The sequence below is a fragment of the Mus pahari genome, chromosome 4 (genome assembly GCF_900095145.1).
Source record: "Mus pahari chromosome 4, PAHARI_EIJ_v1.1, whole genome shotgun sequence".
NCBI lineage: Eukaryota > Metazoa > Chordata > Mammalia > Rodentia > Muridae > Mus > Mus pahari.
Genome location: NC_034593.1, coordinates 92,522,639 through 92,579,388, shown reverse-complemented (window position 1 = coordinate 92,579,388; position 56,750 = coordinate 92,522,639). Strand labels below are relative to the sequence as shown.

The 56,750-nt window shown below is 44.6% G+C and overlaps 2 protein-coding genes across 4 annotated transcripts; one reads left to right on the top strand and one right to left on the bottom strand.

Moving 5' to 3' along the window:
• The first annotated feature begins 8,703 nt into the window (after positions 1-8,703).
• Tshb (thyroid stimulating hormone subunit beta) lies at positions 8,704-13,784 on the top strand. Of its 3 annotated transcripts, XM_021196790.1 has the most exons (5): positions 8,704-8,769; positions 8,921-8,969; positions 9,317-9,357; positions 12,889-13,051; positions 13,458-13,784. In XM_021196790.1, the coding sequence occupies exons 4-5, from the start codon at positions 12,890-12,892 to the stop codon at positions 13,710-13,712; spliced, it is 417 nt and encodes a 138-aa protein (XP_021052449.1). In that variant the 5' UTR covers positions 8,704-8,769; positions 8,921-8,969; positions 9,317-9,357; position 12,889; the 3' UTR covers positions 13,713-13,784. The 3 variants fall into 3 exon arrangements, with proteins under 3 accessions (XP_021052449.1, XP_021052448.1, XP_021052447.1); XM_021196789.1 differs by lacking the exon at positions 9,317-9,357; XM_021196788.1 differs by lacking the exons at positions 8,921-8,969; positions 9,317-9,357.
• Positions 13,785-19,820: 6,036 nt separating this feature from the next.
• Positions 19,821-56,006, bottom strand: Tspan2 (tetraspanin 2). Its single transcript, XM_021195979.1, has 8 exons — positions 55,469-56,006; positions 40,435-40,537; positions 32,891-32,988; positions 31,246-31,320; positions 29,882-29,980; positions 28,298-28,369; positions 23,860-23,943; positions 19,821-22,176 (listed from the first exon to the last, which is right to left on the bottom strand). The coding sequence occupies exons 1-8, from the start codon at positions 55,535-55,537 to the stop codon at positions 22,111-22,113; spliced, it is 666 nt and encodes a 221-aa protein (XP_021051638.1). The 5' UTR covers positions 55,538-56,006; the 3' UTR covers positions 19,821-22,110.
• Between the last annotated feature and the right edge of the window lie 744 nt (positions 56,007-56,750).

Genomic DNA, 56,750 nt, shown 5'->3' with positions numbered 1-56,750 from the left:
AAAAAAAAAAAAAAAAAAAAAAAAACCAAACAAAAAAAAAGAAACCGCCTTTAGGCAGCAAAAGAGGAAAAAATCACAGTGCTTAATTATGTTTCTTTTTCTTTTTGTATCAGCCTTGTGCCTGTTGTCGAGTGTCTGTGAGTTGTTGGTTTAAATACTTTACTTTCTTTTCTAACTCTTTGAAGTAGGAAGGCAATTCTGGATTCTAATACATGATGGACAGAAGGAAAAGAGATATGTCGGGCTTTGGGGAAAGTTGAACAGTGTAGGCAGTAAACAATAAGAAAAATTGTTAATAGGCTAGGCTCTGAGAGGCCTCTTGTACAAAGCAGGGAAAGTCTTGTGTTTTTTTGTTTCATTGAGGAATAGTTTCCACTGAGTATGTTTGGGCCTTCTTTTCCTTTCCGTGTTGGGAAGCTCACTAACTCTGATTGAGGCAAGAACAGCTGGCTTTGTTTTGTTCTGCCTTTTCCTAGAAGCAAGTCCAGAAGGTAATATGCTGGCCCAAGGAGAGGCATGCAGCTCAGTGGAGGGATTTGGTGAGCACATTCTATTTGAGGTTCCTGTTCAAGATGTGCAGGCAAGTAAGTGCAAACAGGCAGGGAAGAAGAGAGCCTTCCTTCTTCCATTGTCCTTAGGTAGGCCTCCAGCAGAAAGTGTGGCCCGGATTAAAGGCGTGACCACCACGCCTGGACCTGAGCTGTTCTTTACTTGGCACTTGCTCTGTCCCAGGCTGGCCTTGAACTCAGAGATCTGCTTGTGTCTGTCTCCTGGGATTAAAGGTGTGCAACACCTTGTCTGAGCTTTTCATGGCCACTATACCTCAAGATCTAGATTAAAAGCAAATGTTTTCTAGCCTCAAGATCTGGATCACAGTTGTGGCCCCCACTTTTGTACTGTCAGGAAGCAGAGAAGAAATGAAGGCTGGCGCTCAGCTCACTTTCTCCTTTTTATTCAGTTTGGAACCCCAGCCAGTGGATTAGTGCTGCCCAAACTTAAAATGAGTCTTCACACCTCAATGAAGTCAATCCTGAAATTCCCTCACAGGTGTGCTCTGAGCACGCTCTCCCCCTAGGACAGTTTAGATCCCCAGGTTGACCATCAGCATGAAGCAGCACAGTGGGTCTGGTGGATGACTGCTAAGAATGAACCCTTTGAGGGCACCTTCTACCACGATGTGGGGCCTACTGAACAAATGAGTTAATGGATTTCTGAACGTCCATCATCCTCAATTAAAGGTAATTTTAAACCCACATATATAGTGAGGAAAGTTGATTGCATTATGAGTTGATTATTCCTTGGTTACCACTGATTACAAACTTTCCTAGCTGAATCTTTTAGTGATTTTTGAAAATAACAATGCTGTTACCGTCTTTTAAAAGTAAAAGTGTGCAGAACAAAGATAAGAAAAAGTTCATTTTTTTTTTAGTAAGATCAATAGCATATTGCTGACTAGCTGCTGAGTAGTTACACCTGTTATTATGAGTACAATTTATTCTGCTCATATTATTCATCCAGAGAGATATCTAATTACAAAGAGGTTATATAAAGTAATATAAGTAGCAATGCAAAATGTTATATGAAGGGGAAGAGGAACTGTGTGATACATAGGAAACACTGGTGCTGATCTGACTTTATAACACTATGAATTCTATTACAGAAGAGACTAGCAATTAACATTCATATATGACCTTAATTTTTAAAAAGTGTTTTTTGAATAGACTTTAGAGAGCTTGTGTAAATTCATATAAATTTGGAGTATTAGGGGCTTTCATCTGTTACCAAAAGAGAGAAACAAATTGACTTGTTCCATATTTAAATCAAATTTGTCATCCACTTAGAAGCTTTAGAGGATAAAATGATCATCACATTAGAGCCACCTCTACCTGAGTTATATGCATTGGTTATGGAGCAAATATTACAAGAAGTTACATAACAAATGGTTTTGTTTTAAATGGCAAGTCATTATATTGTGACTTTCACAGGAAACTACTGGTTTCAAAGAAAAGCTGCTGCCCCCAAATTAGAATCTTATAGAAAGAGAGAGTATTAGAAACTAGAAAAGTACCTGTCCTCCGGGGAGGGGAGAATGTTAACGAATCTGTTTCATATTATGATGATACTCCTCCATTGAGCTTCTTAGGATGGGTGGGTGGGCTTTTTTTCCTTTTCTTTGAAAAGGAATTAAACTTCTGACGTAATATAACAGATGTCAAAAGCTTGTTTTTAAGCTTGGCTTTGGCTGCAGCTGTCTGTAGAATATCTGAGTGGTTAGGAGTTTTGAGATGCATTTAAGTATGTTCTCTAGTATTTCCATTTGCTTATACAATCCACAAGTACCTATTTTGAATACCCAATGCACTTTTTGCTGATTTGAATTCTGAGAATACAATGGTGGGCAAATGAGACAGAGCCCTTTGTCTTTAAGGTGCTTACATTCAATTTTGCAGGTGAAGAAAACAGAATACACATTAGTGACTAGTAAGCACATTACCATCAGGAAATGATATATGCTATGCAGTGAGGGGATAAAAATGACACAAAATGTGGCTGGTTAGATGTGGTGGCTAGGGAAAACTTTCATCAAGCTGAGATGATAAAGAGGTAGCCATTCTAAAATCCCTTGAAAGAACTCTTCACAAGGAACAGACAGGAGGACAAAAGCTCTGCTGCAAGAACAAGTTTGGAATGCTCAGTGGAATACGGTGTTGAGCGGTGTTCAGGTGTGTGGTGTGGGGGATGGAGGAGTAAGTAGGTCATGTGTACTGCTGGACTTTAAGACAGCTTTGTTGGGTATTATTGAACAGTAAACTTTCTGTATTGGTTTCCTCTCTCCTGCTTCTGGCTGTCTTTAGTTTGTAGACTTTTTACGTTGATTTTCACATGGCATTCTCCCATTCATGTCTGTGTCTAACTTTTCCCCAAACACATCAATAGGGGCCTGTTCTATTCCAATTATGACTTAGTCTTAATTGACTGATATACTAGAATTAGAATTTCATAGAAGAATTGTGGAGTTATGCAACTGAAACTGCATATATTTAAAGTGCCCAACTCAGTGAGATGGATACATCCTGTGAGTCATCTTAAATCAAGATAACAAGTTTATCTTTCTAATGGCTCTCTTTCCTGTAGCCACCTTTCTCCAACCCTAGGAGATCATTAATTTTCTTCCTGCTTATATTTATTATTATAGGAATAAGACAGCACATACTTGCTTTTGGATCTGGCTTTTTTTTCACATACAGTAACTAGTTTAGAAACGCATTGACCTCATAGCTGTGTTAATGGCTATTCCTATTTATTATTGACAACTATTCCATTATATGTGCCATGGCTTGTCACTGTGGACCACTGTTGGGTTGTTTCTAATTTTAGTTCATTACAAACAAAGGCTTTGTGGATGTTGGCATACAAGTCTATGTGTGCAAACACATGGTTATGTTTCCCTTGAATAAATGCTTATAGTGGAATGGCTGAGTTGTTTTGTGTGTGTATATGTGCTATCATGTTAAATATGATGCAAGGATAACAAAGGAAGGAGGTGGTGAAATGAGAAAATGCAAAAGAATCAAGGTTAAAAAAATGAAGAGAGGGATTTAAGAAAATTCTTACAGAAATAAAATAACAAGAGATTAGAAAAATGGGAAAAAAACAAGACGTGATTCCCAATTATGAGAAAATTCAAATGAAAATTAGATAACCATAGAAAGGGGAATAAAATAACATTTCTTTAAACAACAGCAATAATAACAAACGCTACTAACAATATAGTAGAGGAGGGAAAGGGACTGTAGACGGCTGTCTTTGCTATTGCTTATCCTGACGTTGAGCCTCTTAGACATGAGTCCATGTCTAGAGCTGTGTTCACATTAGTAGCTTCTCCTTTTTTGCCCACAAGGGACCTCTGCTGGTCATTACTAGCTTTGCAGTCTGAGGGCTGGGCAGGTTCCCTCTCCCTCCTGGAAACTCCACAGATAAATTCCCTGAATGGCTACTGTCCTTAAGGAAGAGGAGTTAGCTTCCAATGGAAGGAGAAAGTGAGGAGCAGTCAAAGCACTGAGATCTGGACAAGAGGAGGACCTGCCTTTGTATTTTCAAACTCTTTTTGGATATCAGTCACTCCGCTGAGAGAAGCCATAGAGGATAGCAACCAAAAGCACCAGTGCTTCGGCTCTGGGACTGCATAGTGGTGGGTGATGGGTGGAAGAGATGAGGCCCGAGGCTTGTCTCCTGGCCTTTCACTAGGGCCACCTGGTGGGAGGAGTCTCCTGCTTTCCTGAATAGCCATTACCTTCCAAAGGTGTTTGACTAATAGTGCGACTATCTTCCTTATACTTACATGTCTGCTTACCCTTCCCAGCACCTTTCAGTCTGTAGTGGGCAGCTTGACTTACAGTCTGGTACAGGCCCACTGTGGTAAATTCTTTCAGAGTTTGCATAACTGTATCCCCTGCATGTCACCCCTTCTCTTCATTTTTGAAGGATGATTTCCAATGACTGAAGAAATTTTGAGGACTTCAATTTATTATAGAATTTAATTTCTTAGAATCATGACATATTCCTGAATTTGCCAAAACTTAGTTACCTTTTCAAATCATTTTCACTGTGTCTCATTTAGAATTGCTTCTATTAAATATCTTCAGCTTTATTAATCTTTGCAGTGTCTAATCTGTTACATATAGTCTATCCATTATAGCATATTTTTTATGAGAACATTGTTGCTTTCATCTTTAGAAGTTAAGTTTTGTCTTTTATGCCTCTACCTAATCTTTCCTCTAATTACTTGAGTTTATGGAAATTGGTTATAAAGTAATGCCTAGCTTGTTGTTGTTATATGTTAATTATTTTATGTATACTAGTTCTGGCTCAATTCCAATTAGTCATTTCCTCTGCATTATGAATTATACATTTTTGCTTCTTTGAGTTTTTCTTCTAGAGTTTATCTTTTTTAATTGATGCTACATATTGTAGCTTGTTCCTTGTTGGGTGCATTCTGTGTGAGCTATGAGAATGCCACTGTGGCAGGCTGTGGAGGATACTGTGCTTCTTCCTGGGTGTGTCTAGATGGTTCTCTTTCGTCTTCTCGGGATTCACCCTGCCTTTCAGCTACTTTTCATCTGAGTACAAAAAGAGGTCCTCTACACTCCGCAGAGGTCTCTGTTCTTCCCAGAGTCTACTGTGTGAGCTCATGGTGCATGGTCCATGGAGTCTCAGGCCTCCCATATCAATTAGAAGTACTTTCCTCTCCGCCTTATTGTCTTTCCCTCCACCATGACGGAGGCACTGTCTTCATGGAGTAAAATTTAGATCTTTTGTTTCTTTTCTCTTTGGCATCAGTCTTTTTTTTTTTTTTCCCTAATGCCCAGTGTGCGTGGAATGGTGATTTCACATATTTTCTGCTACTTTGCAGTTATTTTAGGTGGGAAAAGAAAGGTGTCAGAACTACAAGTTCAATATGTATGGGTTCACTCATATGCATTCACTGTGTGTGTGTGCCCATGTGCATGTATGTCTCAGAGAGATGGACAGAGACAGAGAGATAGAAAAAGACTATTTACTCACAATGAAAGCTTTGAGAAATCAGGGAAAGCCTTTCAAAAGTTGTGTTTTCTCAGATTAACCCTGAAGTTCATCTATTTCTCTCTCTCTCTCTCTCTCTCTCTCTCTCTCTCTCTCTCTCTCTCTCTCTCTCTCTCTCTCTCTCTCTCTCTCCCTTTCTGGTTAGCTATGTATATAAATATACTAGAAACTAAGTTCCTGAATTAATGTTTTATGTGACAGAGGTACAAATCCCATAAGAAACACCTAATTAATACTCCTCTTGTTACTATTCTTTTGTATTAGCGAATTACCTGGAATCAGTCAAGCAGGATTTCTGGCATCTGACTTATATTTTTCCTACTTTCATAATTATGTTCCTGTGTAGTAACTTGTATTTCTTCTTCTTTTTTTAATTTTTGAGATAATAATTGTAACATTTCTCCCTCTCATTTCTTCTCCAAACACTCCCATATACCTCTCCCTGTTCTTCAAATTCATGGCCTCTTTTTTTTTCTAATTGTTATTATATATATGCATATATATATATATATGTATATGTATATATATATATCCTGTTCAGTCTGCATAATGTTACTTGTATATGTTTAGGGCTGACCATTTGACACTGAACAACTAACTGGTGTGCTTTCCCCTGGGGAGGACCACCTGGAGGACCACCTCTCCTACTAGCAGCCCAGGTGCCTATAATTCTATGTGGGGATGAGGCTCCGTTGACTCTCCCTCATCTGCTTTGTCATCCTCAATGCACCATGAGCTCACACATGTCCATGTTCGACTCATCTCTGGGCAGTCATGTTGCTGAGACTTGGCTATAGCTTCTGATGTTACCCAGAGACAAGAGCGCAGGGCTAACCGCTCCGTCTTCTGGGTCCTACCTTCTTTCTGCCCCCTCTTCCTCAATGTTCTCTGAGCCTTAGGTTAAGAGAGTGTTTTGTAGATGTGTTTATTTGGATGGGGCTTCACAACTTTGCATTTTGATCACTTGTGGTTTTCTGTTGTGGCTTTCATCTCTTGCAAAGAGAAGTTTCCTCGATGAGGGGCAAAGGCTGCTTTATCTTTGTATATTTGTATAAGGACAAATGCTTAGACTGTTGTTAGGGAGTGCGCTGGTTTAGTAACTTAACGGTTATAGATTCTTCTTCAGCATGGAGTAGTTAGGTTTCTAGTACAAGACAAGACATAGAGATTAATATGTAGTTGATGTTTTTGAAAAAAACATACAGTCCCTGGACTGAATATTCTTGTTTTATAGCTGTTAAACTATATATCATTTCTGAATACATCTAGGCTGAACCCTCCTTAATGAGCTGCAACCAAATTTATTATGCACACTAGCTCAAAACCCAACTTAGTACAGTTTGAGGCAAATAGCGGTCTTAGTCAAATAGCCATCAGACCTTATCAGTCATGAGCAGCTGACAGGTCAGAACACATTCATGTAAGCTCCACTCTGAACAGCACCCAGTCAGACTGTTTCTGTGCCACACTCTGCTCTCTGTCCACAGATGCTCTGGCTTCTGGTGTTGCTGAGCTCTCCTTAGCTTTATTTTCACAGGGCTGTCTGATTTGTGAATCTTTCTATCTTTCTTTGTCCAGTTGAACTCCTTTAAATGTGTTTCCTGTAAAGTTTGCCATCATCCTTCAGGGAGAAGTCATATTTTGTCTCTAACTTACTTTAATAATAAAGGTTAAAGTGAAGACAAATGGGGTTTTCAATAACCCCTAAGAATATCTAGGATTTTACTCAACATCTACCAGATGCCAGGGGCTCTATGTATCTAATTCTCTTAGAACTCCTAATCATTGGGAAAGCCTTGAATAATCAGAGAAGGTTTTGCAAAAGTGGTGTTTTCTGAGATAAGCCATGAAAGATGAACAGGAGTTACCTGAGATGAGACATGAGATGAAGCCCTGGGCAGGTGTTCCAATAGAGGTAACAGAATATTCCCAAACGGAAAGGAGAAGTGCGACTCACTTGAGAAACTCAGTGCAGCTTGTCTAAAACCACAGGAAACAGAGAAAGTGTGTAGCTTGGAGATCTAGGGAGGAGTGGGGGTTGGGTAGGATAAGGGATACCAGAGGGCCAGAGTACAGCATGAAGTTTGAACTTTTTTTCTGAGAGCAATTTAGAAGAGCAAGTTTTGGGCATGTTTAGTTACAGTGTGGTAAAAGTGGATTAAATGAGTAAATCATTGGTATAAAGACTAAGAAAAAGTGTAGATTAGTTCCAAATTTTGAGTAATTGTCTACACTTCCCCAGCCATTTACACATTTAATGAATATATTGGCTAAATATTGATCAAATATTTTTGTGTTATTGTCAATGAACTATTTCTTGTGGAGTCCTTGTTATGTGTCGTGTACCTTAGGTAAACAGTGATCTTCATTTTTCTTTGAGACAGGACCTGGGCTATATCTGAGACAGATATAGACCATTCAGGCCTTGAACTCTCCACTCCTCTGCTTCCTGAGTTCTAGGAATAGAGACACCAGCATGCCTTTTGATAGGTGAGAGAACTAAAATAAGCAGAACTCACAAGTGCTGACAACATTACTAGTGAAGGGCCAAGACAGAATTTGATCTCAGGTCAGTTTGACATCCTAACAGATTTAGCCATGTCACTCAAAGAAAACATTTCACACTAAGTTATGTTAACATACTCTAAAATTCAAGAAAAAACAAAAACAAAAAAAATTTGAACTAAAATGTTTTTATTGTCATACATGGTTCAGTTGGCCTAGATTTCCAGAAAGAGGTTTCCTTTGCTTTATAGATAAATATGTATGTACCTCTACATGGACAGGCAGAGACTGGAACACTCATGCCCCAGATAAATCTGACATCTCAGGACTTTTCCACTTCTTCTCTCAATTTAATGGCCTATCCTTTATAAATATGAGCAAATATTAATGTCTGTTATTAACATTAACAGATATTAATAAAAGATATATTTCAAATAGGAGAGAGGAAGATGCATGCTATAATAATGTCAGAGTTTCCAGGGAGAGGATATAGTGAACCTGTTTGTCTAAACAAGTTTTATTTGGGGTTCAGTATGAATTTTCAATAGATGCTTTTCAGATAAGAAAGCAGCAATTCGAATGCAATTATATAAACAAGAAGATCAGAGGGGAATTATCCTGAAGGTATAAAATGAACAGAGACTGGGTCATCACAGCAGTAACTCACCAATGCAAAGTAAGGTAGGTGTCTACCCTGAGTAAGATCTGTAAAATGAAGTGCCTTTATTACCATTTCATTGTATTTGAACAGTTGTAGCATTTACTTAAAAATTGCAAATGCAGAGACAGAATTTTCTTTGATGGGCTCTAAAGTTTTTAACTATTGCTCCAGATCCTTCAGTAGTGGGTGGAGAAGAGTGAGTCGCATACGAGTGGATGAGGTAAGATTCCTTTGACTTAAAGGATAGATGCAACCCATCCATTTCCTGATGAGGGATGAACAGTTACATGACTTTCTCCTATCTACATTCCAATTTAAATGTTTTATCACCTGAATAACCTGTGTGCTTAACCCATGTTATTACTAATGGGAATCTTTGAGGAAAATATATTTTAGGGGAGTTTTAGAGTAAATTCAGTTTTGAGTATGTGCACAGGTACCAGCATTGTAAGTACCTTCAGGGACATTCCATGATACAAGATATTTTTAATTATTTAATAGTGAAACTCTCTTGGATAGTATCCAATACCTATAACTTATTAATATAATGAATTTTTTTCTTTCTAGAAAAATATTCTGCTTCAGTGAAGAGCTGGGGTTGTTCAGAGGTGGAGAAAATGATTCTTTTCATTGTATAGTAATTAATTCAAGTAGAAAAAAGAGGTAATAGATATTAGCAAAGCAGAGAGAAATGTGTTTAATAACAAAAATATTGAGAGCAGAAAGAAGCTATGGAAAAAGGGTAAAGGAAAACACAGGACAAATGTGGGAAAAGGGCTGTATCAACACTGGTGTATAGCCAAGAAGTCTTATGGAATATTCACATGAATTATTTTATTGTTTTTAGGATTTTAGGAAAGAGTATACGTAAATTGAAGACCCAAAGATATGGAACTGATCCATTAGATACAATCACAATTGAATCTGAGATCAGAATTGTAGATTACTAATTCTTAGGGCGGGGGTCTGACGGTCATGGAACACAGATTATTTGTGCCGTGAAGGCTTTCCTGATCTTTTGATGTTAAACTTTCCTTTTATAGATGAGGAAATTGAGGGGTAGGAAGGTTATGTGGGCAAAATTCTATTTATAATGAAGTGAAAAAGGAATCGTTTATATTCTGTGTCTTCACAGCATTCTAGAAGTACTGTGACTGGTGATCAAGTTGGTTTTAATGCTTTGCTTTTGTTAGCTTAAATTTCTGTAATTATAAAAGGTAGTCTTCAAACAGTGTCACTCTTGACTAAAACAACAACGGGAAAAATTATAATACAATTTCTATCATAAAAATTGAATGGAGTCCCAGCACTCGGGAGGCAGAGGCAGGCGGATTTCTGAGTTCAAGGCCAGCCTGGTCTACAAAGTGAGTTCTAGGACAGCCAGGGCTATACAGAGAAACCCTGTCTCGAAAAACCAAAAAAAAAAAAAAAAAAAAAAAATTGAATGGAGATTTTATTATTTTAAAAATGGGTATGCTTGTGTGTGTGTTGTGTCTGAGGGTGCCTGTGTAGGCCAGAAGCATCCAGCCCCCACCTCTGGACCTGGAGACACAAGGGCCTGTGAGCTGCCTGTGTGGGTGTTGGGAACTGCACTCAGATCGTTGTAAGAGCAGCACCTTATCTTAGGCCTGAACCATTCTTGGAGCCCAGTCTTACGAGGTTTCAAATGGTCAGTTACGTTCATCTGTTTTTATCCTGCAGGTGGGTAAATAAGATTACATGGTTTTACCCGTTTCCTATAGCCCATGGGAAATTTCTGTTCCTTATGTTCCAAGCCAATATTCTGATTATAGGTACCACATATGCTATTTCACATAGAATTGTGGATCTAGAAGTTGTTTTCTGTGGTGAAACCCACTGGAGAACTGTGAAGCCAACAAGGGAGTAAACGAGCAGCAAGAGCCAGTGTTCTCGTGCACTTACCTGGTTGCTATTTTCAAGATTCTTTGGAGAATCCTCTAGATTTGCATCATTGAAGTAACAGAACCAACTGATTGCTATAGAGGGAGCTTGTATTTTATGAAACACTTGCCCAAAATCAGATTCCCTAAGAAAGGAATTCCTATGATTTCAGCGGGGAAAGTGTGTCCTAGTTGTAGAGCTGAATCTGGGGCTCGGTATGTGTGTTCCAGCCCCGGGGAGGGCATAAAACAACATAACCAGGAATTCTTAGGCTTTTCCTTCCTAATGCAAACGTTTAAAAAATACTGCAAGGGATGCTTACGTATGCAATGCCTTCTTTACAGAGTTTTCTACCAAATACATTTTCCTAAACGGTTACTTCACTTCCTTGTCTATGACATAGCAAATGTAAGGAAATCGTTGCTAGCTGGGGGATATCAGAGTCATGGCTTGAACTTTCAGAGAACTTAGAACAACCTGCATTTTTACATTTGTGCTCATAGTTGGTTCCTCCTGAACTGTAAGGACCATATCAATACAGCTTGCAGTGCTTACTCCAGAGGCTCGGCATATACATGGTTATCCAATTTCGGCAATGGAATAAGAGATTGGTTGAAATAGCTATAGAAGTAGACATTTAGAATTCATCCTTGGTAACTTATGTAAATAATTTTTGTTTATATTTTATTGGAAACAAATTCTGGTTACCTGAGACAGACTGCACAAAGCTCCAGTAAGTAGAGATTTTAAAGCACGCAGCTTAAAACTGTTGCTGACACAACCAACAGATTGAGAGAACCTTGATACTTCTTTGATAGTTGAATAAAATGTTTTTATTCCATTTATTTGGGGGGAGCACTGCAGCATACATGGAGAGGTCAGAGGACAACTTCCAGGAAGGAGTATGTTCTCTCTGTCTGTCACGCGTGTTCCAGGGATTGAACTCAGGCTGTCAGACAGAGCTGCAAGTGCTTTTACTTCTGAGCCTTCTTGCTAGCCAGCGAATAGTGTTCATTTAATAAAATAAACAAACAATCATGTGCTTATAGATAACAATATTGCTTCAGTGATGGATATATATGTTTATATATTTTATGTATTTATATATTTACTGACAATGATAGGTGAGAAGAAAAACAATCCAAACATACCTAACTAGTTGAACAATATTAGTAAAAGGGAGCCAGAAGTCTCCTTCATCTTAGAGGTGATCAACCTACATCTAAAAGTTTGAAATTTGATTACCCTCTATCAGCAGTAGAACCAAATAAGTCATAACATTCCCCAGATCATTACAATGCTCAACTGATACGGAACGGCTTCTGTATCAGACAGGCTTGCTGAGGTGCCTGTTCTGCTCGGTGGCCCCTCTGCTGCCTCCCATACAGCCCACGGCTAATGAGTCGAACAACCCACGAAGGAGCTGCATTCTTGGGTGGATTACTCTAACTGTGTCACACTCATTTTTCCAGCTCTTTCTATGTTTTTAAATAATGGACGCTATACAACTTCTGTATTAAATGATCTTTTGTTTCAATGTGAAAAATTTTAAACTCTAACAGAATATCCTAAGGATTCAGAAGAGACTGTGTAGCTGGTGTTATTAGTTGACAGCAGTCACAATTTTAACTTAATTTCTCAGGACCTTCTTCAGCTTCCTTGACTAGCAACAGGTAGAAATATAGAGAAAAATCATATTTACTGGGTGGTACCAAAGTTTGACTATGATTTTTCTTGGTTTCTTTCCATCTTTAATTATATGAACCTAAGTTACTGATTGAACCAACATTTTTAGGAACTTTGATTTCCGGGAAAGAGCTTCCTAAAGAATATTTATTAATCTACTTCTTATAAAGACAAGTCTTTTATTATAGCTCTGTTGAATGAATTATTTTGCACTTAGCAGAAAGCTGTCATTTTTCTAAGTGATGTTGCAGATTCGCGTGTCACTTCCCAGGGGAGCCCAATGGCATGTATAGGCAGACTTCTAAGATGTGAGCTTCTGTTTTATGGGTGTACACAGTCATAGCTGCATCTGATTGTATCTGAGGAGGTTTGAGAGGACTGGATATGCAAAAGCACCTTATGTAGAGCCCAGGGATAAGTAACCATTCAGTATATTTTACCTGTTATTATTATTGGCTGTGTGTTTACATATGCACAAGCTCTCCACAGACATGCCTCTGAATGTGGAGAGGATACTGTACTGAGCTCTCTGATGTTTCTCTCTGATTCAGCATGAGTGCTGTCGTCCTCCTCTCCGTGCTTTTTGCTCTTGCTTGTGGGCAAGTAGCATCCTTTTGCATTCCCACTGAGTATACGATGTACGTGGATAGGAGAGAGTGTGCCTACTGCCTGACCATCAACACCACCATCTGCGCTGGGTATTGTATGACACGGGTATGTTGTTCACTGCATTTCTTTTAGCTGTAAATTATATAGGCCTAAAGTTGTCTGTTAATATTTAGAAAGGAAGTAGGGCTAAATCATAGTGTGCTCTTTGGGAAGCCAAGCACACTGTTTTCAGAATTATAATGGTGTGACTCTACTCAGAAAAGAAAGTACAGATACATTTGCAACAGTCTACCCTAAAGAGTTTGTTCTGATCAAAGGTAGATGAGAACAAAGTGTCTTTTTTTTTTTTTTGTATCTGAGTGGTTAATTGTAGATGTGTGGGTAACAGAGCTCAGGAGTCCTCTATAGATCATCACTGAAACAAAGGGATATCAGTAAGTTGTGGTCTTTCTATTATACTATCTAAAGTTGTGTGGAGTTTATCATGTTAAGATCTCTTTTCTTTCCACAGGATATCAATGGCAAACTGTTTCTTCCCAAATATGCACTCTCTCAGGATGTCTGTACATACAGAGACTTCATCTACAGAACAGTGGAAATACCAGGATGCCCGCACCATGTTTCTCCTTATTTCTCCTTCCCTGTCGCCATAAGCTGCAAGTGTGGCAAGTGTAATACTGACTACAGTGACTGTATACATGAGGCTGTCAAAACCAACTACTGCACCAAGCCGCAGTCTTTCTACCTGGGGGGATTTTCTGTTTAACTTCAATAGCAGTGCAATGTGGTTAAATGTATTTACCTGGAATAGAACGAATAAAATATCATTGATATGTCTTGCCTGCCATTTAATCCATAGGTACATCCACACAGGCATTAGAGAGCTTACACAGCTTTAGAAGCAGAGGTATATGGAAGAGGCTGTCATGGTTTCCATACAGAGCAGAGCAGAGGTAAATGGAAAGCAGAAACACTGAGCTGCTGCTGCAAGCCAGTCCTGAGATTTCCTTACAGACCACAGGGGTCTGTCTTGACCTAGAAAGCAAATGTGAGACTACTGCAAAGTTCCAGGAAGAAAGGACTGTCATCAGAAGCTGGAGGAACAATGGCACCAGGGTACCAGAAACATTATCCCTTCAAAGGCTAGCATCAGGGCTGGAGTGCAGTGGTGAGACAGGATCATATGAAATCTGGCACAGAAAACTTTATCCTTGTCACTCAAGCCCTCTACATAAAACTCCACCAAAACTCAGCTGAGAGCATGGGATCCGACGGTCTCTTTAATTTAATTACTCCGGCGGGCCAACTGACTGGTGAAAGGGATACACTAGAAGGTCAGCGTATAAAGCCTAGAAAAGAGGCCACGATCAGTTTACATGTGGAAGCCTAAATCCTTCATAGTCCTGCAAGTAATAAGAGAGACTTCCCAGCATTTATACTGAAAGCAACTTGTGCTTTGGGGCTTTGGCTATCACGAAGCACTAGTACAATCACCACAGGTCTTGGGGTAGAAGAGAGAGGGCTAAGAGATCCAATGGCGTGGATCGCGTTGTTTTAACCTTTGCCCTCATTCATAGTGAGGCATTGCTTTGGGTAAACAGGCTTAGCAGTGGGGTATTTTTCTTTTCCATCTTTAGGTGTTCCTTCTCAAGAGCTGAACTTTAAGTATGTTCTGTGGGCTCAACCTCAAAAAGACTATCTTTTCTTCGGCCATGAATTGTCACACCGAAGTTGAAAAGCACTTGTAGGTCGTGCCGTTTAGAGTGGCTGTGCTGCACAGCCATTGGTCAAGCTCAGCTGGGCATCTTGTGAGTGCCTGCAGGTTGACAGAGCCACAGGGGAGACGGTGGTAGAGGTGAAGATAGAGTAGAGCCAAACGCACGCTTTGCCAAGGATGAGGGAATAACTGTGCACTACCTTACAATCTAAAGCTGACACTTGCATGACCACTAAGCCTTAGGCCAGGACCCAGGGTTCTCATGTCACCAATAAGGAGCACATAATTATTTAAGATTGTTTATCAAATATAGGCCTTTGACAGATGTGTAAAATTTGTAAAGTTCAAACCTACCTGGCATTACCCTCAAATGATTCTCAGGCATGCTGAAGGTGACTTTTGTCAAAAGATGTGGACTTTAGAACGACGAAGCTGCTTAGAGACAGCCCAGTTTTGGCAGATTCTAGTTTAATTTTTTGAATTACTTTAATAAATTTCTTGAATCTGCAGGGATGGGGGCCAGCTCAGAATATGGTATAGCCAGCCTGCACTGTCACAAGCATAAGAACCTCGAGTGGCTGCATGAGAGAACTCACTGAAGGAAGTCTATTTGGGAGATGCACACGTGAAAGTGGGGCAGTCGAAAACACAAAACATGTTAGGCCAGAGCTCACGGGTTGAGGTGTGAAACAATTTACCTTAGCTGCGTCCATATACTTGGCGATATGGGAGCTCTGTTTTGAGGGACCTTTGTGTCCTTTTGGGTTAACACAACGAGAATGCATAGCGAGGCTCCAAAGTGGGAAGATAAAGAATCATTGCTTGCAATATGGGAGAAAGGTAAACACGGGAACATCCTCAGGTGTGATCATTAAATCCCACACAAAGTTGAAAGGAGTCAATTCTCACCAGAGGAAGTTTGAAACTCAGTGCTCCAAGAGGAAACAAACAAACAAACAAAAAAACCTTTCTTACTTGCCTGGAATATAAAGAGCTCTTTCATAACTCAAGGATTTGGGGTCACAGCTGCAGCAGTCTTTAATGGTCAAATTCGTTGAGAATCAGTAGAATGTATCAGAATGAATGTATTGCAGATTAACAGCATAGCATGGTACTTCCTAGTAATAATAGGAAATCCTAATTATATATATATATGTCTTTAAAATGTAAGAACAGTGAATCTGAACGAAACACAAAAACTGAGGTAACCTCCTCTCCAGTCTGCTTTTCCAATGCTGTGTCTTTCTTGTCTGCTGTAGTTAATTTCCCCTTTTCTGTTTTTAAGACAATCTGGTGTCAGTTTCTTCAGCTCTCCTTTATCCACTGTCATGGCTGCTTAGTAAACATCTCCCTCCTTCTGGTAGGTGAATGTTGATTCTCTCCTGGTCTTAGTGCTCTGCGTGGGGCTGATGGAGGTGGGCGTGGTAGTCAGGTTATGAGCCGGCCATATAGTTGACTATAATCCCTCCCCTAGGAGTCATTCCCAGTCACTGATTTCACCTGTTGAGAAAGGATTGCTTGGTTTTGGGGTTGGTAGAATGGGAGTTTGAAACTTGGTGGCCATCTTTGGCATCTCTTAGAAACAGACAACGTGAGACAAAGGAGCCAGGCCAGAGGGGACTAAGAAAGCCCAAAGTGGAGAAACAGACCTCCTGATTACATGTGAGCTTGATCTGAGGCCAGCATCATGCCTAAAGAAGCCCTACCACCCTCTTTAGACACTTGGACTTGAAAAGCTTTGGCTGGCCCAGTGGCTCAAGTTTCAGACGGTCCCAATACCAACCCTCAGGTGGGCATCTTTTCTTGCTGTTTCTCATGTGTTTTCTCCTCTTCCTTGATCCTTCTTAGTGGGGAGCATCTGTGATCTTCCTCACACACCTTGAGGTTTTTTGTTTTTGTCTACCATAGCAGCCACGAACTTATTTACTTCCCATTCTCCTCTCAGTTCAACCACACCTTGGTCTCTGCTCCTGTTCTCCTTTGAAGCGGTTGCAGTTAGGGTGATGGTGGCTAGCTAGTGATCCAATACACAGACAACTCTTGTCTTGACCTCTGTGCTTCCAAAGGGCTGTATAGAGCTACAACATTTATAATTTCGCATGACGAAGATGAAAGCAGCTTTTTTTCCATTTTATTTTGAGATGAAGTCTCAGTCTAGGCTGGCCTTGAACTTGCTGTGTGGCCCAGCTGGCTTCAGGATTGTGGTCCTCTTGTCTTTGCCTCCCAAGTGCTGAGATGACAGGTGTGTACCACAATGTCAAACCCATTTTTAAAAAAATGCATTTTCTTTTGAATCTTCTTTCTCAAAGATGACTCAAAATCTATGTTATAGTCATTAGCTGGTGATAGTAATGTAGGTTTGAACTGTTTTTGGGGGAAATTAAAGCTGCTATATAGGTATGAAGATTCTAAACTTTGAAGAAAAGACTGATCTATAGTGACTTTATGTGTCTGTCCTGTTGGTTCTTTGGACACTGCTAAGCAAAAGCTTGAATTTGTATTGATTGGTCCTTGGTTGTCCAAAGGATGTATCCATTTCAGTTATCTGAAGCTGGCTTCTCCTTTAAGGAAACTGTAGCTTCCCTTTACTGTCAAACTAGAGGTGAGGTTAAATGTCTGGTGTCAGCTACTGAAGGAACACAGGCAGCCCAGAGAGAATTTACAAGTCTGAGGTTAAGAAATATGTGGGCAATTAAATAATTCTTGCAGGATTTTAACTTATTAGCATAGAGATCTCTAGTTTAAAAACTTTAATTTATTTATTTTATGTGGATAAATGTTTTGCCTTTGTGTATGAATGTGCAGTCATATGAATGTATGTGACTGGTATCCACAGGTTAGAAGAAGGCATTGGATCTCCTGGTTGTGATCCACCATGTTGATACTGGGAACCAAACCTGGGTCCTCTGTAGGAGCAACAAGTGCTCTAATTTCTTAAACTTAACTTTCTCAATGAAGATTAAAAAAACAAAATAAAAAGGTTTATCCTCCCCCTCTCTCTCTCCCTTTGTGCGTGTGCTCCATGATGTATGTGTGGAGGTCAGAGGACAACTTGTGGGGTCTGTTCTCTCCTTCTCCTACATGGGACTTAGGGTTGAACTCAGGCTTGGTGATAAGTACTTTTGTCTACTGAGTCTCCAGCCTCATATTTTCTCTTGAATGTCCTGTAGGCATCTCCGCTCACACTGTTACCATCTGCTTCTCCTCCTGTGTATCTCTCTTGCAGCCACCAGGTCAGAAGCCTGGGTGTTCATCCAGGTTTCTCTCTCACGATTCACTTCCTATCTCCGTTGTGACATCCTGTGAGGGTGTGAGTCTATTGCATCAGTTAAAAACTTTATGACTAGCTTTGTCATTTAATCTCATTCTTCATCCGAGTTATCCTTAAAAGTCTTAATACTTGAAAGTTCAGTTTGTTAAAAGTTTTATTTAATTACTCACTGTTTAAAATTTTCTTCATTACTTTAGGACAAAAATAAAATTTGTATAAAACACAGATTACCGGTTACCGGGGTTCTTCTTAATTTTGTTAGTCTTGGACAAGCCCTCTTAAAATGTTCTCATGTGCTATTTCAGAGTCTTCTTGTGTGCTTTCCTTTTCTCTCTACCTTGGCCAGTGTGTAAGATTTCTTTTCAGGATTCAGGTCAGGATTGTCAACATCAAGGAAGTCTCTCTCCTGACTGCTCTCTCCAGTTTGAGCCGGCCCACTCTTGGCTAATGGTTAGCATATGCTTATAGCAATAGAGGCCTGCTTTCCCAAACTCCACTTGTCAGGTCAATATTATCCTAAGGGCTCATCAATAGCCTCAAACAGTAAACAGTCTAACAAACAAATAACAAACAAATGCAATCTCTTGTACTACGTAGAACGCATATTATGAAGAGCAGGCACGGAGAAAAATACACTGATGCCAGTTGTGAGTACTATAGAGCTTTTCACTAAAACAGAATTGGGGAATGTATTGAAGGTTATTAATGAGTTCAACAAATGTTTCTAAGGCTATTTGGGATCATGTGGAACAATCTTCAGTTTTGCATGATTTTTGGAAAATGATTTATCACAGAGACCTCTTTGTCAGAGTATCAACATAATTATAACAGCTAATATTCAGTAGTTCCTACGTATTGTAAGTATTTATATGTTAGTTATTGACTTATTTAATAATTAACATACAATTTAAATTTCTTTAACTATTTTTTTTGCTGTTTAATAGAAGTAAAAGAAATCACAAAATATACAGGGTAAACACCACAAAACACACAAAAAAGTTTCTGTCATATTAACTCCACACTTTCTGCAGCCAGGCTCTGGGAAGCACAGGACGTGTTCCTTGCACTGGCCGTGTCTTCCCTGTTTCCAGGGGGCAGCGTCTGAACTGTGAATCCCTTGCTTGTTATAAGGACACCAAACAATAACATTTTGTATTGCTGTAGTATTTTCACTTTTAAAAGACATCTATATACAAAATACCTTTTATAGTAAAAAAAAAATGGAGGATGTTTAAAGAAAATAGAAAATCTTTAGTCTTTAAAATACACACAAAAACCAACTTGATTCAGATGAGCTTAAGCTGGTTCTACCTTCGAGAGACATAAATTGCTCTTTCTTGGGTATGGTGTTCAAGAACATGCCAGTGCGGCCTTGAAAGCTGGGCTGTGGGGAGTACTAGTGGCTTGCCTCTGGGCCATAGAAACCACCTTCACCAATGACAAGAGAGCAAATACCCTTTGAATATTTGGTAAACTTATTTCAGAAGGGAGAACATGCTATCTTCTTTATTATTATTGAGATTATTATCATCTCTCTCTGGGTCTCATTCTCACCCAGCTACATCGATTAGATTCTTTAGAGGGAAAGGATGGCTGTTGATACAGGAGGACCACACTGGACCCAGGATTAACTTGAAAGGCTAAGCCATAGGTAACCAAGTTTTTCTGGAGGAAGGAGGAACAATTTGGGTGAACTGATGATAGCTGAAACGCAACTATGTGTAATTAGAACCCTAAGGGTGTTGTTTTTGAACCCACTGCACAACAACAGCATGGAAGGATAACCAGTCTGTTTTTACTATACTGTTTGGGTAAATTGGTAGGTAACATATTTAAATAAGACATGTGAATATGTTAAGAAGATACACTAAGATTTTCAAGCAGTGTAAATACATAGAAAATTTAATTTAAAATAACTTAAAATGTTTGGATCTGATCTCAAATTAGTTCAGGTAAACAGAAATAACTGTAAATGTATATACATGTACATGTGTATGTATACAAACACTTATCTCCATAGTTTCAAACAGGTACACATGTATTAAATTACATATGTCTTTAGACTTAAGAGATATGTATTTAAGATATGTATAGGTTCAGGACGTAGGGGTTATATATCTCTATAGATATAGCTTTATCCATTCACATAAAGATATATATCCATCTTTACTCAAAGATGGAATTCTCTAATTTTACCCAGCACATTCTTTGGAAAGCTTCACCCTCAGAGAGGTACACTAATCACACAGGACACGGGTTTCTAGACTTATTCCTCTGCATTAAAAAATTATTTTATTCTTCCGTCTATAGTTACTGTGATTTTCCTTAAACTTATTCAGTCACCCAGGGAATGAAACTCACTTCTGAGGAACAGGAAATAACTCTGAGCTGGAGGAACCTGAGTACACACTTGAGCCTGTTCTCTGTCTTCAGGAAAACAGATCAACTAAAGCTATGAGAAAGACTGATCACTGTTTGCTTAAAAAGCTAGCATTTGTCAACCACTGGGGTATAAACAGCGCGGAGTGATTTTTTTTTTTAAAACACTCTTTTGCGTACATAGGTAAAGTAGTCATATACAGTTATACTTTTAACTCCCTCAGTTTTTTTCTCCAAAGCTAGTAGCAGTAGCAAGAATATCTGAAAAAGAGAGAGGCGAGGCATCCCAGCAGCTGTGTGTCCTCAGCAAAACACTTTGTAAAAGTTTCCTGAAGCATGGTACTTTATTCTAGCACAAAACAAAGTCTTATATTCTTAGCAGGCATAGAAGCTACCCTGACGGTTTCCAGAATTCCTCACGCCTTCACTTTTATATGATCAAATACAATCATAAGAATCCACAATTTATATCCTTTATAAACTGTTCCGTTATGACAAATACGTCAATTTAGACCCTGCTGTGGGTTTTCCCACTTGCAGCCAAAAGGCTGAGCAGTGACTGGGTTTTCCCACTTAAAATCAACCCCTCAGGCTCCCAAAGAACCTGAGCATTTATTTATTCCCACAGGGGTTTGCTGGGAAAGAATATATTTGTGTTGCAGCTGTATGCATGAACGTATTTTTGATTCATTAACTTGCCTTTGTTGTGTGCATACATATTGAAGAAGGTATTTATCTTGGTTTAGACAGGGTACTCATAACATAATATCTGAGTTATGGGGGATTTATTTATTTTAAAGAATAAAACTATATTCTTAATCTGTGAAGAATTCTCTGCACAGATGAATAAGAAAAATGGAAAAATATTAGGAAAGTATGTAAACTCAAATCATGAGGTATTCCAGAGGTACAGTGCCAGCCAGAGACCCCCCCACTGTCACGCTGCACAGCTCCTGCTTTTCTCTGTCACCATGTCTGAAGAAACAGTAAGGAGGGTGAGGGAAAGGCCTTGTGGGAAGGCAAGGCTTCCACCAGTTCAAAGCTTAGTCGGCAGAGAGGAGGGAGAAAGCAACGTTTACATGTCATTGTACAGCAGTGTTTCTCCCCCTTAAAAGTTGTTAGTTTTAGTCTTAAAAGCACTCACTTTTCTGGGGCACATGCTTGTCTGTCTCCGTGACTTCTCTTTCCAGAGAGGCTTTCTGTTTTTAAATGCTAAGAAAACATGACTTTTCGAATTAGATTTTTCCATGCTATATTTACTTTTACAGATGTGTTTAGTTCTGAAACTGTGGTTTACTGGATTCTGGGGAGAATATATGTATCTATATATATATTTTCAAGAAATCTTTACACTCAACTCAGACACTCAATCTATGGCCCTTCAATTCTTACATCTTATTGCTTCCATTAACTAGAAATCCTGCATTCTCTTTATGTATCTAATTTTCATGGCTAAAATCTGAGAAATGGACCCATGATTACGTTTCCTGAATAGCCAAGTTTTAGACATCTCTCATTGGTTTTTTTTCTGGTACTTAAATAGGCTATTTTTGCATACAAGAACTAGGGTTTCCCAGGAAACAGATATCAGTATGTGCAATGCATATACCAGAAACACACAGACATTCACTCAAGAGGCAAATCAGTAATGAGTCAGACTTACATACATGTGCAAATATACAGTTGACAGAAAATTATTTTAGCTTCTAATATCCTGAATATTAAAAATGAGCCAAGAGAGCTCTTGTGATAATTAGCACGAAAACTCTAGATTACAATTTTCATGATGAAGTATCTTCAAATCACATCGCGTGAGTTCCGTATTGCACAGCAAAGCACCATGCTGAATATCATGCCAAAGATCTGCAACAGAAAGAACCGCTCATTAGCAACTTTCACATGTGGATTCGATAAAAATGAGCAAACTGTGGCACAGCTTAGCTCAAGTTACTGACCAACAATACTGGCTGTAAATGACATTTTCATATGTTCCTTAAGGATGGCAACTAAGCAAGACATCTGTGTCTGCCTTGCCGAGCTCCTATGTTATCCTTCTTAACAGACACGTCTGTTTTAAGAAAGATCTCTGTTTCTGGCTTATGGTTCTTAACAGTTATGAAAGACTGATACATTTCTGGTTTTTGAATTTTATATTTAAAATGAATCTCAGATCTATTTTACTCATTCAGAAAATAGTTCTTAATTTCTTAGGTAAAAGTGCTTATGGTCTAAGTGTCAGAAAAGCGTTCATTCCTACAGCCATAGAGCCCTGTCAGTTTCCCTTCATTCTTGGTCCATTCCTACACAAATGATATATGGCTGTTTAACTCAATAGTTCTGCTGGTCAGTGGTAGTGCACACATTTAATCCCAGCACTTGGGAGGCAGAGGCAGGAGGATTTCTGAGTTTAAAGCCAGCCTGGTCTACAGAGTGAGTTCCAGGACAGCCAGGGCTACACAGAGAAACCCTGTCTCGAAAAACCAAAAACAAAAACAAAAAAACCAACAAAACAAAACAAACAAACAAACAAAAGCCCCACCAAAACAAAGCAAAAAAACCTCAGTAGTTCTACCAAAACACAAACAGAAGCAATGCTTCCCATATATATTTATTTTTATTTTTTATTTTTAAAAACAAGGTCTCATGCAGCTAGCCCAGGCATGTCTCAAACTCACTACACAGCAGGAGATGACCTTAAACTTCTGATCCTTTTGCCACCATCTCCTAAGTGACTGGACCACAGGTGTGTGCAGTACTGGGGATTGAACCAAGGGCTTTGTAAATGCCAGGAAAGCACTCTAACAGCAGGGCTTTGTCCCCAGTCTCTCTTCCACACTCTCTTCTTTTGTTGTTAAAGGACTGAGCCACCAACAGCTCATGCTCGAGCATACTTCTCTCCTTTGCAGATGATAATTCCCTTTGCTTGAATTCTGGGTTTCCCCAGAATAAAAGTATATAGAAAGATGGTACTTATTAAATGCAACACAGTCAGATTTTATATCAATTAATTTGTAACAATAAGTTATAGGCAGTATCCCACTTGACCTTCGTAATAATCCTGTAAGGCTGGTATGTTTAAAATTTATATTCTACAACTATCGAAGCTTAGAGAAATTAAGAAACTCTCCATCAACCACAGGGCTTATAAGAAAGTCATGGAGTCAGGAGGTGAATCCAGTTTGTGTGACTCCAGTGCTTGTCCTATGCTGTCAGCCAGTGCACAGATGAAGAGATTTGCCGTTCTGTTACTGTGAACTGAGAGTACTCACCAAGGTTATGATGGCAGGCTTAAATGGGAAGTTGTTGCTATGACAAACGCAAGGTCATAATAATTGGGTGGATACTGGAATTTATGTCATATTTTACATAGTCACTACTGATGTATGTCATTAACTTTGTTCTTAGGAGATGCTATGAACGAAAGTCTTTACCCATTATGAGAACTGTCATTTAAGATACTGCCATCTCCAATTTGAAGAGAAATACTATGTAAAGGTTTAATGCTTCTTAGAAGGTAAAAAAGATGACATTCTAGAACTTTCTTACCGTGAGACCCGCAATCCCAATACCAACAATTCCAATGAGCTGCAGTTTAACACTGATTACGGTTTCGATTTTGTCGATGCAATTCTGCTTAGGGGAAAAAAAAAAAAAGCCATCCGTAAAAACTGATTGTGTGACTCATCTGTGACCCAATCCTTCTCTTTGCTATCTGGGTCTGTAAGTTAATGCGTGCAAGCTTCTGCTCACATGCAAACCATCCCTCATGGATAACGTCAGCTTGACGACTGTAAAGCAGAAACACGGTCTTGGGTAAATGCAAGTCTCTCTTTTTGGGTAAGCTTATCTATTTAGGCCAAAGGTCTGTTTCAGAGCTCTGAAATATGGTGTTACAAAACTGTTTCTAGTCAACACCCCCCTCCTCGGCATTCCAAAACTTAAGCCTTTTCTTACTTTCAGTGAAGAAAGATACAATGCGATATTCTCTAAATTACAACCTCCTCTTTATCATTTACCATTTAAAAGGAATTTTATACACTTGATGTATTTGACTATGTAACGTATGCATAACTTATTAAGAGACTAAAAGTCTGCATAGGGTCAAATTAAATTATGGAAAGCCAGTCCTTAGGAAAACCAGGTCTTGGGAGTCAGAAGAGCATTTTCTCCAGTGTCAGTTGGGCTGTGGTTCCAGCCTTTGACCCTTAGGAAATCTGTGAATCAGGGATTGGAAGAACATTCATGTATGGGGGGTAGGGGTAGGGGTAGGAAGGTGGGGTAAACTGGGCAGGAGGCAGAGGGGACTGTCTGTAACCATTACTAGCTTCTCAGTGCCAAACACTCCCGCTTGGAGACTTCCTACACAGAGGTACTCTCAGCCCAGACGCAGCCTCAGGGCGCACAGATCTTTAGCACCCTCTGATATCCACATGCATTAGCAAATAAATGGTAACCACTCTCATGCCTCCCCTTATATTTAGTGATTCTGCGGATCTCATCTAAGCCGCTGCGTTGGTGGGTGTGGAGCAGTAAGACATAGCTCCCTCTGCTCTCAGGGACTTGGTGGAGAGGATGCAGACCCCCAGAGGAATGATAATGCATTCTGCCTAGAGCCGGGAGCACTGCTGGAGACAGCAGTTCCTGGCATGCCAAAGAAAGCCACCGTCCATCCGCAGCCCTTCTAGCCTTTCCCCCTTCACCGGGACTCGGGACTGCCTTCCCTCTGTGCCGGGCTCTGTTGAAGGTAGTGAGAGAGCATGAAAAGGTACAAGAATCGCTTTCCAACTTCCCCTCCTCAGAGCCAAGGCAGCGGCCTTCTCTGTGGAAGGTTAGCTCCTTTTCCGGCCCCAGGTCTCAGTCTCTCAGGAAGCCTGCCAGCCACCCTCTTCCCTTCAGTCCCATGCACTCAGCCTTGTAATCTCCATTAACGTTTCCAAGTGACACCAGGCTCACTAGGTCGCTCGCTCGGTGTTTTCAATCTAAAGCAAGCAAAGCAACCTCTCTCCTGCTGCCACCCCGCCTCCAGCTCTGCCAGCAGCCTGTCTTTCCATTCACAGACGGCTTCTTTTGGGAAAAACAAATTACAAAACATGTACTGGCTTTCCTTATTCACAAGGGAATACAGAGTCATTGAGATTTGGAAAATAGACATTAATAACATGAAAATAAGAAACATCTGTCCTCTGCTACGATCAAAACTAATACTGTTGATGATTCTTGTGCATAAAAGGACCCCCACACTCGGCTCACTTTCATATTGATCTGTGTGCTCTCACACTTAACAGAAGAGACTAAAAATATCGTCTTACATTAAATACTTCTGAAATTGTGATTCCTAGTGGCCATAAAACATATCCTATGAAAGGATCATAACTTAAGGCAATATCCTACTGATGCCTTAGGAAATCAGTATTTGGTTATTAATGTATATGTTTTATAATAAATACCACTGCACAAAATTTTCTATCTGCATTTTCCTCCATTTTTTCCTTTGTGTGTGTGTGTGTGTGTGTGTTTGCCACAGGGGCTGCCAATCTTGTCTTTTGATACTCGGTCTCTCACAGAACTTGGGGTTCACCAATAAGGGTAGGTTGACTGACAATCGAGCCCCAGTGATCATTTGCCTTCACTTTCCCAGCACTGGAATCGCAGGCAGTTCTACCACACCCAGATTTCTCTGTGATACAAAGGATTAAATCCAGGTCCTCATGCTAGTGTGGCAAACAGTTTATCAGCTGAGCTATCTCCCCAGCTCCTGCACACGATAAAAAAAATCCCTTTCTTTAGAATAAATTCTGAGTTTCTAGATGAAAGAGCCTGAGCTCATTTAAGACTCTGGGTTATATGACTGTACTAATCTCTAGGACCATTATACCAGCTTTTATAAAATGCTTATTTCACATCATTCTCATCCATATTGTGTTATTAGTAAAAGGCCAATGTTAAACAATGGGGTCTTGTCATTTAAAGTTGCTATTAATTTCAGATAGCTTCTGATTGTCCATGCTTTTCACGCGTTTAATAGTCATCTGCGTTTCATCTTTTGTGAACTCATTTTTCTTGTACTTGGCTGATACTCCACAATTACTGCTCAAGGTGGAAGATGCAGCTGAGCTGTCATCCGCACCACAGTCTGTCTCTACCCTGCAACCCTTTGGCTGGTGTCCCCTCCATGCCTCTCCTGGGCTCTTGGAGCACCATGCAAACTCCGTCCATACCCCCACTGTGCACTGTGTCAACGCTAGTGTTTCCATCTCCCTTTAGACAGTAGGTTCCTTGTTGGCAGGACCTTGACTCATTCATCTTTGTATCCACAGCGCCTGACAGGCAGAATCAGTAAACACTGAGCCAGTCTCCCCTGCAGCTCTTCCCTTGAGTCTGACTCCTCCTGCTCCTCCTCCTCCTCCTCCTCCTCCTCCTCTTCCTCCTCCTGTTCCTGTTTGGCTGCTCCCCCTTTTGTCCAGCCTTAAATGGCATTGTTTCTTAGACTTTTATTCACATTTTCCTTTTCTTCAGAATCTCCTGAGTCAAATGCATATCCCCAGCTCTAAGATCACATAAGTCATCGATACTCTTAATGTCGCTCTTAAGCCACACGCTGGATTTTCCAAATCACAATGTTGAAAACACTGAATTAGGAGCTAGAGAAAGGCCCCTGGTTAAGAGTAGCAGACCTGAGTCTGGTTCCCAGCACCCTTGTCAGGCAGTGCACAACGGCCTGTAGTTATAGTTACAGGGGAATCTGATTTCTCTGGCCTCCTTGGGTAACTACATCCATGATACATCTACATCTTTCTTCCATATATATATACATTATATATATATATATATATATATATATATATATATATATATATATATATGTATAATTATACATAATATATATATATCTTTCTTCCATATATATATATATGTAATTAAAACAGACCTTTTAAAACACTCAAAAAGCCCACATAGTGTTTCTTTTCTCTGTAACTGGTTATCTATCCTCCAATCATTAACTGAGTGAATGACACCGTCTTCTGTACAGGTGGAGAAGCCAGAACCCAGTGGTGGCTTCTCGTGGTCTCTGATTCCCAGTGCTGCCTTCTCTTCTCCACTCCATCCAGCTTTCTCAGTTGGCCTCACGTGGGTGGCAAGGAGCAGTGAAGTCTTTTCAAGGGGTCACCTCAACTTCGGGATATTCATCACCCGTCAATCTTTCTCATTACCATCGCAGCAAACTCGATAAAACGAAAATCCAACCCCTTCCATGGCTCCCTAAGCTAACAGCACAAAGGCCAGAGTTTTGGTTTTACAGGAGTATCTAAGGCCCTTAGCTATACCTCAGAAGTGAAACAGTCCCTCCTGAAGAGAGGATTTTTTTCAAGGCAAACACCATATTGCTTCTCAGTCTGCTGAGAGCGATGGCTTTCTCAAACCTCCAGGTATAAAGCCCAGCTTATTTTTCCCAGAAATGTTAGTTCCTCTGGGCTCCTGTTCTCCCACAGCATGACCCTCTCCCGGCTGCCTTCCTGACCTCCCTTTGTTAAGATTCATAGCCTTCCACACAAAGCTTTCCTAATTCTGCTATGTCTCCGTGTTTCCCTGGACAGACTTTTTGTGTATCACCAGCCTATGAAGCCACTGAGGGAGGGACTCTTGTCTCTTTCACTTATAGAATCCCTGACAGAGTTAAATTTATCAGTGCTGTGACTGTCCCAGAAAGATGTGGAGAACACAGAACTCTTGTCCTGGTGAACCGAATACCTTAAGCACATGGCATAGCCACTGGCAAGCAAGCCTCCCATCATCCCAGAGTATGAGGAACCTGCCAGAGTTGCTGCTTATTTCATATGGCATGGGTAAGGCTCAGGGTCCACTGGGAAGCAGTGGGACCTCCTAGAATCCCTGGGAAAAAGGCCTGAGCCTCCCTGCCTCTACTGACATAAAAAACCTCCTTCTAGTAGGGGCTGGCGAAGGGACCCTGGAGCATGCAGCTTACCTCGTGGCCTGGAAGCTCCTTTGGACACGTGGGCTGGACTTGCTCAGAGCTTTCTTTTCCACAGCACTGAAACTAGAGAGCAAGAAGAGGTTTTAGGACACAGGAGGCAGGAGTGCTGGCCCCAGGGCTCCGTGTCATTGCCGGCTGGTAGTGCCAAGGCTGCAGAGCAGCTCTGAGGCCCAAACTGCTATTTCTGGAGAGCGAAGGAAGAATCACAGGATTGTGCCAGCAACTCAGAAACACGACTTCTCCAAAGCTGCAAAAGCTTTATGCTATGAAGTGACTTGGGGCACAGCAGGGCAAGGAGCTAACTGATGGTGTCCACCATGAAGAGCTGGGAGGCAGGAAGGCCTCCCATGCCAGCTCTATCACACTGAAGTCCAAAAACCTGCTGAGGAGCAAAAGCTTTATGAGTTTTGGGAAGGGTTTGTTAGCCAGGGACTATCTGAGAAGAGAGGATGTGAGCCATGGGAAAGCCCAAAGCCAGAAGAACAGGCATGACTGCTGGCTGGCAAATAGGCATCCTGCCTCAGCTCTGGCTGCTTAGGACAAAGGGACCTTTGTGCTGCTTGCCATCTCTGGGGAACCTTCTAAGACACTCTTGTCATATAGAGCCAGGTACCTTGAAACATGTGGCCCAGAAGTTCATAGTGACTTCTCCAAAATGCAATATTTAAGAAAACAGAACGACCTTGGTCTGGCTCATTTCCTCTATAAGCCTTTCTTGACTATATGTAGCTCTAAGCACAGTACTCTAGCACATTCCCATGGAACATTCTAGAAGGACATATAGTTGTCTCCCAGTGACCTCCATTTTATACATGAGGCGTGGACTGACAGGTATCAGAGAGGTCTAATAACTCATTCAGCGTCACAAAGCTGCCAAGAGACATGCTGGAGCTGAGGTTTCCTGGCTTGAAGATCACTATGGTGGTTTGTATATGCTCGGCCCAGCAAGTGGCACTATTAGGAGGTGTGGCCTTGTTGGAGTAGGCGTGACTTTGTTGGAATAAGTGTGTCACTGTGGGGGTGGGCTTTGAGACCCTCTTCCTGTCTGTCTGGAAGTCAGTCCCATTTGCCTTCGAAACAAGATGCAGAACTCATAGCTCCTCCAGCACCATGTCTGCCTTGGATGCTACCATGCTTTCTGCCATGATGATAACGGATTGAACCTCAGAACCTGTAAACCAGCCCCAATTAAATATTGTCCTTTATAAGAATTGACTTGGTCATGGTGTCTCTTCACATCAATGGAAACCCTAACTAAGACAGTCACCATGCTTGCTTCTGTCACACCACAATGTCACCTCTGAGAAGAACGGACACACATTTGGGTGGCTTTCTCAGTGTCCCGCTCATGCACTTTGGTCTCTTTTGGGCACACGTGCTAACTTCCTGTAAATCTGTGGAAGGCCTCTTTTTCTCCAAAGGTCTACACAAAGCACAAACTATGGCTCTCATCAGAGGTAAAATCAAAGGCTGCTGTTTCCATTCATTTTATTTATTTTGATTTTAATGTAGGTGATTAGAAAACCTGGCTCATGCATAGCCGATAGAAAATGTGATGCCAAAGAAGTTACTCACTGCTGAGTGGAAGGTAGTGAGAGTTCCGTTCCCCCTTGCCTTGTCTTTAAGGTAGTCGCTGTAGGCCTCCTCATACATGGTCTGTACATGCCGTATAGCCTGAAAAAACACCAGGGCGTGGTGAGTGGGAAGCTGCAGACATTTTCATTTTACAGAGAAACTTCCCTCCTCTGTGCCCTTTGGCAACACTGATTCCCCACACATCCTTCTGTATTTTAAAAGGCTTCTACACATATAGAGCAAAACACAAATTCAAGAGGTTCTGAGATGCTTTTGAAAATGGAAGGATAAACTGACCAAGAATGTTTTATTACATTAGAGCCACCTCTTGGTGTGGGGATTTGTAAACCCGGAGGTCTTCACTGTCACCTAGGCCCATGTAGGAGATCCTGGTGAGCCACATGAGGTGGACTCCATGACTGCACGGTTCCCTGCCAACTTGCAGGCATGCATCCACTGTCAAGGAAGATGTTGTTCTGCGTTCAGATGTCCCACACAGCTAAGTGGATGCTTTTCCCAGTGCAAAGACATATGACCCGTAAATCCACAGGCTTGAGCTCTATGTGGAGCTAACCTGAGACTTGTAGCCTCTGGGTACAAGGAGCCTTGTTAAGAATGTCCCATAGAATGCAGTCACTCAGTTTTCATGCTTATCAGTTTTACACTCAAGCTCATACACCCAGTATAGATGGCACATGAGTTCACTGGAAATACGACCCTCTCAAGGCTCTGCCCCACAACCTTCTTATCCTTCTAAAGGGTCATGTGCCCTGTGAGCTCTCCTCATGACCTCTTCTGGGTTCTGAGGATTGCTATGTGCATGCAGCAGGCCAGGATTTAGCTTCTCATAACAGGGCAGGCCCTGCCTAGGCCAAGGATGAGAAGGTGGCCTCTTTCTCCTTCTTCTTCTTCTTCTTCTTCTTCTTCTTCTTCTTCTTCTTCTTCTTCTTCTTCTTCTTCTTCTTCTTCTTCTTCTTCTTCTTCTTCTTCNTCTTCTTCTTCTTCTTCTTCTTCTTCTTCTTCTTCTTCTTCTTCTTCTTCTTCTTCTTCTTCTTCTTCTTCTTCTTCTTCTTCTTCTTCTTCTTCACCCTATTCTTTTGACTGTAACCTAATATCTGTCTCATGTTGAACTAGGAACAATCTTAAACCAGAATTCCTAAACAAACAAACATAGACTAGTTTATACATGAACTAGGAACTGCTAATATACATGATGAGCTCCGTACACTACTAGGTTAAAGGTTCTACTTACACAATTTGGGGGGCTATTTTCTTTCTTAATAACATTTTGGGGTGGGTATTCTATATCACTTGCCGTAAGAAAGCTGCCTTAACAACCACAAAAACTTCTAAGTCTTACTTACTACATCCTTGCCTATAAATGCAAATACTCCAGTGGTTACTTCAGCAGCAAATATCACCAGCAGACAGGTAAAAAACTGTGGAGAGAAAACACTAATGTCATTAATTTAGTACCTTTTCAATTTATTTAGCCCATTTGCATCCTCAGCTCTGTGGTACACAAGACAGCCTTTTCCAGCTTTATTTAGAGAATGAAAGAACATGTGGGAGAGGAAACAGACATTTCACACAGCCATAGACGAGGAGCATCAGGCAGACATGGAGAACCCAGAGACTGATGGGAACAGGAAATGAGGGGGGTCAGAGCACCCTGCTTCAGGCTCCCTGTGAGAAGTGCCGCTGGGTCAGGCTATGCATTTGCTAATAGGGAGGACTTTACCCACTTTGTCTCCCCATGCAACTGTCTAGCGCGTCTGTGGGACTTGTCTGCTTCTTCACTGAACAATTGTTTATTGAGCATGTGTCCTGTGCCAGGCTCTGTCCTTTGTGCTAGTCACACAGGGGTAGACAAGAGCCTGACCTCTCCAGTATCATAAAGCTTATATTGGGCAGAGAAGATACAGTAAATGAATAGAGGTCTTAAAAACAAATACAGGAATATTAGGTAGTCACATAGAAACCATATCATAGCACAGTATTGGCAGCAGCACCCTCAGTAAATACTGACCACATAAGTTCTACAGAGAGGAACTATGGTTGCCAGTGAGGTTTGGGCTTGGGCAAGAGTGTGATGTGAATATTGTAATCTGGAAGGTTTCTCTGAGGAGAAGGAAAGAGAAGTAGAAGTGTGTGTGTGTGTGTGTGTGTGTGTGTGTGCATGCATGTGTTTGTGAAAAGAGTGTATGAGTGTATATGAGTGAGAGCGTGTGTGTGAGTGTGAGAGAGAAAGTGTGTGTGAGTGTGTGTGTGTGTGAGTGTGAGTGTGAGTGTATCCTTATGGATATAGTTCTGCCAGGTCTTAGGTTTGCTGATCAAACTCAGCTCTGTGCTAAACAAAACAGCTTTTCAGCTTTATTTAGAGAAAAAGTAATGTCTGGGAGAGGAGACAGACATTTCACACAGTCATAGATGAGGAGCATCAGGCAGACATGGAGAACCCAGAGACTGATGGGAACCGGAAATGAGGGGGTCAGAACACCCTGCTTCTGGCCCCCTGAGAGAAGTCCAGAGCCATCTCTCTGATGCCCCTCACCTCCCTGAGGGTTCAGAGCATCATCTGGGCAGCAGGTGACAGGGGCTGCTTGTTGCATTTTCAAACACAAGCTGGGGTTAAAACAAGGCACCAGAGGGATGTTCGCCTAAGTTATTGATCTTATCCAGAAATGCTTTCCTTGTAGATAACAGTTCTTTCCTGGCTGTGAGGATCTATAAGCTGCCCCATCCACAGTGAAATATTATTTCTTAAGGAACCATCAATTCTGAAGCACTCTTCCCCAAACGTCTTTCCTCTGATGACCTCATTGTTTTCACATTTTCCATATGAGGCAGGAACAAAGATATTGTTATTCTCATGCAGGAGATGGAGAAAACAGACACCAGAGAGAGGATCCAGTGCCAAGGTTTTACATCCTAAAGGAGCTAGGTCTACTGACTCCTTCCAGGGAAGTCTGCCGATCCACCCGGGCCCACCCCGGAAACCCTACTTACTGATCCGAGCACACACTGTGACTCACGTATGGCTCCACAGCACCCGAAGAAACCCACAGTCATCATCAGGGCCCCAGCGCCAACCAGCACATACAGCCCTGTGGATGAGAGGCCAGGGAGAGCATTCAGAGCCTGACTGAAGACAGGGCAACCAAACCCAGTGCCTCCCACACCAGCTGGGCTCTGGCTTTCATCTCTGTAGAACACTCTGCTGCCACCTGTACTGGTGACACTTATTGTCTACACTTCATACATACCGGCTCACTCAGCAAAGTAATCCTATCTACTATCGTAGCAGTAGACATATCAGGAGACTGAACCTGAAGGAAGCCAGGCAACCTGTCTGAGGACACAGCCAGTGAGGGGAAGAGGCTGCCTCTACCTGCTGCCCAGAGCTGTTGCAATGAATAGCTACCATATACCTCCTCAAGTCCAAACACTTCATCCTGGGTTGTGTACCTTTGTGCAGAGGAAGCACTACCACCCTGACAAGGCCAATGATACTGCGTCTGGGATAATCAGAAGCTGGCCTCACAGCTGGGACACAAGCCCAAGCCTTTTCTTGAGCCCCAGAGCCCGCTGTCCTCTAGACCTAAGGGCTGCCCCCACCACTGAAGGACTTGAACCCAAGGGTGTGGGAGGCAAGAGTAGCTGCTGGGTAACAGGGGAGGGGACAGGGCCAGGATGTGGGTAAGGGCAGGACCATAGGACACGCTATCATCAGTTTTGTGTGATTTTTTTTTCTCCTTTCAAGGGCAGTGCCATAGATATTGGACACACAGGAGGGCATGTTACAAAACAAAACTCAAAATCAACAACCCACGAGAGAGAACAATAAGGTAATAGACACCCACAATATCATCAGCAGCACCATGTTTGAACCAGGAGTTAACTATCCTTTTGAGAATTTTAATACAATTGCTATGTGTGGGACAGGCTGTTCCTGTCAGGCGCTGTTACAGTCACCAAGTGCAGGTTTACTGGAGCAGCTCTCATGATGGCTGTGAAGTACTGAGCCACCATCGTTACCTCCTTTCTCAGACAGAGGCACTAGACCCCAGAGAATCAAGTTCTTGTCCCAAGGTCACAAGTCGCTGCTCTCCCCAAGAAGCTGTCCTGCCTCCCAAGGAACAGCAAGAGCCTTACTTTAGTTTTTGGAGATGTCACCTCCTAAGTCAAGCCCCAGGAGGATTTTCCTCACAGAGGAATGATGGCAATGTGCTGGGAGGCAATGTTCTGGGAGGCCCGGGCCAGGCCTCCTGATTTCCTTCTCTCACCCTGAGATAAGAGGTTAGTACAATGCTAGGGTTGGGCCTGGCACTTGGCTCACTGGGAGTAAGGCTAATGGTCTCTGTTTTTTTCCTTTTGCATTTTAGTCAGATGAGTCACCCAGAAACCATTTTTATTCACCCGGAAGTGGTGGGGGGGCACTTGGGTCCCACCCCTGTGGGGAACCCCTGACTCTGGCATTCAGGCACTTCCTGGGGGCTCCTCTGGGTTGCTCACAGCTGGTTTGTGGGCAGGCCTAGCTGTGAACAGACCTAGATGGGGTTGCAAGCTGTTGACACTGCTTCCTTCACCATCCAGTCCAGCCAGCCCAGACCAAAAGGTACCTGTGGGTTCCTAAGTGGGGAAGGGTAGGCTGTGCAGTCTGGAGGGACCCCCACAGTTTCCTGCTGTTTCAACTCTATCAATCCCTTTCTCTAAGAGGATCATTTATTTCATGGGAGAATGGATGTGGTTACAAGAGAACTGATACCATTTAAATACAACAGCGTTATTGGCTCCACCACCTGAACACCATCTTGTTCCATGTTGTCACTTTTCAAAGCTCTTTCGTTTCTATCATCTCCTTGGTTCCTCAAAGCAGCCTGGTTGTGCTGACATCCCTGCGATTTTACAAGAGGTCAGAGGCAAGGGTCCTGATTCCCACCCTGCACTCCTTACAGAGATAGTTGAATAAGGAGCGGGGGTAGCAGTAGAGGCAGCAGCAACGACAACATCCTATCAGTGCCTTTCCATAACGCCTCAAGGGACAGCCATGTTAACACACTGACTTCTTGATTACAATGTCATTGCCTCCCGTCACTACTACTACAACTGCTGTTGGATCCAGTGTGAAGATAGAGTTGGGGTCACAGCTTGTGGTCCAGCTCCCTAAATTCTTATCTATTATACACTACACTCCAGGCAGCTGTTGACCATGGCCTGTTCTAGTGTGAATTGGACCTTTGTGGGTTCCATCTATTATACACTACACTCCGGGCAGCTGTTGACCATGGCCTGTTCTAGTGTGAATTGGACCTTTGTGGGTTCCTACAGTTTTCTGAAGTCTTCAGGTCCTGGTCTCACTGCCTCACCCCTCCAGGCATCTGTACTTAGACGCACATCCCGAGACCCCATTGCAATGGATATGTATTAGGCTGTGCTCTCCAAGGTCAGCCAAGTGGGATGTGGCCTCATGTCCCGAGAAGGTCTGAGATAGGAAAGGGATGTCATGAAAAGACAGGCTCCAGTGTATAGGGGCCTGTGAACTTAGAACTTAGGACAGAGGGTCTCCCCAGTGGGTACAGTCCACGAGGTCTCTCTGGCAACCATCAGGAGATGTGCTCACTTGAACAGTATGCAACACCCCAGTATGGACAAAACAACCTAAGCATCTCAGCAGCTCCTGCTCCCGAGGCCTCTCCATAGCAAGCCTCTGTTTGCATGAGAGGATGTGCCTGTCCTCGGGGTTCGAAGTGAGACTCTCTGTGGAGCTGGAGAGAATGACAGGAAACTTCCACATGTAACGAATTCCCTGGACCTGCCAAATCAGGCTGTATGAGTCTGTACAATGTAAGCCCTAAGGCTTCCAAGGATACCTTATTTAAAGTCTGGTTTTAAAAAGAGCTGCTGATGGATCAATTAGTTTATAACTACATTTTAATTCCGAAATGGCTTCCATTGAGTCCTCTCTCCCAAAGAGCACACAAGACAAACATGTGACCTTATGTCTCTGATGTTTTTTAAGTCCCTATTTTCCTCTTTGAAACTGGCGTTTTATCCTTAAGGGCTGGGCTTTGTGATGCCAGTGAGATGCTACCAGCAGAGCTTACCCAGGGATGCCTTCTTCCCTGCTGAGTCCATTCTCCTCCTCAGCGGCGTTCACACCCTTCTGGAGGCATTGCTTCAGCTAACAAAGGAGCAGGAGGGCCCGTTCAAGGCTCATCAGCACAGACTCTTCTAAAAATCCTTGTTGGGAGTGGATATATTGGCATGCTCACCACTGCCAGTGATCTTGGCAGCAGATGGTCTTATGCAACCTGCTAATGATTGGTTTCTCATCTGATTTTTTTTTTTTTTGATGTGTGTGTGTGTGTGTGTGTGTGTGTGTGTTTGTGTGTGTGTGTGCGCTCGCAGAAGTTTTTCTTTCAATTTCCCTTGGAAGCACATAATTACAGCCATCACTCACACAGTCTCCATGGGGTATAGTCCCAGGATCCCTCACATACCAACCAGTGGATGCATGAGCCACTCATGAAATGCATCATATTTACACATAATTCACTCACACCCCCCTGCATCCTCTAAATCATCTCTTGGTTACTTATCATATCTAGCATAACACAAATGTTCTAGAGTTGTTGGGTTTATTATTTAGGAATTAATGGCATGAAAAGGTCTGTCCATGTTCAGAAGAGATGTATTTTTTTTTTCTTTTTAAAGATCTTTGATCTGGGGTTGCTTGAATTTGTAGATGCTGAACCAATGGGTGTGAAACAGTTCTTTGGGCTGGCTGTATCTATGTGTTTAGAGGAATCTATATGAGTCTGAGTTCATAGGAAAGGGTTAGCTGCTTCCTAAATAAAGCTGCAAGAGCTACCAGGTAGCAGTTAGTAGTCCAGGTGTGCTACATGTCTCACTCCATCCACGTCACTGGTGGGAGTACCACTCCCTGGTGGCTCGGCCCTCTCTAGGTGATGCCTGTACTCTGCACTTGACACGTGTCCAGAACCTACTTGATGGAAGCTGTGTGACAGCTGGACTAAGCCCATTCCGACTGCTCCTCTGGCGTGCCGTCTTCCCCCATGAGATGGCTTTTCCTCAGTGTCCCCTTGGTACATGAGTACTGAGAGTTAGAATTTGTTCATAACTCACCGCTAGCTGAGTTTGCCCTGCACCTACACAAGTCCACAGTCCACAGCCAAAGAATCAGAGGTGCAGCTAATGAAAGTTGCAAAGTTATAACAGGTAAACTGGAATCCAGCCCAAGTGTGAACCCCAAACTCCCAGGCTACATTTTCAGTAGAGACTCAGAACAGTGAATTTCTTAGCTAGAAATCTGCCATGTATAAATGGTAGGGGAGTTCCTGAGATTTCTAAAATTGGTGCTTCCTGGGTGTTTCCCACAAAAAAACAGGCCAGGGTCCAGAACTCTGGGCTGCTGAGACTGGGTACGGTTAAGTCCTCTCTCTCCTTCAGGGTTGTGATCTGCAATTCTGGCGTAATTATCTATTCTGATTCTTATAGAATGGCTTTGGAGAAACTGTCCCGACATGGTAGTCTCTGTTATCCAGCTAGCACGGTGTCAGGTATGGAGTTAAAAAAATATTACCAGAGTGAGTCAGACTGTTTCTAAAGGCAAGCCAGCCCCTGAACGGTTAGCAACGGAACACTTTCCTTCCACACAACCTCAGCCACAATCAAAGTCAGGCTCCGGGACTCTGAATGGAATAGGGAAAGGCAGAGGTAGCCAGGCTGGGACTGCAGAGCCAAGTGGCTCCTGTTTGTGTGGGCACCCCCAGTGGAGAAACCTGCTCACATCCTCGGGCCACAGACATGAGCTCATGGGCTCCAGCTTCCTGAGGCAGAGAAGACCACTCCCCACTCTGTGATCCTGGAAGACCCCGAGGCATCCACCCTTCCAAACCATGGGGAGGGGCCAGGACAGGAAATCAGAGGGGCAGGTCGTTGGAATCAGGAAGAAGCAGGGGATTTTTCCGAGAGTTCCCTGAGAGAAACTGGAACGGAGAAGGTCTAGGAAACCCCAAGTAGCCCAGGTCCTCTCCCTGCCAGCTCCACTCTTGCCAGCCTCTTCCTTCCTCACCTAGGCAACCAAGGGACACAGAGACCCTGGGTCAGCTGCTAGGCCTTGGCCTTGGCCCAGAGGGACACCAAATGAAGGCAGCAGGCAGCAGTTGGTCTGTCTACCTCCTTCCATGTCCTCATTTCCCCGCACTCGTGTCTCCCTGCCTTGGCGAATGCCTACCACTCTGTCCGCCTTGGACACTGGGTACAGAGCATTGGGACAGAGAGAAACTCCATTATTGTGGAGGGAAAAGGAGAATGCTAGAAGGGAGAGCATCCTTGCAAACACGGGGCAATCCCAAAAAGCCTGCCTGCCGCCTACCCAGAGCTATGCACTGTGTCTTTCTGGAGGCTTCCTCGCTCTAGGCTGAGTGGCTCCCCTTCTCTTCTTCCCTTGCCTGTTATCCTCCTTAATTCCCAAGAAGCTGGGGCCATGGGCAGGTACCATTGCACCTGGCTACAGCTTGGTGTCTTGAAGAGCCACTTGAACGTGCTAAGCCTGTCTAGGACATCTTTAACCAAAGGGCAATGGGTATGAGCCGATGACTCGGAAACACATTCTAAAGAAAAGTACACAGAACATTTATGGCCCACACCTGAGATCCCAGTGGAGGCAGGAGGATCGGGGTTCAGTGATGTCATCAGCTATTACGTTCCATTCCAGCCTGGTCTACATGAGACTCTGTCCCTCTCCAGGTCAGATCAGTGAGCTAAGGAGCCTCCCACCCAGTGGGAGGGAGGGTGGTCCTACGGGGCTGGAAAGGCAAGTGATCCAGGGGCAGTTCCGTCTATGTTGCTGGTTTGAGGTGTAAGTAAAGTTTCACAGGTACAGTTTTGGATTTTACCTAAAAATACTTTGTGATCTCTTAAGTCAAAAATGTTGAACAAACTTAGTCAAGCTAAAGTGTTCTGTTGGTATTTGACCACTGTGACAAAAGTCAGGGCTGGGTGTTTACCAATCGCAGAGCTCCCCGTGGTGAGTGGGAGGGTCAGCTGATCTACTCTAACATTCCTGCTTCGCTCTTTAAGCTAAGCCAAGTGGATGGACATGGCCTGAGACACAGAGACGCCTTTTCATGTCATGTTTGTGACATGTTTGTCAGAAATCTTTCTATAATGACGATCCATAGAAACCTACTCCAACGGACTTGAATCTAATGGGAATTTAGTGAGCCACATAACTGAAAATCCAGGCTAGTACTCATCGAAGAGACTCCAGTGATGCTGTCAGAATCCAGCCCATGGTCATTCTTGGCTCATCTTTCTTTCTGTCTCCTCCCTGCTATGATTAAATGGCTGCCAGAAGCTGTAGGCTTCTAACTCCAGTAAAACATGCTTCTTTCATTGCTACAGATCTCCTTATACTACCCAGCCTAATGCTAGTGCCAGGCGTCAAACTGCTTGCGTAGCCCGCGGCTTGTCGGCCTAAACACCCTTCAGCTAAGCAGACTGAGAATCGATGTGTTACCTAGCAGAGCAAAAGCAGTAAAACAGCTCACAAGCAGAGCCTGAGTCCTTCTTCTCGGTGCTGCGGCGTGAGCGTGGGTGGACCCGCCTTGGTTCCTCAGCAACATCCCCCCTTGCTGTTAGCCCATGGCGAGTGATCGTAAACACAACACGGACGCAGCCAGTGCTCAGAAGTGGGAGGACAGAGTTTTTGTAGGAACAAAGCACCAGGCACAAGGAAACCAAGGACCAAGAATTAGAGATAAAGCGTCTGCCATCGCTTCTGGCCGAGGTTGGCTTAGGTGTACGTATACAACGCAATTCTGGTCAACAGGCTGCGAGAGGAGACTTCTGGAAGAGGACAGGTGAAGTGGAATTTCTGTTTCCTCCTTTGGATTGTACGGATGAAGACACAGTGCTAGAACCACCATAGGAGGGCTGGGCAGGGCTAAAGTACGAGAGGGACCAAAGCCCCCGAGAAGAGCACCAGCTGTATCTGCGTCACCCCATTTCTTGGCAGGAGGTGTGGCTGCTGCCCCTCTGCCTGTTCCCCTTCTCCAGGGACAAGTCTCTCCTTTCTCCACAATGGGATTCTTCCCTTCTCTTAGAAGTCTCTACTGACAGAAATTTTGAGATTAGCACCCCAAAACTTTGAAGTTATTTCTTCATTTTGAGTTGTTTCCATGTTAAAACACCAGATCACAAAGTAAAATAATGACTTATTGCTTCCCCCCACCCACCCACCCACCCCACGACAGTTTGAATGGACTGGTGAGCCACTCCAGAAAGGAAAGGTGTTTCCTAACTCTTCAAGATAAACTTTAGTTACATTTCCTTGATACTTCTTTAAATAAACAAATCAGTTTTCCTGGGGCCTTCTTCTATCCCGGAGAGAGGAAGAAGAGGCCACAGAGGCGCATCCCCCAGTACCAGTAGAAATGTATATATAGGCCCAGAGACTTAGACAGTAGCTTTTGCCTCTCCCCTGTCCCTCGGACCCAACCTTTAGGGGAACTGAAGTCACTCACCCACATAGAAATACTCTGGGGACTTGTCCTCTGATGATAAATCCTTCATGGTACCTCCAAATCGAAACCATAGTCCAAAGGCAATGACGGCTGATCCAGCTAGCTGGAAGATAAACAGCAGAGAGTTGACTATGGAGGGGGATGTGGACATAGGCCGGATGCAAGCTGCAGGCATGCGGTGCCCAGGCTGAGAGGGTTGCCCCCTGCAGAGACCATCTTGCCTACTTTTCATGTCTTGCCAGGAAAAAAAACCAGGCTTAGAGGCAAAAGCATGGGCTCGGTGCCCCTCGGAGGTGCTAATATGACTGATCAGCTCTGGGCTGTCCTGAGTCCAATCACAGGCTTTGCTGTACCCTTGGTTCTTCCCGTGGTTATTTGGTACCCATGGAATGAAAGTTCTCCCTTCCTCCATCTCGCGTGTGTGTGTGTGTGTGTGTGTGTGTGTGTGTGTGTGTGTGAAAACCACTGTTCCAACATTCTCCCTGACAGGCCTCTGCCCCCTTCATTATTGCCTCTTGCTGGGTATATTCTGGACTTCCTCACCAACATCTTAGTGAGTGACCACTGTCTCAGGGGGGAAGTCACCAAGAGCAAGATAAACTCTAAGACCTGGGGGAAGCCACCTTCTAAATTAGAAAAACAAACAAACCCACACCAGCCTGGGGCCCACCTACACTTGCTGATGCAATTCCCAATCATGCATTTATATGCATGCAAATATCCATGATGCAATCCCAAGTCTGCTCAGAGATTCCTGTGACCCCCTCTTCTTGATTGCTACATGGTGACCGATACCCTGCCCCTGCCCAGGCATGGTTTTGCAGGCAGGGAAGGAGGGTTTTTTGGTTGTTGTTGCTATTTTGAGTTTCCAAGGAAAGTGAAAAAGGAAAAAGTATGTTTCTGAAAAGGCCTGGTTTGTGTGCTGCGTGGCTCATGGAAAGGCTGAGTGGCTGGCGCAGGCAGTGGCTAGGCAGGCTGGTGGCTGGAAGAGTCATCACTGGGCTTCCTCTCCGGAGGCAGAAGGCTGTTACAGGCTTCATGTCTAAGCTGACAACCCTGTATGTCAATCACAGGACTGTCCTGACCACAGGCCCACAGGCTCTGGCCAAGGTGCTCTCCCCACAAACACCACTCAGATAGCACTGTATCAGTCAATTAACACTTATTTACAGGGTACTTTGTGAGTGTGGAGCACTATGGGAAAATCAGCAGAGATGGAGAAAACAGCACCCTGCTTCTGCCACCTCTTCCAGTTACTGTGGGGCGGCCCTAGCCTTTTACCAGACAGTGAGGTTCTGCTCTTATCTGTAAAGAGAAGAGCACCCACCCTGCAGCCAGAAGCCAAGGAGGAAATGCAGACCAGAGGTGTAGGAAGAAAAAATGCAGTCAGGGTTAGGCCAGAGGCCTTTCCAAGCGGCTCCTTCTCTCGTAGGGCAGCTTGGGAGAGACCCGGTGCTGCCCTTGGGAGGTTACCTGGCTGTGTGTTTGAGGACTTTCCGCCTCTTCATTTCGTTTCCCATGGCCAATTCCCTGTGTGGCTGGCGTCTTCAGAACTATGCAGGCCTGCCTTCAATGGGGGGAGTGGGTGGCTGAGTTCTACCAGCTGTCTACTCCCAAGGGGAATAACTAAAGGTTTCCAGTCCTCAGAGAGGACACTAATTGGATAATTCATGGGGCAGCTAAAAAAAAAAAAAAAAAAAGACGGGTTCAGCTGTCTTTTGAAAGACTTTTTTTTTTTTTTAAATTTTTTTTTTTACATTTTTTAAAAAAGAGCAGGCTGGCATGGAAACCTGAGATGAAATCATGCTACAGCATAATAGTATTCATCTTTGAAGGGTGGAATTACAGGTGACGTTTTCCTTCTGTCTTCTAAGGGTTCTACATTAATTATGCATTCGTCTTCTAGGCTTAAGAACCATAGCTTTCGAGAAGGCGTTGCATACTGGTTTTTATGTCCCATATGGAAAATGGAGAATCTTCCTGTTCGGGAAGGTGCCAGCTTCGGGGTTCTGGCTGCTGTGTACTGAGAGGAGTGCTGTCTTTGGTCACACCTGTCCCTAGGAACGCCTGGGATGAGGCTGCGCTGAGGTGAACCTCACAGGCTTCCCTGCCGCCCCGTCTCTATGGTGCCTTAATGGAGAGACAGCGTTTCCAAATACAAAGCAGAATCTATTGACAGAGGCCCTGGGCCCAAACCAGCAGCCACCACACAGACTACGGAGGAGGTGACTGGTCTCAGGGACACCCTACCACGAGACCACATTTTTGGAATCTCTGAACACAAACTCTAATTTATTGCTGTCTGGATCATCCTCCCAGACAGAGTCCATCCATCCAGTTCTGGCACACATGTGTTTGAGGCATAATGGAAAATGAAAAGAGAGGTTGCAATTTAGAGCCACTGGGCAATGGGGAAAAAAAATCCATGCTTGCTCATCCATTCCCCCAACCCCAAACCACACATACACGGCTTTCGTCTCTGGGTCAAGGAAACTACGGCTTAGCTGAATGTCATCACTGTGTGGCAGGGAATCCTCCCAGAATGCTGTGGGCTGTGTTAGGGATGTGTGGGCGAGGAGCTTTCCAGGGCCAGAACAGCCTCTGCTTTGGAAGGAGGCACGGCAGCCACCGTGTAGCTCTTCAGTCCTTATGAAAACTCAAGGCCTCACAGGCTCATGAGACGCCATGTTGGCTGTCCTTGTGGTTGGTGAGCTGCACACTGGAAACTGCTCAAGGGGGCAAGAAAATCACACTAACCCTATTCCAGTCAGAGCAGAGGAAGCAAGCCCCCTGTCAGGCACAGGGCTTTTGTTACTGTGAGCATTCCCTACAGCAGGGGATGTTTTCCCCAGGACTCAAGGGCCTTTTTAGACTTAAGCTTTAACTCAGTAGGCACCATGTCCCCTATGCCACAATGCTTCTAATTTCAGCCCATTTTGTACTCAGCCATTCTGTATCTATACTCAGGGAAAGCTGAAGCAAGCAAGAAATGAACAAGTGCCCCTGCTTCATTCCCTTCTTGCCCCCCATTTTATCTCTCTTCACTTCTTTCTTGTACATTCACTTCTTTCTTCCCTGCACATTTAGTAACAACCAACCATAGTCTGAGCCAGGCCAGGTGCTATGTTCCATGCCTGAGACTTGGAAGGCAATCACATAAAGCGAGACACACAATAAGATGCAGGAAGTGTGCCGAAGGGAAGGAGCACACATTACCAATAGAAGGCACAGGGCACTGGTAGGTGGCGGCCATTCCCATTCTGATATATGCCTTGAAGAATGAGTTGAATTTCATGGAGCAGCAAAGAATTAGTGGGATGAGAAAGCTTGAGGCAGAAGGAACTGCACAGGGGAAAGAGCCACCCCTTAACTCCATGCTACGCTGAGAAAGAGGCCAGTGTTGGGGAGTGCATTACGTCATCATCACAGGAGTATGGGGGCAGCCATGGCTCATGGCTTCTGCTTAGCCTGCATCATCGTGGGAAGCCTACTGCAGGCCCCGAGGGAGGGGAGACAGGAACTCAACTCTTTGGATGGGAGTGAGCAGGAGCTGAAGGCTGCTTGGCTGCCAGACACAGTGAGCAGCCACAGATAGATGCTCAGGAGAACCTCAGAGAGGATGCCAAGGAGCGGCAAGGAGACTGGGAGGGCCAGTGAGAAGTACTGTAGCGAGGGACACTGCTGGGGACTGCTCTGCTTCTAGGGCAGGCATTGCTTGCCGTGTCCCTAACATAATGGTAAAAAAACAAAACAAAACAAAACAAAACACCATTGCTTCTGCAGAAATGGACTTTTCTTCTTATAGTCATTTGCTCATTTTGTATGGGTGTGGAACATGCACGTGCCACAGCACATGTGTAGACGTCAAAGGACAATGTGTGGACAAAGGAGTCCATGGTCTCCTGCCACCATGTGGTCCCTGGGGACTGAACTCAGATCATGAGACTTGGCGGCAAACACCCTCACCTGCTGCGGCACCTTACTGGCCCTGGGATGGACTTCTCATGCAATGGAGTGACTGAGCCTCCGTGGTAATTACTAAGAACAAATTAATTAAAAACACTAAAAGCAACCAGGGCGGTAGAGGCGCACACCTTTAATGTCAGCACATGGGAAGCAGAGGCAGGGAGACCTTTGTGAGTTAGAGGCCAGCCTGGTCTACAGAGTGAGTTCTGGACCAGCCAGAGCTGCATATCGAGACTCTGTCTTAGATGGGAACAAGAAAATCAAAAGGAAGGAAGAAAATGTTCTAAGATAGGGAAGGTTTGAGGAGCACAGGTGAACCAACGGCATCAATATGCATAAATCAAAAGGGAAAGGGGACCGGAACACCGCAAGGACCAGATGGGGCCCAGAAGCTATCACTGAACAGGACAGCCACAGACATTCTTTGTGAACAAGTTATTTCAACAGCTACCAATGGTCTAGAGAGTTTGCCGGACACAGAAAACTGTCCAGATGTTCTTAGAGAAGAAGTTTATGGCCTCAAACTCAGGGGCCAAAAGGATGGAAGACAGACTCACAGTATTTTGAAGCAAAGCAGATAGACAGAAAGTTTCTCTCAGATAACAACTCTCTGCAGAACACAAGTCCTTCAGCTTGAGGCAAAGCAGCTTGTGCATTTCCATTGTATTTTACAATGGAAATTATGCCCTGGTTGAGCTAGCTCGTGCTCTCTCTCTCTCTCTCTCTCTCTCTCTCTCTCTCTCTCTCTCTCTCTCTCTCTCTCTCTCTCTCTCTCTCTCTCTCTCCCCCTCCCCCTCAAACAAGAAAGGTTCATCCAGCTGCCATAGTGCTGAGAGGCAGAACACAGACACTTCTCCCTATGCGGGTTTCCCAGCATGCCCCGCCTTCCCTTCCTGGACACAGCCACCCCCCCCCCCCATGACAAGAAGCCTATGTGTGCCCCACTCAGGAGCCCCTGTGGAGAGGATGCTTTCTTGGCCCAAAGCTTCCCCAGCAGGAGTTCTAGCCAAGCATGAGTGCTTACACCCAGGCGGGAGATGATGAAGGGGCCGGGGCCGGAGTGCCTGAGTCAGGCTCCCTGTCTTTCCTCACGTGGGGACATCTGTTTTTGCTGTTTCATGAGAGCTGCCCACAGAAGGCTGACTCCTCCTCCCTCACAGCTCTCAGGTCACTTCCTTGGGGAAGCCTGTCCTGGCCTAGATATGTGTGTCGTTTCATAGCTCACATAGTCATTGCTATTTAAATATTTCTGGGTTTTAAAGGCCTGAGTTCTGTGAGAGCAGCAACAGCTCGCAGTTGTTGGCTGCTAAGGGTCTCCCTCTGCCTTGCAGAGCCGGCTAAGGTGGGGCAGGGGGAGCAGAGGTGCCACTCATTCAGCTGTGGAAAGGATGGTTTTCTCCTTAAACCCACGTTCTAAAGGCTACCCTCAGCATGACGGTTCTTGGAGCTAGGACCCTTGGTGGGTATGTGTGTGTTGGCAATCAGCACTAGGAAACCATGTTGGAGGTGCTCAGCAAACACTACCCCACTCCGTCAGGGATGTGTGTCGAGAACCACGCATGGTCACAAAGAGTAAACCTGCTGCACCTCTACCTGGGCAAGGTTGTCACACTTCAGACGGCTACAACAACACAGACCTGCTGCCCTTCAGTGAAAGACAAACAAAACCAGCCCTATGTCCTTGCATCGCCACAGCAAAGGCTGTGTGCACACGAACCCAGCTCATTGCGAGTCTCCATTTAGGGATGAAGCCACATAAAGTTGAAAATGAGGCTTCTATTCTGGAGCCTCTGTCTAATGCTCTCAAGCTAATACTTGCTCACGGTGGCAACGCACGTCCTAGATGGACTCATAATGAGCCCTCATGATTCCTGATCTGATTGAAGCCCCATTATGGCTCAGCTTTGTGGCAGGCAGATGTCACAAGCTCATTTGCTTTGGAAGATGACACTAATTTGCTCAAAGTGGAAAACCGGCTCCCAGGACTTTCATTGCATTACATAGAGAAAGCAAGGCCGGGATTCAGACGGTACTTTCCAAAGAGCAAGGGTTGTTTTTTTAACCAGAAAAAACTACAAGGGCTGAATAGCATATGACATGCATACCAAACGGCCTCACAGGGACCCAGTTGCCCTGTCCTTGACGGCAGGACCAGGTAGAGACTAAGAGGAAGGACTGCTGTGACAATAGATGCTGATAAGGCTGTTTGGGAGTGGCCGTGGCTTCTGCATCTCCAGTGTGATTTGCCTTCTAGTCCTTCATAAGGGTAAGTTTGTGCTTCCTCCAGGTAAGAGCATTCTCTCTCTCTCTCTCTCTCTCTCTCTCTCTCTCTCTCTCTCTCTCTCTCTCTGCATTTACTTGGTGTGCATGTGTGTATGTATGGGCCCATGTGTGCACTGCATATGGTGGGGAGAGTTGGTTCTCATCTTCCCCAATGTGGGAGCTTGGGATGGAGCTTAGCAGCAAGCCTCTTTGCCCACTGAGCCACCCTGTGAGCTTGCTTCACGGCGACTCGTGTTTATTCGCCGTGCTGCAATTCAAACTTTGATAGGATCAGAAGTGTTTTTGTTCTCTGGAAAGAACACTTGACTGTGTATTTGTGACAAACACGCCTTTTTCTGTGTGTTGAAGTTGTTATGAAGTGAAGTTGAGCGAGCCAGCTGAGCTTGTTGGGAGGTGGATTACAAGTGCTGGGGTTGGAGGGTGGGGCGGGGGTGGGGGACTGGAGTTTCAGGGCAAGAGAAGAACCTGGGGAAAGAAGCTGGGTAGAGAAGAGGGTGCTGAGAATATCTGTGGACAGTGCGGGGGTGTTCATGTTTATTCATTGCATGGACACAGTGCCTTCTGGGAGGGGAAGAGGAGATTAGGGAGGAGCAAGAATTTGGAGGAAGAAGTTGGCTTCACAGCTTTTCCTATCCAGCAAAACAAAGTCACAGGCCACCGACTAATGCCAGGGAGCAGATGGCTTTATCAGTGAAGATCGTAGAGCCCCAGAAGGAAAGCCTAACTCTAGCCAGCTGCAGCCTTGAGTTAAGCCCACCACCCACTGGCTGCCTTGTCTCACCCAAGGGTAAGCTGTCTTTTCTAAGTCTCTGGATTTCCTCCCTGGAGCCAGGCCTCTTGTCTTGCCCTCTGCACACACAAACACTGATCTTAGGAACCTGGGGACCGATGTCATATCTTGACTATATTGAGCTTTACATAGGGTGAGGGGAGACATTAAATTATATTAACTGATTCATGTTCGCATTCAAGGAGGCTGAGAGGATGACATTGGAAAAATAAGTAGGATTCTTTTTTATTTTTTAAAGATCTATGTTATTTTTAACTGTATATATGTTTGCATGTCTGTTTGTATATGTGTACAGGCGAGCACATGCTCTAGTATGAATATGTGCTCTTGTGCACATGAGTGCAGGTGCCCACAGAGGCCAGAAGTGAGTGTCAGACTGGAGCTCCAAGCAGTCATGACTTTTCTACTGTGGGCACTGGGAACCAGAGGGCCGTCTGTAAGAACAGCGTGTGCTTCTCACTGCTGAGCCATCCCCCCAGTCCCAATAACCAGGACCCTTAAAGAGCCACCAGTATTAGTGCTCTTTACCCACTTTCCCATGGTGCCAGTGAGAAATGGTAGCAGAAAGTAAATGCTGTGTGTAGATTCGAACTGGGACAAGCAGAAACACTTTGTTGCCAGGAAGTCCCCTTGGATGAACTATACTGGACGCCACAAGACCTAGGTTGTCATTCTCTAGACATTCTCTTGATATTAATTTTCTCAACCTGCTTTGAGAATACTAAGGAGCTGTACCAGTCCCTTCCGGGATAAAGGATGCATCACGCAGTTTTCCACACGACCTTCCATGGCTCTTGCCCCACAGCTTATAGCTGTCACCTCCTGTTCAATACCAGGTGTGCAACACACACACACACACACACCACACACACACGGGGGGGTGGGGGTTCTCAGTGTTATAGACATTTGCCATCTATGCTGTCCTGTACTGTAGCACTTAGTACCAATGACTACTGAGTACTGTATTGCCATCTGTGCTGTCCTGTATTGTAGCACTCAGTATCAATGATTGCTGAGTACTGTCCTGTATTGTAGCACTCAGTACCAATGACTACTGAGTACTGTCCTGTATTGTAGCACTCAGTACCAATGACTACTGAGTACCTGAAATTTGGCAGGTGATATTGAGGGCAAGAATATTTCATTTTATTTCATTTTAAGCCTAGACAGCTCCACGTGTTCAGTAGCATGGTCGCCATATTGGGTGAGCAGCTGTAGAAGTCACTTTTAGGTTCTTGCCAGCCCCCTGTTCGTCTGGGGACTCAGAAAGGCTAAGGACAAAGATGCTGGAGCCTCACCGGGAGAACCAGCTCTGCCACTGGCCACCTGTGGCCGGACAAGTCTCTGTGTCTCTCTTTTCTTGGGTGGAACCTGGGGAGAGCAGTCACTGCATCACGGGGCTGTGGTGAGGGCTGAAGGGCGGACCCGAGGCTGTGCTCACAGGAGCACTACCGCTGGGCTTACACTTGGGCAGGACCATTATCCTTCAAGCCTCTGATCCTGAAATTAAATTTTTGAAATGGTTTCTTGAAAAAAACAAAAACAAAAAAAACCAAACCGTCACCTCTCTCAATTTCCTTCTTCTTTTCACCTGCCTTAAGTGGGTCAGTCATGGTCCTTACCTTTCTCCTGTTTCAGCCTCAGGTTGGAGTGTTTTTTTTTTTTTAAGTTCTTCTGTTTTATTGCACAGCAAAGCCGCTATAGTCAATACAAATTTATCTTTCAAAATTGCTAAATGTGAATCTTTTTTAATTTATTATTATTTTCTTTATTTACATTTCAAATGCTATTCTGAAAGTTCCCTATCCCCCCCCCTCGCCCCTGCTCCCGTACCCCCCCCCCACTCCCACTACTTGGCCCTGACCTTCCCCTGTGCTGGGTCATATAAAGTTTACAAGAAGGTTGGAGTGTTTTATGCACCTTTTTCTTCCAGCATTTCTAGAATGCTTCAAGACTGAACCTGACACTGGCTACAAGCTAATTGTAGGCGATGTATTTTCCAAGCCAGCAGAAGTTTAGTTTGGTTTTTGTTTAGATAGGGTCTTCCTTACTTCCTTGAACTAGGTAATCCTAATGCCTCAGCCTTCTGTATGCTAGGGTTATGGGTAGGAGCCTGACTCTAGTGGGTTTTCATGTTCTTTTGTGTGTGTATGTGAATGTGTGTATGTGAATGTATGTGTACCTGGTGCCTATACATGCCAAGGACAAAGGATTACACAGGTGTGCTATTATTTCTGTCTTATTCCTCTGAGGCAAGGCCTCTCATCGAATCTGGAGCTAGGACAGCAGCTAGCAAGCTCCAGTGCCTTCCCTGTCTCTACCCGACATGGTGCTGGGTTACTGGAGCATGCTCAGCTTTTAACAGAGGCTCTGGAGATTGGAGCTTGGGTTCTTATGATATGCAGCAACTGCTCTGACCCACTGAGCCATCTCCCGTCCTCTGAGAGATTTCCTTATAAGTTGTATTCCACATCCCGATATGTTGACAATGTGAAAAACGTGGGAAAGGAGGAAACCTTGGGCATTCTAGCTACTGCGCCTTTCAGCTTCCATGCTTGTAAAATGGGGCTAATTAAATTAGTGTGAAAATTAAAAATATAAAGACTGTGAAGACAGAGGCCGCTAACGATTCATTATCAGATGAGATCCTGTATGTGGAAGCATTTTGTAAACCAAAACTTTATATGCATGTTAATTTGCCTTGTTGATTTCTCTCTTACTGAAAGCTGGGGATGGTGAGAAAGGCAGGCCAATATCCTCCCATTCATCTGTAAAGTTTGCTCCCGCCTGCTGGACACTCCCGCCACATTTCCACCTTTGCTTTAACAAGGAGAACATGCCTGTTGTGAAGGTCCTGTCAGTGTTAGGACCAGAGGATAGAGGCTATCCAGAGATACTCCAGGCAGGGTGATCTAGAATAACACTATGGGATGCATCTTGTGACGGTGATTCTTGGACTACCGAGGATTAGTGTAGAAGAACCCTTAAGACAATAATGACAACGTGGTAACTAGCAGAGTCATCTGCCATCCTGAAACCAATCAGGGTCTTTGAGCTCTTGAGACTGCATCTCAGACAAGGATCCTCAAAGTGTCTTTAGAGCACTGGTGCCAGCCTCACCAGGCAGCTTGTGATAGGTACAGACTAGGCCTACTTAGTCTGAATAGATAATTGAATAGGGTCTCATGTATTAACATTCACATTATACTAGGAGAGGCTCAGACCATCAGAGCCTGTGCCATTTCCTCCCTTGGTAACACAGAAGAATGACAGGCACCTAGTAGTTCTCCATGTGAACTTTTATCTAGAAACCTGTTGAATCTTTCAGATGCTAAGGGACCAGAAGAGAGGATGCCAGCTCATAATAATTATTGCCTTCGAAGGGCAAAGACCAGACAGGAGATGAGCTATTACCAAAGACAACATGGTGGCTAGGTAAAGGGATTTTTAGTCTTTCAATCACAGTTCAGGATGTCGGGCTATAGCAAGCACCTAGCACTTGCTGGCTGAGTGAATGGATCATAGAGGGAACACTCCATGCCTTTCAGAAGCCGTAAGACTACAGTTATTTTGACTGGCTGGATGCAGAGCACTTGTGTAGTCCCTGCTTCCTTGGGGAGCCTCCTGAATTATATAGGTCCTGTCTTCCCGCCTGCGCCTCCATTGTTTGAACTCCACCATCACTAACAGAACTTAGGTTATTAAGCATATGCTTTGTGCACGCTGGATTCTGACTGTACATGTATTGGTGGGCTTTATGTACATAAAGCTCACAAGGTGACTTGCATACTACTTTACTATGCTCATTTTACAAAAGAGAAGATGGAGGTTCAAAAAGATGGCCTTACTGCATACACGCACCTGGGGTCAACCACAACCCTATGACTACAACTCTGGCCTCTCCAGTCTGGCCATGCTGTGCACTCTGCTCTGCCCACCATCTCTAGGTCCTTCTGGTGCTCAGTAGGAGAGGCTGGTCAATGCATCTGTCTTCCCACCTTAATAGAAATCAGCAAAGCAGGTTACGGATGGACAGCAGGCTGTCCTAGAGACACCAGAGGCTCTTCCCCCACCTCCTGCACCATCCTTTCTAACAAGTGGCTGCTCTGCAGTCGCTGTTTGAAATGCTTGAAATGTGTGGGACAGAGTAGGAACCATAAGCTGCGAGCCAAACAGCATTCACTCTCCAGCCAGAGAGGCAAGTCTTTGCAGAAGCACCTAGTAGGCATCAATCAAGTGAAAACCCAACATTGCATCAGTCATGGTGAGGAAGAAAGGACAGCACCTTCCCACATGCCATATATGGCATGTAACTTTCAACCAGGAACAGCCTTGCTTCCTGTTGGAGGCAACCCTGAGCAGCCCAGAGAGCACAATGATAGGAAAACGCTGAGCAGACAACAACAAACCAAGGAATAAACAGTGCCTAAGCTTTTCTTCCAACCAACATGTGTGGCTGGGTGGCTTGCAGTGTTTTGTTTATATTGCTATGCAACAGAGGGGAAGGAACAACAGGTGATTTCAACGCAGTCAGGACTATACCGAGTATTGTGACGGTAGATCCTGAAGTCAGACCTGGCGGACCCAGGGCAGACACCCTCCGTTAATACAGTAAGGCTAAGGACTGGGCTTTACTTTGGGTTTTAAAGCATCCATAACCCGATGTGAGTCCAGCTTGGCTTCCTGTGCTGCTTCTCAAAGGTCTGACTGACAGTTCAGAAAACCAGAGGTGCAGCTGAGGGGACGGGCAAGCCAGCTGCCGGGATGAGGCTCCAAATCTGACACTCAGACCACAAAACACGCTCGACAGCCGCTGTGCCTGCCTCCTGGCCAGCTTCTGGCAGGACAGGAAGGACTGTCACCAGGGGGGACCCTAGACCTCAAAAGGGAAGACATCTATGGGTGTGTGAGGATACTCAAGTCCCAGCTGAAGGTTTCCTTCCAGGGAAAGCGCCCCAATCAGAAAAAAACCAAGCAAAACAAAACAAAAACTGTTGGAAACCAGGGCAGAGCCTTTGTGGAACTGGACTCTATATGAATAATTATCCCATACGATCCACTTCCCCAAGCTGGTGGCTCTCGGGTTCAGTTTGTCCCTTCCCTTTATCAGGAAAGCTGTGTGTACCTGCTTGTCCATCTATGGCCTACCTTCTCTCAGAGAGCTGCTGGGTCCTCCTAGCTCTCCTGGTCTCAGTCTATGAGAGCAAAGTCCAACATCTCCACAATGAACAGGCACAGGCATGCCAGCTCTCCTGATAAAGTTGACAGCTGATGTCTAAAAGTCAGGGAGGCTGTTCACATCCAGGTGTCTAGCCTGAGGACTCATTAATTCACTCTAAAGAGTTCCTTACTCAGTACCTCCTGGGCTGGGCACCATTCTAGGGGCCAGGGAAATGAATGTGAAAACAACAACAACAACAACAAAATCCCTGCTCTCGGGTAGTGGGCAAATGCTAGTGGGGGAAAGAGCCAAGTCTGAGTTGAGAGGATAATGTATAGCTGTCCACCAAAGAAGTCACATGAAAGTCGGTATTTGCCAGCAGTCAGGACACCAAGAGACTAGTTACTGAACACTTCCTGTATGCCAGACAGTTAACAACGAAAATAACAAATAACTTCAAGTCCCTACTATAGATGGCTGGCTTAGGATACGTCACACACGTCCTCAGCACAACTCTGCCCATCTAATTGTACAGATGGGAGGCTAATCCTGGAGGGAGAGCGCGCTGGCTCTGGCATGCCCCCTCATCCAAGCACACCATGCTATGGATCTCTGCCCCCAGGCCCCGTGGCTTTGCCTCTCAGATGGCTCACAGTCCTTTGCTCTGCTCCTCATCTGGCGGCTTCCCTCTGCCCACCTTCGTTCTCCCAGGTTAAGCTCCGATGTCTCTCAGATGACGTGGTTTAGGCTCCTCGCTGGTACTGGGATTGCTTTTCTGAACTCTGTATTTAGATCACATATAGAAAAGGCCATCTCCAATCTCAGTGACAGGCACTCAGACTTCACTGGGATGCTACTTCATCCCCTGCTTCTGACCTGGGTGTGAAGCTTGTCACTTGGTCACCCTGCCTCTCTTGGGTGTGAAGCTTATCCTCTAGGGGTTGCTTTCTTAGCTGGAGTAGCAGCTTTGGGAACAACATCCATCTAGTAACTGTTTAAAAGTGATTCTGAAACATGCCTGTGGGTTAAGATTACCTGGATGCCTTCTAGAATAGCTTGCTGGGCCCCTCCCCCACACTGTCTAATTCTGTGAGCCTTGGGCTGAATGAGAATGTATGTTTCTGAAAATTCCCCAGGGAGCCCTGATGCTGTTAACCCAGGAGCCACATTCTGAGGACAGCTGGGTAACTGAACCTCCCACAGGATGAAGATGGAGGAGGCAGCCTTTGAGTTCTGTCTTGGCCACTCAACAGCTGTGGGACCTATCTGAGCCTCTGTGCCTTCCTCTATGAAGATGGGGATGCCCTGCTTGCACATGCGCACTGTCCCTGACCAACTACAAAGGTTTGATAAGTCTGGGGAAGCTGGCACAAAATAAGCACTAAACCCAGCCTGAGAGACTTCCCTCCCTGGCTCACACAAAAGTTTGATGTAAGCAGTGAGAGTGACGGGTGTCACCTTGTGACACCTATAATTAGCAGCCTTTGAGATTAAGCCAGACTTCCAAAACAAAAAACAACCAAAACAAACAAACAAACAAACAAACAAAACAGCACAAGGGTGCTCAGAAAGACTTCTTCCTGGAGTGTGATGGGTGCAAAAGCCAAGTTGTACAAAGTCTATATGTATTTTTAAAATACAGGGGGTTCCCCAGGGACCGTCTCCAAACTGTCCATTGCTGACCAGTGTTGGTCATGGCCACGCAGTTTCTGAAGAGCTTAGAGTTGCTGGAGTCACCCAGGCTTCAGGGCTGATGGGTTGGTAGTCACAAGTGGGGCCCATCGTTCAATAATTTATTACTTATTGTCCATATAGCCTCCTCAGAGCAGGTGGGACAACCATCACGGCCAGCCCAGTAGCTTCAAAGCATCCCAGAGCACCTCTGCTCCTGGTGTTACCCACTTCCCCCGAAGCGAGACTCTGGTCTTCCCATCTGAGCAGCTACACTGGCTGGCATTCTCTTACTGGAAGGCCAGTAGGGACTGTGCAGAATGGACCTTTGACAGTTTTCCAGGGCTCGGGAGAGAGTATTCCAGGGATGGTCCACCTCTAACTATGCTCTGCTAACACAGGAGACTAGGGCCATGGCCCTCTTTCTGGCTGTCTCTATGCATCTCTACCCAGGGAATGCTGCCAGGTCTATGCCACCCTGCAAAGTTGAATGAGATCATTTCAGGGGTATCGGTTGTACGCAGGGACCCTAGGGGGATGTTGCTGCCCTTCCAAAACCCCTCCATTTTCCAACCCCTCATAGAAGAACACCCACCACTGCCCAGCCAGCAGTACCCTCCCCTAATGCCCAAGAAAAGGACGATCCTTCCCCACTCTTTCAATTTTCTCTACTGTCCGTTATTTTCCCAACAAACCACCAGAGCCAGGCGGCGTGTCCGCACACTCTTGGTTGGGGCGCCACCCCAGGCAGCCATACAGTAGGGATTTCCCTCCCAGAACCTTGGCCGGGCCGCCGGGCTCCCCAGAGAAGGCAGCGCGAGAAGTGGGTGTGTGTACACAACAGGATGCAGGGAACACGGGCCGCCAGGCCCCCAGCCCTCGGGATATTGAGGCCGGCTTGGTCCCCGCACCTGGCGCCACCCGCCGGGCGATGCCGCCGAAGATGATAGCTTCTTTCGTGGGGAGCATCGCACCGTGTCTTCTCTTCTCATCACCTCTGGTAGCTCAAGCTTCTCTATGTCCTCTCCCTCCTCCATCTGTCCCCTCCCTCTTTGTCTGCTAAGCGCCTCGGAACATCCTGCCCTCTCCTACGGCCCAACTCTATTGCGGTCACCTCCCCGGGGACCCTCGCCCCCTAACCGGCCCGCCGGTTCGGGTCTCACCCAGAACAGCAGGTTGAAGCCGAGCAGCAGATACTTGACGCACCGCAGGCCCCCGCGAAAACGCCCCATGCTGCGACCCCGGCGGCGGGCTCCCGATTCCCCAGGCCCGCGCCGAGCCCCGGGAGCGGCGGGCGCCGGTGGGAGGGGCGGGGCGGGTTGGGAGGGGCGTGACCCGTAGGCGTGGTCTGCGGGCGGGGATCTGGACGCGAGCGGCCAGCTGGCTGTGGCTGGGGCGCCCTGGGATGGAGATCCAGGTCTCACGCACCCGCTCCGGCCCTTGGAGGTAGCACCACCTTCGTCCACGCTGGTGGGCTTGGGCTCCTGTAGCTATCCGAGCATCTGCGCGCCCACCCGGGACGCGGGGTCCATTTAATTAGTGCCGGGTGCCCAGACTCCCTTGAGGCCTTGGATGATGGTTGAAGTTATCCTGCGTGTCTATGGAAACCTAGGGAGGTGACTTCAGATGGTAAAGCTAATAGCATCGGTGAAGCCGGTAGAGACTCTGTGGTGAGGCGCCAGGCAGAGGGTCCAGGGCTGCGGTTAAGCAGAGTCCTGCAAGCTCCCAGGCCGCGGGCGGAGGCCGCTGCTGGGGACCCCTCCTTCTGCCGCTGCGTTCCTAGAGGACTGTTACCTTAATAGGCAAGAACTAGGAGTAGGCGCGCCAGGCAGCCGCCCTGGGCCCTGACACTGCTTCCCACCCTGCCCAGTCCAGCCCACCAGGCCAGGGAGAGGGAGTCAGACCTCTCACTCACATCCTGCTAGGTTTGACAGATCCGGGGGCCTTGAAAGAAGTCCAAATTCTCAGGGTCTAGACTGAGAAGTGTAGACCAGGGGAAAGGAGCGAGTTCTGTTTTGCTTTGTTTTTATTAAGCTAGGAGATGGTGAAGAATCGGGCATTCACTTCAGTTGACTAAGTGTCTACAATATGTGGTGTCAGACACAGCACGGGGGAGACAGGAAAGTGTAAAATCAGGGAGCTTGTGCATTAATTTAGCAACACTCTAAGTGCCAATTATAGGCCAGGCATAGTAGCAAGCCCTAGGGACACCTGAAGAATGCCAAGCTTGCTATCACATCTTTACTGGAGGACACAGATCTGTAAGCAAATTACTGGAACAAGGTGAGGTGGGTGAGCTAGGTGCTAGGCAAGAGCCCGCTTCTGCCTTGACTAAGGAAGGCTTTTCAAGACGACTGAGCCTGATCCTGATTTGTAAAATAGGTGTCAGTAGCTGGGCAGTGGTTGTTCATGCCTTTAATCCCAGCACTTGGGAGGCAGAGGCAG

Coding starts and splice junctions, on each gene's coding strand:
- Tshb (XM_021196788.1), top strand. CDS start 8,720: ATGAACAGAGACTGGGTCATCACAGCAGTAACTCACCAATGCAAAGTA. Junction 8,770..12,888: donor ACTCACCAATGCAAAGTAAG/GTAGGTGTCTAC, acceptor TCTCTGATTCAG/CATGAGTGCTGTCGTCCTCC. Junction 13,052..13,457: donor CTGGGTATTGTATGACACGG/GTATGTTGTTCA, acceptor TTCTTTCCACAG/GATATCAATGGCAAACTGTT.
- Tspan2 (XM_021195979.1), bottom strand. CDS start 55,537: ATGGGGCGTTTTCGCGGGGGCCTGCGGTGCGTCAAGTATCTGCTGCTC. Junction 29,981..31,245: donor CATTTATAGGCAAGGATGTA/GTAAGTAAGACT, acceptor GTGTTTTTTCAG/GCTATACGGCATGTACAGAC. Junction 28,370..29,881: donor TCACTACCTTCCACTCAGCA/GTGAGTAACTTC, acceptor CTTGCTCTCTAG/TTTCAGTGCTGTGGAAAAGA.